The 72,089-nt window shown below is 36.5% G+C and overlaps 2 protein-coding genes, 2 long non-coding RNA genes and 2 pseudogenes across 4 annotated transcripts; 3 read left to right on the top strand and 3 right to left on the bottom strand.

Moving 5' to 3' along the window:
* The window catches only part of LOC120189875, a 1,574-nt pseudogene extending 1,287 nt beyond the window's left edge, over positions 1–287 (bottom strand).
* Positions 288–2,622: 2,335 nt separating this feature from the next.
* LOC120202923 (dicarboxylate transporter 1, chloroplastic-like) lies at positions 2,623–6,497 on the bottom strand. The gene is made up of 3 exons (XM_039203276.1): positions 5,356–6,497; positions 3,480–3,701; positions 2,623–2,995 (listed from the first exon to the last, which is right to left on the bottom strand). Exons 1-3 carry the CDS (start codon positions 6,448–6,450, stop codon positions 2,633–2,635), a joined length of 1,680 nt encoding a protein of 559 aa, XP_039059207.1. The 5' UTR covers positions 6,451–6,497; the 3' UTR covers positions 2,623–2,632.
* Positions 6,498–26,232: 19,735 nt separating this feature from the next.
* On the top strand, positions 26,233–35,627 carry LOC120202913 (xanthine dehydrogenase 1-like). The gene is made up of 14 exons (XM_039203267.1): positions 26,233–26,430; positions 27,457–27,556; positions 27,670–27,778; positions 28,309–29,814; positions 30,177–30,419; positions 30,700–31,014; positions 31,631–31,870; positions 32,174–32,458; positions 32,550–32,771; positions 32,987–33,148; positions 33,699–33,833; positions 34,232–34,468; positions 34,860–35,033; positions 35,288–35,627. The coding sequence occupies exons 1-14, from the start codon at positions 26,295–26,297 to the stop codon at positions 35,528–35,530; spliced, it is 4,107 nt and encodes a 1,368-aa protein (XP_039059198.1). The 5' UTR covers positions 26,233–26,294; the 3' UTR covers positions 35,531–35,627.
* A 9,529-nt stretch (positions 35,628–45,156) lies between these two features.
* On the top strand, positions 45,157–45,671 carry LOC120195987. The gene is made up of 3 exons (XR_005523130.1): positions 45,157–45,280; positions 45,363–45,517; positions 45,613–45,671. It is a non-coding gene; the product is annotated as an uncharacterized LOC120195987 (long non-coding RNA).
* Positions 45,672–45,684: 13 nt separating this feature from the next.
* Positions 45,685–46,062, top strand: LOC120196055. The gene is made up of 3 exons (XR_005523134.1): positions 45,685–45,724; positions 45,788–45,862; positions 45,933–46,062. It is a non-coding gene; the product is annotated as an uncharacterized LOC120196055 (long non-coding RNA).
* A 24,564-nt stretch (positions 46,063–70,626) lies between these two features.
* LOC120189585 lies at positions 70,627–71,750 on the bottom strand (annotated as a pseudogene).
* Positions 71,751–72,089: the final 339 nt, after the last annotated feature.

Raw genomic sequence — 72,089 nt, 5'->3', positions numbered from 1 at the left:
AGCAATGGCTGCACCGCTGACACCGAGACGGAAAACGAACATAAATATCGGGTCCAAAATGATGTTTGTTACTTCTCCTGCCACTGAGTTTAGGACGAGAATCGTTTAAAAACAGTCGGTAGATTGAAACGATGTCTGAAACCCTATTGATAGGATATACCAGTGGCATATGAAGGGGTTTTAGTGTCCTTAAATCCTGGAAAGACACCTTGCACAGCTAACGAGAGAAGAACTGCAGGAGCACCTAGTGACCTTAATGTCAAATACTGTCGTGCAGGGTTTAGCATAGGCCAAAAAAGAACAACTATTGTTGATACTTAAAAATTTAAAGGTGGCCAATCATTGTGATCTATAACATAAAAGTTGGTGAGAATCATTGATGATGTACGTTTCTTCTTTCTTATTATCTCATATCAAGAGTGTCATTTTCTATACAATTTATTAAAAATGTAAGAATATAAAATTATATTAAAAATTTAAGAATATAAAATTTTTTATTTTCAAAATTACATTATTTCACAATCATATATTACACGTACAAATAAAATAATAGTATATATCACATATGAAAATAAAAGGATATATTTATTGTTTTTAAAAGAATATGTATGAAAATCGAAATTTTGCGTCTTAACTGAATTTCCAGCCTGTAATTAAACGATCCAACTGAGAGACGCTTATATCGTGAACGCATTAAAGAGCTTTTATTTCGATAATTAATTCAATTAAAGAGCTTTTACTTTGATTCAAAGGAACCTTCAACACGCTTACACTTCTCAATTTTGACATCTGTTAATCTCCGCTTAAAAAAAATCATCGCTAGTATAATACCATTTCACTTAATGCGATATATTTACTCAAAAATATATTGTTTTTCTAAACAATTATAACAAAATATTGACTTTTTCTTAAATAATTTTAAATTATTGTAATATAGTATCTATTCAAAATATTTTTTATTTATTTTTAAAATATACATCTTAAAGATGTAACTGCACAAGTCTCAAATTTTTAAAAATATTTCGTTTTATCGTTAAAACCATTTATTAAGTTATAAAATATTAATTCTTTAAATAGTTATGAAAAGAATATTATTCCCGTAAAGAAACTTAAAAGAAAAGCCTAAAAATTATATCGAAATAATAAAAAAAAAAAACGATGGTTTTCCTTACTTTCCTCCAACCCAAACAAGTATTTAGATCAGTGAGAGAATAAAACTCTTAAAGAGTTTATTTAATATGAGAAATTCAAAAGTGATGGCACATGTAGGATTCTACCCACGCCATCTCCTACTGGTCCGTACCCTCCTCTAAAATAATACCTTTTCTATTAATCCTCTAAAATAATATTATTATTAGTTGTCCTTTCAATCTTTTTAAGTTTAATCTTGAATTACACACCTAGTTTTAATGAGGAAGTCTTTTAACGAAATTTTTTATATATAAATACTCGAATTCAAAATTTATTTAAATAATATCAAATTGCTTATTATATCAATCAATCCCGTTAATTCCTCTAAAATATTAAATTACTAAGATTGGGTTTGTTCATTTAAAAAAACATGAACTCGCACTAGCACTTCCACTTGCAGTAATTCTAAAATATTAGATCTAATAATATATTAGAAAGTGAATGATAATATATATAGAATATTTTTAAATATTAAAAAACAAGCAGATAAGCATTAATTGTTGTTACTATTACACTCTTTTTTATATTACTACTTTAACCGATTCAACTCCACTTGTATAATTCTGCTATGGCCCTTAAATCATTGTCCAAACTTGGTTCAAAATTTTATTTAGTAGGAGGCAATCCAAGCCCAATCAATTTTGATTCAAAAAATTGATTTTTTTAACTCAATTCAACTCGGAAAAACTAACCTCGAATTGAGTTCAAATTACAATTTCATAAACTCGACTTGACTCAAAATAATTTCAAATTGGGTTGCAAAATACAACTCGAACAACTCGAAATTTTTAGTAACTAGTAGATTTATTTTCAAGTTTGACTCGAGTCCTTGGACTTTTTATGATATATGTACATCACATATGAAAAAATATATGTGTATTGTATATATGGTTATAGAAAGTCACTTAAATTGAAATCAAATAAGATTATAAGATTATAAATATTTACAACTAAATTTAAACAGAAACTCGAAAAATCGACTCGACTCGAACAAATTTCAAATTAAGTCCGAGTTGTAAAATAGGACTCGTTAGCTCGAATAACTCGAAATTTTTTGAGTCAACTCGATGAACGGTCACCCTATCCGACATATATATAATCTTCAGTACTATAAAATGAAAATTACTAAAATGCCCCTGAATAAATTGCAAACAATTTTTACTGTAACTATATCACCAAAAACCAAAAATTCACATTCAAGTCAATAATCATTCATATAAATGCAAAATTTGTGGTAATGCTCTAATTTGTCCACTTGCACCTCAAATGTATGCTCTTTTTCCATTACTCTCTAAACCCCACCAGTAAGATTATTTCTGGAAGGTAAAGAATCATAGACAAACCTGCTTTCGATGTGAAGTCGAAGAAGAAACTGTAATCTCCAAAGTTAGGTGAGAAATTGTTGTAGCTCATTATTTGCAACTTTTGATGACTACTTGCCTTACCACAAGCCCAGAGCTTTCCACCAGATGCCTCCAACTCCGAGCCAGATGATAAGATTCACAATAGATATCAGGAAACCATAACCCCACCATTTGGCTAGTGGTACATACCCAGCCCCATAGAAAACTGGTGCAGATCCGATGCCGTAATGAGTAATGCCGCCCATAAGGTTGGAGAGGAATGATAAGACAAGGGCTCCCAAATACGGAGGAGTACCCAAAGCACTAGCCACAGACAGGAAGGCTGTAAACATCGCACCGATATGAGCGGCTCCACTGGCAAAGAAGTAATGTGAGTAGAAATAGAGAAGAACCAGAATGCCAAATGACATTTGCCACGAAAGACCTAATCCACCAACAACCTGCAAAAAGAGCATACCACAGACATTAACGGCAATTCCAAACATCTGGATTTTAATTTTCTTCAGACTTGTGCCACTACTCTTTTTTTTCAAAAAAAAGGGCTACTAGTGTGATTGCCGAATCAGAAACATTGAATTCCAGTCTCAAAGCATTGCTTGAACTAAAAGCAAAAGAAACATTCTAGGGCATTGTTTAACCAGACATAACAAAGTAGCATGACAAAATATTAACAGAACGGGACAACAAAACTATGGAAAGCTAGAGAATAATACAAAAATATATAGATATATTACAATGTAAAGCACAAGTATTTTGACATTTTGCATTATTTTAAGAGAAAGACATAAATTGCCAGCTGTTTTCCGGTTTTTCCTTTTGAGTAAAACATTAAGTGATTCCAAGTATTTTTCGGCGAAAGTAAAGCACTGCATGTAGATTATGGCGATGACACTTAGGTAAGGGTAAAAGGAAAACATGACAAACCTTAACAACAGTTTGACTAAACCATGAGATGAGACCATATTTGTTCAAATACCCAGCCATAGCAATGAGTGCAGCAAACCATGTAAGTGTATCCCATGCAACTGATTCAGCAAGACACTCCTTCCACGTGACTACCCCAGTCACAAGTAGGACAGATAACCCAAGAATGGCAGCAGTAACAGCATCCACATTTAACATCCCTCCAAATATCCAGAGCCCCACCTAATGCAACAGAGGAAGGTATGAGAAAGCATATTGGAATATACAAGTTCTTGCATTTGTAGCTTTTACATTCAATAATAGCAGTCACTACTATTCTTTTTCCATCATATGCACAATAAAGGTTTGTATCAAATGAGAGCACAAAGTAAAACAACCAGAAATAGCATTAAAATTCTATTAACCAGTTGAGAGCGATCAAGATATTGCTGAAGAATATAAAACTGAATGAAGTACAGAAAACCCTCAGATTTCAGTATTTCCTACCCAATCATGGATTCAAATCAATAATGAGGTATCTACAGATTCTATCACTGGCATGATTCATCTCAGCTAATAAAATTGCCGCACTGCCTTCTGCAATGCTATCACAGCCTTGGTATCATTGAGGTTTGAATCCAGCCACGTCGTACTTGGAATATAATATGAAAACCTATGAGGTCTAAGTACCGAACAATTAACATGACAAATGGGAAACCTGACAGGTTGCAGTATTTCCTCAAATCCTTCATATAGGATATAGTTAACAGCCTTCAGAAGTATTCCACATTAATTAACCAATGTCCCCAGGATATATCATAAAAAAGCATAATAATGGTCCATATTTTCACAAGATCATGAGATCATCATTAAGCAATTGTTATGGGCTTATTTTATTTGGTAATCATTAACAAAGTAGAAATGACATTACAAATTCTATATTTAAGCAAACTGTTGTTAAGAAGTATCTTAGAAGCAAGATTATGAGGGAATCTGTCCTATTCAGGCTCATCCACAACCTAGCCTGATTTTTAGGCTAAGGTATCTGTCATACCTCTTACTCCAAAAACAGATTAATTTCAAAACTTCACTTCCAAAGTCAACTGAATGACAACACATCCATGTTTATCTTCCACCAAATCCACCATCAAAAAGCAATTACAAAGGAACAACTAGAATAAATATGAAAATGCTGAAGCAAAGCAAAATATATAACCGCATGAACAGATTGGCACAGGAAATTCCATTTCAGTTTGAGCACCAAGATGTTCTAGAAAGATATGCACCACAATAATAACTTCTATAAAAAGAATAAGACCCTCTTCTCCAATCTCCTTTCATACCTCTAGATGCAGAGTCTCTATTACAACTTACAAGTTCAGATTATCAAAACCCAAAGACCTAATGCAAACTGTATAGTTCCCCCCAAATCCTAATTCAAATAGTATCTCTTTCCCGCTGGACTAAAAGTAATCTAGCAAAATACTAAGTGTAGCTCTTCAAGGAAAGACAAGGTAAAAGGCAACTGAGACATGAGCCAGTTTCATAAGCTCAAGGACAACCACTATCTGTAGAATTCAGTAAAACAAGTGCCATAATCATCGTCTAAAACTCGACCATCAATGTCAATAATTAAACTAGATTGACTACTTTAAACGATTCATAAAATTGGCGCCTCTCCAACTAAAATGAGGCTACTCTAGTGTTCACATGTCAATATGGTCCCCTACAATTATTTTTCTAATGCGACATTTCCACTAGATAGATTGTGATAGAGGACAGAACATACTATCAAAGTTATATAAGCATTAGGCATGAATAAAACATAAATAATCAAAACGAATTAAATGGTAAAGAAATTTTATAAAAAGAGTACTCAATACTAATAATATTATACCGTTAAAAACAGAGTCCCAGCCATAATAATCTCATTCTTGGTCATCGGTCCCATTTTCTCCAGCCTCTCCTTGGCAAGCCTTGGCGCGTCAGGACTAGTCTTCACCGTTGGTGGATAAATAACATACAATATCAATGGTACAACAAGCAACGAAACTAAACCCGGCACGATTGCTGCCTTAGCCCAATCCGTCCACCCAATCTGTTGTTTAATGGTATTGAAAGCCAAATTAGCACTTAATGGATTGGCCGCCATTGCTGTTAAAAACATCGACGAAGAAATAACGGAAGTTTGGAAACATGTCAGCATTAGCCAGGATCCTAATCTATTTTCCGTTCCGTCGCCCACGTTGCTCCCACACGCGACGCAGAGAGATTTGACTAAAGGGAGGAAAATTCCTCCAGCGCGTGCAGACACCGACGGAATTGCCGGCGCCAATAAAGCTTCGCTGAAGACTAAGCTGTAACCTAAACCTAAAGAGGAAGATCCGAATAGGGAAACGAATTGGTAAGCTATTCTGTTACCAAGTCCAGTCTTGATGAAACCGCGAGCGAAGAAGAATGCGAGGGCGATGAGCCAAGGAATAGGATCGCCAAAAGCGGAGAAGGCAGCGGAGAATGTCAGCGTTTTGGTGAGGACAGAAGCGCCGAGTCCTAGTAAAGCCACGGCTCCGAGCGGCAATGGTTGAGTGATGATGCCGACGATTGTCGCTAGGAAAATGGAAAGTAGTTGCCACGCATTACGGGAGACTCCTGATGGGACGGGAAGGAACCAGAGGATGACACCTGTAGCAATCGACGCTATCAACGGCTTCATTGCCGCACCTTGCCATGGTTGCTGAGACGGCGGAGTAGCGGCAGCTGGACTTGATGCCGCCGCTTTGACAGTTAACTTCCGGTTACTTCTCTGGATTCCGTTAGTAGAAATGATTGGGGTAAGGCTCAACGGTTTAATGAAGCTGGAATTGCTTGAACTAGATTTGGAGAGAACTGGAGGGGAGAAAACCGGGTTCGGAGATAATCTAGAAGAGAGAGCAAGAGATTTGACACGGGAATAGCCGAGAGGGCAGGAGGAGGTGAGTACGACGGACGCCATTTCCAAAACGGTTGCGCCAACGGAGGAACTGAGAGAATGAAGGCGGAGATTGATATTTATAAGGGGAAATGAATGAGAGTGTTAAAGGTGGCCGTTTGATTTTGATCAGACGGTAGATGTGAGGTTTAGGAATATATGGTTGGCTTTTGAGATGGGGACTTTTATATTATACAAAAAGGAAAATGACAGTGAGGATCGACGAGAGGCGTCGTGGTGTACAAGAAGTTCAGACTTCGGGATTTACCTCCAAATTTTTCTATGGTTTGGCGAACAGCCACATGGTTTCTGCATTTATTCAGCGTGCCCACGTGTCGTCCTATTATTGGATTAAATCACACCTCCTAGTGACGTGGTAGATGTGGACCATTGGAAGAGATATTCCACGTGGCGAAGCTTGATTGGGGAATGGAGGGATGAGAGGGTGACTTAACACGAGAAGTGTGGAATTATCAGTGGAATCTATGCTATGGTGTTCGTATTGAGGGGCCAGAAATGTGGAGAGGGAGAGGAGGGAAAATGACGAGTAAGCCCTCGAAGGGGGCGGAACGACAGCCACAGAAAAACACGTGTGCTGATAGTGGAAGCGGAACGTAAAGGAGATCCAGATTTCATTTCAGAAGCAAACGACACAAGCGGCCGCTGCATGTGGGGAGGCGCAGTGGGCCCTGTTGTTACCGAGTTAGTGATACATTTAACTATGTAATACAAACATAAATCTCATTATGTTGATCAAGTATCTCTAGGTTTAATTGGGTCAATATAGTGATTTTAAGTTTATATACGTACCACGAACCAGGCAACATCGGTAATAAAAAAAATAATAGTTATATTTTGAAGTTTCGAGGTTGAGTACTAAAAATATTAGAGATGTATGATTTCAATATCAAATGATAAAAAATTATCTATAAATAAATACTACCTTGTAACTGTTGAAAAGAAATATTGAAACTGACATTATACGGGATGAAAATAGATTAGCAAACTCGATGGCGAAGATAACTTGGTCGCAGCCGTTTGGAATGAAACGTTATGCTTAACCTCCCCTATCGATCAGATCACTGGTGAACAATGAGATGGTTTTAGATTCTAGATTCTAATTTTTTTTCATTGTATTTTAAAAACATGAATGTTACTTAAATAGTAAAAATGTGTGTTATTCTTCCTTTGAGTTCAATGTCATGGCCACCCAGTAGTTTCATGATTAAGATACTGTTATTGTTGATGATGTTGAAATCAATGCTTTTATTAATTGTATTTTGTGTAAGTTCAAGGTTTTATTTGAAGCTTTCTATTGGAGGAATATATAGTTTTCTTTTTATCTCATTTTCACCAAAGACCCCAACTTGCGTGTCACACACAAGCCTATTGGATCGAAGTATCTCGGAGTTGCTTCAACCGTGTCTTGATTCCTTTAACTAAATTTCTTGCTTTGATATACAACTAAAGAACAAATACGATTACACAATGACTATAAATGTGACTAAGGATAACACCCCTGTTGCTCAAGCATCAGTAAAGAGTTTCTGGTGTAGTTTGAAACCGTGGATTACAAGAACGAATTCATGGACAAATCAATGTGTGTCGGATAAATCTTTTGTTCATGCACCAACATGAACCAGATCCCAACCATGACATACTTGTTATGCTTTGACGCCGACGAATCGCTGGCGTTCGGTGAGACAATGCATGACAAGTGCTTCAATTTCTTCTTTATCGTTCGATGCTAAAAAAATGATTTCATTGTCCATATGATAAGTGTCGCAAACTAAATCTCTCCAATTATATTTTCATGCCTAACTATAAATTTGGAGACATTGGTGAAGTGATATATAATATAACGAAAAGTTCTAGAACACAATAGAAAGATCTAGAACCTTATGGAAAGTTCTAGAATACTTCGGAAGGTCTTAAAATACTTCAAAATGTTGTGGAGTGTTCTGAAACATTATGGAAGGTTTTGGAACATCATAGAAGGTTTTAAAACATTGTTATACTAGATTTGTATAGAAAGACCTGGATGTAAATTGTAGATTGTAGGATCAAATTAATCTCCACCGTCAATTAAGGGGGTGGAAGGCTATATAAAGGAGACTTGTCCATTTGTTTAAGGCGTCCATCCATTGAAACAAACTTTGTAAAGCATTCTCCAAAGTAATAAAGTATAGATTTTCCTTTGCGTAACTTTAGTCAAACACATCTTTAAAAGATTTAGGCTGACTTAGTCATTAAGAAAGAAGTGTTTAAGTGTTACACATATTAGAAAAGAATAAGTCTATAATATAAGACATTCGAGCTACTATTTGAGATCACCTGACTAAATGGTTTAACGGGTGAGGAAAAAGCATATATACTCAAATGTTTTGTTTTACCCCTTTTCTGTACGGCAGCTGTAAGCTTGGAGAGTGTAGATTCATTCTGTGTGAACCTGGAGATAGGCACAAGTTGCAGAAGTTGCACCTCAATCTTCCTAGGTTAGTTTTCTTGCTAACTTTCAACCGATGACAATTAGGGCATTTCCTGATAACATGAATCTTTAGAAACTTCTTCATTTTGTGTGGATGCCTCTCTATTGCTTGAGTATTAAGAAATGTCCCATCGGTTGACTTATGAAATAAAACATTAGTAGAACTCATTTAATGATATCACTAGTAAAAAGAGAATGTTATTCTCTTTATATGTCTCAATTTAGACAATTGTGTTTACAAAGTGTGTGTTATCAATTGACTAAGAAAATATTGAACATATATTATCTTATAATCATTTCACACCATTCAAAGGAAAAAAGGCGTTAGTAATGTACTTTTAGATAATAGCTATCTTACATGGGCTTGAGCGTAAGATATGAGTACATTATATGTAAGAGATGAGTATAATTATAGTTTTCTAAATATTTTCTTATACTTGAAAGATTATATTTTCGTGTTTATGTTTAAATGTGAATTGGCTTGATGATCCTCTATCATGTGCTTTATTGATTTGCATATTTTTAGGGTTACCCTCATACTTTGATGTAATGTCTTCCTGTTTCGACTATCACATTATAATGTGTGATTGAGGGTTCCTTTATAAAAGTTCATTAATTTGCATGACCAAATAACATGAGATATAGGGAAATGCTTGTCATCTAAATCTAACCCAATTCATTATGTAGCAGTGATGACGTGGCTTTTGCTCTGAAAGACAGCAAGGATCTGTCATAGCTTACCAAGTATCTATGATTTCTGAAGCCTGCAAGGATCTTCCATGGCTTACCAAGTATCTATGATTCCTGAAGCCTGCGATTTCTACATTCAATTCTCAATTTATAGTCCTACAATTTTGAAACACTTGGATAAAGTCATTTATCTTATTGTGGAGCAAGTTCAAAAATTTCAATTAATTCAAGGATTTTTATTTTAGACACTAAATGCATATTTGACCCCTAAATTTAAAGTGTACTCGAATCATCTCTTTCAAATTATTTAGGTTAAAAATCTCACCTTAAAGTGTCAACTCATTTTTTTGAATTAATCACTAATATCCGATTTATTGACCGACTAATCCAGATCGGATACTGCAAAGGCGAGGGTGACCCTCTCAACCCAGTTTGCTTCATTCGCAAACGTCAGGATTTGAACATTTGACCTTGCTTAAGGGACCTAGTGTCTCATCTCACTAGACCAATTGATTGTTGGTAAAGTTCCAACCCATTTCTAGTTTATCTGCCTCACCCAATTTCTTGTTTGTGTGTCGCCTCTCTCTGTTGTTGAAAAATAAACAAGTGGCCAAGCCACTTTCAGTGGCAGCCACCAATTTTTTCAAAAAGGATTGGCTATTTGTTGAAAATCAACAATGGTAAAACCTCAATTTTAGTCATTGTAATTTAGGGTATTTACTAATTAGTCCTTAAGCTTCAACTATAAATACCCTAGCTCATTTAGCTTTAAAACCATCCCAAAGCATTCTAGTTTTCTTCCAATACTAGAGAGAATTTAGAGAGTTTCTTGAGAGTTGTTTTCTCCTTTTTATCAAGAGAGAATTATCATTGTTTTCTCCTTGGTAGATCGAGAGAGGTTGTAATTCCTATTTTCTCATAATGAAATTCTTCTACCGTTGCCCGTGGTTTTTACCCTATATTATTTAGGGATTTTCCACGTAAATTTTGTGTCTCTTTTTATCTTCATTTTTATTTTCTCAAATTATCAGTTGCGATTTTGCTCTATCCGATAGCCGTCTTCCGCAACAATTGGTATTCGAGCTAGATTAGAGTGTGTAATATCTGCTTATTGTCTTTGTGGTTGCCACCAAAAGGTGGATCCTCCAACATAAGAAAGTAAGAAGTTATTACCCATTCTTTGAAGGTTCTAGAGAACTATTCACGATAGTGAAATAGTGGGAGCTATTCGTAAACGAAGTAATGGCAACGAAATTTGATATTGAAAAGTTCAATGGGAGAAATTTCTCATTGTGGAAATTGAAGATGAAGGCCATCCCGAGGAAAGACGGTTGTCTAGCAGCTATCAGCGAAAGGCCAGTAGATTTCACAGACGACAACAAATGGATCGAAATGGACGGAAATGCTATGGTAAACTTTCATCTAGCATTAGCAGATGAAGTATTGTTAAGTATCGAGGAGAAAAAGACAGCTAAGGAGATATGAGATCATCTCACCAAACTGTACGAGGCCATATCATTGCACAATAAAATTTTCCTTAAGAGAAAATTGTACACTCTCCGTATGCCAGAATCTACTTCAGTGGCGGAGCACTTAAATACACTGAACACTTTATTTTCTCAGCTTACATCCTTAAGCTGTAAAATAGAAGAACAAGAACGTGTTGAACTTCTACTTCAAAGTCTACCGGATTCATATGATCAACTCATCATCAACTTGACAAACAGTAATGTCACCAGTCTAGTCTTCGATGACGTTGCAGCTGCTGTTCTAAAAGAAGAAAATCGGCGCAAGAACAAGGAAGATAGACAAGTAAATCTGCAACAAGCAGAAGCGTTGACAACGATGAGAGGGAGATTAACAGAACGTGGCCAAAGCAGCAGTCACAAACATGGTAGATCGAAGTCGAGAAGCAAGAAGAATTTAAAGTGTTACAACTGTGGAAAGAAGGGTCACTTGAAGAAGGATTGTTGGAGTCTAAATAAAAACTCCAATCCACAAGGCAATACCGTAAATACTTCAGATGATGGAGATGCTCTATGCTGTGAAGGGTCAACCACCGTGGAAGGAAGAAAACGATTTGCAGATATATGGCTCATTGATTCGGGAGCAACATATCACATGACCTCAAGAAAAGAATGGTTACATCATTATGAACATGTCTCAGGAGGATCTGTGTATAGTTGCAATGCTCATGCCTTAGAGATCGTTGGCGTGGGAACCATCAAATTGAAGATGTATGATGGAACGATTAAAGTTGTTCGAGATGTGCGACATGTGAAAGGTCTGAAGAAAAATTTATTATCCTACGGATTGTTGGATAATAATGCTAGCAAGATTGAAACACGGAAAGGAATCATGAAGGTGTTCTGTGGAGTGCTTGTGGTGCTGAAAGGTGAAAAGATAGCTGCAAACTTGTACATGCTGAAGGGAGAGACATTGCTAGAAGCAGAAGCCTCTGTTGCCTTATGTAGTTCAGATTCTGCAATGCTATGGCTTAAGAAACTTGGACACATGTCAGAACAAGGAATGAAAGTCCTTGTGGAGCAAAAACTACTTCCAGGCTTAACAAAGGTATCACTTACTTTATGTGAGCATTGTATAACAAGTAAGCAGCACCAGTTGAAATTTAACACATCAAATTCTAGAGGCAAAAGTGTTATAGAACTGGTTCACTCTGACGTATGGAAAGCACCAGTTACATCCCTAGGCGGAGCAAAATATTTTGTCTCATTTACTGATGACTACTCCAGGAGATGTTGGGTGTACCCTATTAAGAAGAAGTCCGATGTGTTTTCAACTTTCAAAAACTTCAAAGCGGGGGTGGAACTTGATTCTGGAAATAAAATCAAGTGTTTCAGAACAGATAATGGAGGAGAATACACAAGTGAAGAATTTGATGACTTTTGCAGAAAAGAATGCATCAAAAGACAGTTCACAGTGACGAACACTCCTCAACAAAATGGAGTGGCAGAGCGGATGAACATAACCTTGTTAGAAAGAACAAGAGCAATGCTGAGGGATGCAGGCCTAGAAAAATCATTCTGGGCAGAAGCAGTCAATACCGCCTGTTATTTGGTGAATCGAGCTCCATCAACTGCAATAGAGCTGAAGACACCAATGGAGATGTGGACTGGTAAACCAGCTGATTATTCAAACCTCCATGTATTTGGAAGTATTGTGTACGTGATGTACAACGCCCAAGAAATTTCAAAGCTAGATCCAAAATCCAGGAAATGCAAATTCTTGGGATATGCTGATGGTGTAAAGGGGTATCGCTTGTGGGATCCCACTACCCGCAAAGTGATCATCAGCAGGGATGTTATCTTTGTAGAGGATAAAATACAAAGAAAAAAAGACGATGATAGCGCTGAAAAGTCAGAGACTACTCAGATACATGTGGAAAAAGAGTTTGAAGAAGGAGATTCTTCTGAAGCAGAACCAGCACATGATGAACAAGAATCAGAGAGTTCTGAAGCTCCAACAACTCGTCAATCAGATCGTGTGAGAAGACGTCCCAATTGGCACTCAGATTATGTTATAGAAGGTAATATTGCATACTGCCTTTTAACAGAGGACGGTGAGCCATCAACATACAAGGAGGCAATAAACAGCTCAGATGCTTCACTGTGGATGATGGCGATGCAAGAAGAAATCGAAGCCTTTCATAAAAATAATACATGGGACCTTGTGCCACTACCACAAGGAAGGAAGCCAATTGGTAACAAATGGGTCTTCAAAATCAAGCGAAATGGTGACGATCAAGTTGAGAGGTATCGTGCAAGACTGGTGGTTAAAGGATATGCTCAAAAGGAAGGTATTGATTTCAATGAAATATTTTCTCCTGTGGTTCGACTAACAACAGTTCGAGTAGTTTTGGCAATGTGTGCTACATTGAACTTACATCTAGAGCAGCTAGATGTTAAAACAGCTTTTCTTCATGGAAATCTTGAAGAAGAGATTTATATGCTCCAACCTGAAGGTTTTGAAAAAGAAGAAAAGAAGAACTTGGTTTGTAGGTTGAACAAATCTCTGTACGGTCTAAAGCAGGCGCCGAGGTGTTGGTATAAGAGATTTGATTCCTTCATTATGTGCCTTGGATACAACAGACTTAATGCAGACCCTTGTGTTTATTTCAAGAGGTCTGGTGATAACGATTTTGTTATATTGCTGTTGTATGTGGATGACATGTTGGTTGCAGGACCCAACAAAGATCATATTGAAGAATTGAAGGCACAATTGGCTAGGGAATTTGAAATGAAGGACTTGGGATCAACAAATAAGATTCTAGGGATGCAAATTCATCGAGACATAAGTAATAGGAAGATTTGGCTTTCACAAAAGAATTACTTGAAGAAAATCTTGTCACGATTTAGCATTCAAGATTGTAAGCCAATTTCTACCCCTCTTCCTATTAACTTCAAATTATCCTCCAGTATGAGTCCTAGCAGTGAAGAAGAGAGGATGGAGATGTCTTGAGTACCGTATGCATCAGCAGTGGGAAGTTTAATGTTCGCTATGATATGCACAAGACCAGACATTGCACAAGCAGTGGGAGTGGTTAGTCGGTACATGACGAATCCAGGAAAAGAGCATTGGAATACAGTAAAGAGGATCCTGAGATACATCAAAGGGACCTCAAATGTTGCATTATGTTACGGAGGATCAAACTTATTAATCAATGGGTATGTAGATTCTGACTATGCAGGGGATTTGGATAAAAGCAAATCTACAACAGGATATGTGTTCAAAGTTGCTGATGGAGCTGTAAGCTGGGTTTCTAAGTTGCAGTCAGTTGTGGCTACATCCACAGCAGCTACACAAGCCAGTAAAGAAGCAATTTGGTTGAAGATGTTATTGGAGGAGCTTGGGCACAATCAAGAGTATATCTCTCTGTTTTGTGACAGTCAAAGCGCCTTGCATCTAGCAAGGAATCCAGCATTTCATTCAAGGGCAAAACACATACGAGTTCAGTACCATTTCATTCGTGAAAAGGTGGAAGAAGGGACAGTAGATATGCAGAAGATCCATACCAAAGACAACATAGCAGATTTCATGACAAAGGCGATCAACACTGATAAATTTACTTGGTGTCGATCCTCTCGTGGCCTGTCAGAGACATAAGAAACATGATGGTACAAGGTAGAAAGAATGGTGTGAAGATATGATTGTTCCAATCAAATCTTCAAGTGGGAGATTGTTGAAAAATAAACAAGTGGCCAAGCCACTTTCGGTGGCAGCCACCAATTTTGTCAAAAATGATTGGCTATTTTTTGAAAATCAACAATGGTAAAATCTCAATTTTAGTCATTGTAATTTAGGGTATTTACTAATTAGTCCTTAAGCTTCAACTATAAATACCCTAGCTCATTTAGCTTCAAAACCATCCCAAAGCATTCTAGCTTTCTTCCAATACTAGAGAGAATTTAGAGAGTTTCTTGAGAGTTGTTTTCTCTTTTTTATCAAGAGAGAATTATCATTGTTTTCTCCTTGGTAGATCGAGAGAGGTTGTAATTCCTATTTTCTCATAGTGAAATTCTTCTACCGTTGCCCGTGGTTTTTACCCTATATTATTTAGGGGTTTTTCACGTACATTTTGTGTCTCTTTTTATCTTCATTTTTATTTTCTCAAATTATCAGTTGCGATTTTGCTCTATCCGATAGCCGTCTTCCGCAACATCTGTGTGTTATTTTTCTTTTTTTTTTTTCATTTACAAAGTGACATAAATGATATTTTTGATCTCAAACATATATTGTTCATTTCAATTTTATAAAATTTCTCTTTTGGTCTCATTTTAAATATTCAGATTTAATACTATTCTATTATTGTTTCTATCTTTGATTTAGATTTAGATCAAAGCGATTCATCCGCCAATAATTACCCAATTAAGTATGTCTATGATACAACTTTACCAAATTAATTAGACAATCATATCCGGAACAAAAATTAAGGAAATTATTTTTTCCACAATCATATCCGGAACAAAAGTTTCATCTTTTTTAATTTAATATTTAATTTCCGAATTACTCCTATTTTGGTTATTTTTTGTTAAATGATTAACGAAGTTATGACATATCAATTTATATCAAAGTAATGTTGTTTTAGGTTCCTATAGAAATTATATTTTGGCTATCGTATCGACCATCGATTATTTCCATTAGAGGTCGATGAGTCATTGTCAAAGTTATCTCATCCTTCTGAACTTAAATCTAATGTTTGTTTAACCGAAAACACCTTAGACTCTACGAATCTATCATTTGACAACTTCAATCCATCGAATCGCCACAACCCGACATCACTTTCGACCATAATGATATTGTTTAACTCGTATTTTTCCCTCTACAAGTATTCCAATTTAATTTCTCATAGAAAGTGTAAGACCCCAAACCGATGCGGTTAGCCCGATCCGATTCGGGAAGTCACATTAGGGCCACCGGAGCGACCCACCGTAAAAATAGCGGAAATTTTAAAACTTTTTATCAGAACATGTAAACTTATAAAATCATTTATCACTATTTAAAAATAAAACAGATTTCCAAACTCGTATATAAATCAAAATACAATTACATGCCCCCTAATCACAAGTACCATACTCTGCAACCACGCCGGAAGAACTCCCTTACTGAAGTCGATAGATGCACTGGTACAATTGTTTTAACCTGAAACGGTGAGTAATAGAGTGAGCTTTGGAAAGCTCAGTAATACAAAACTACCAGATGATGCTACATGACATGTAGATAAATGGAAAGCCATATAATTTCCTTATTGAATCATACGTATACCAGCTTGCAGAATAATTTGGGGTTCTATTAAAAGTTCATCGAGTAGAAGCCATGAATCTCAGTTCATAAGAAACCTTTCAAAGTATGACATTTTCAGGAGATCGAATAGGATGTCTAGTGTGTTCCAACAGTATAATAAAATCATAATAGGTACAAATCATAGTCCAGTAAATCTCACAATTTCGTAAAAGAGTTTAACTTTTGAAAATCATAGTTTAAACCCTTTTCTGGTACACCATCAGTAGTTCCCAAAATTATTTTCCATATAGCTTACTTTATGCACATAGCAAAAAGAAAGCCGACTTAAGGATAGGCTATGAAGCTTATATCCTTAAGCCCAAGTCAATAAGTCCATATAGCTTACCCTAAGCACACAGCAAAGGAAAGCCGACCTAATGAAACATCTTGGGGCCCTCAAGAGTCACATTAGGCCCATTTAGCTTGATCAGAGCTATTCCATCGTAATTCAATTCCAAAATTCAATTGCACCGTGACATAAATTCCATAAATCCAAAAACATGGTAATCATATACCATTTCAAAACAAAAATTAAATAGCAGCCATATTCCATAAATTGTCACATTAAATTGGTGCATCCATAAAACAATAACCAATGAATTCGGTGTACCACATATTAAAACCAATAAAACAGTTCAGTAATAAGTAGGGAACACACTAGAGAATCCAAGTATTTCCAAAGGCCATTGTAGTTATCAACATGGATAACACGAAACTTATGCAATTTAATCGGATTCCAAGAACGAGGTTTTATTGAAAAGAATCGATTATTAATCGATCTAGTCAAACATTTAAGATTGATACTTTCGAATCCATCTATTATTCATATGCCTCAGGAAAGTGTTCAAGTATGACCATAGTAATTTGAGCTGATAAAGGATAAACGAATATTCTGTGCAATTACTATCCATGACAATCTATCGGATTACTGAACAACTTGAGCTGAACAACTCTCAGGACTAGTGCATGTCGACTGGTCAAGCCCTTTCTGGTATTCACTCTATAATACCAACAATTCTTGTCCATAAATCATCTTCAGAAGCATTGCTAAATATACCTTAAGGAATCGAACAGGCATCCTTATAATCTTTATTTTCTTTCCACATTACAACAATATCAAGAATTGATAACGTATTTGAATATTAGTTCATATCCATAGGGACCGTACACCATACAAGTTTATTATATTTCCAGACTCATCCAATTACTTACTAAATTCTCCATCATTAAGGTTCCTTGGTTCATTTAGCAATTAATGCTATTCCGGTTACTTTAGAGTTTTCTAGAGAAATTCAGACACTTCTGAGTTTTGGATACACGTACTTCCGTTCAGTTCACTTTGATCATATACTAAAATCATTTTGGTATTCGTGATTGATTTATCTCACGAATATCCATTTCTTAATATCGAATGCACTCTAGCGTTGAGCTGAGTACTTCCATAATTATCATCAATCCAAACTTGAGAATACGAACTAGCATTCAAGTGATACCTATGCCATTCAAGTATTGATATAACACTAACATTGATTGACCGGCTTAAGTTGCGTTTCATAACTTCAAAGAGCTGTACAACTTCCATGTTTATTTGGATTCCTTAATTAATCCAACATCTACTTAGTCTAGGTCATAAAGGTATTTTGGTCATTTTACAGATTCAGTGTATTTCCATCATTTCCTTCCATCCTGTCTTATTATTAAATTCTAATTTATCATTTATTTCTGTCCCTTCGAACAATTCTGATAAAAGCGCAACCTCTGATAAATTGTTCTTCAGGTATTTACTCATAACTCGGATATTTTCGGGTCAAGTGCCTTCTCAGATTTAACAAACGGAATATCATGAATTTTTTCTGTACAAAGACATGATCTTAACAATTAAATTCATACTTAATCGATTTAAGTACGAATCCTCAAAGTATTTTTTTCATTCAGGGTCAACTCAGATTATTTTACCTCTCAAGGGCATTTTCGTAATTTCTTAACCAGATAATTTCAATATTTACTCTTAACAAAAATAAATATAATTTAGAGATCCTATGGTTAATTTCTTTTCGAAACATTCTCAAATCTTGAATGATTCCTTAACAGACTGCTAGTATCGTGCATAAACCCTCTTGGGGTTAAAAACCGGTTAACCGAATTTTCCAAGCAAAACTAGCATTTCTTATGCACATCTGTAAATTTACCATATCAATACGTATTTTCAGAGTTATTAACCAACTTCCAGGGACAATTCTTGTCATCCTACATCATAAGGGTGTTTTCGTAATTTTACCCTACTAGAGTATTCTCATAATTTCCCCTTCCAAGTACCTTTAACATTTAACCTTTGATGATATAAAATATAAGTTACAAATCTAGGGCTGATTTCTTTATCACCAATCACAAACTTGTAATTTAATTCTAATATTTCCTCAATCTCTTATATTATTCATTCGATCCGTATTCAGTTACAGAATCTCTACCACATTCATATCGAGTGTATAAATTATTCAACTCCACAAAAGTGACCAACATTATCTTATTCATGCATTTACCAATATCAACATGTTCCATAAAGCATAAAGAGGTAGTAAAGTATTACCTCATTTTCCGTGTCATACTGGTCGACCATTAAATTCCATTAGAACGCCCTCGATCTTTAATTCAACTTCCTATATTTTCCTCACGATCCAGACCATCAAAATTACTAACTCGTATCCAAATAATTTCCTTCGCCATAAAGATAGCTTATTAGAATTTAAATAATAATTTGGAAATCCAATTTGTATGATAGAATACTTGTGGGGTTACTTTAATAATTAATCACTAAAAATAGAGACTGAACCGAAATAATTTACACTATTAGGCCATAAACAAAAACTAATGAAAACTAGGAGACAAGGCCAAGTTCTTACCATATGCTTCTTCGAAATTCCAAGCTGTATGTGGAAATCAAATAAATGCGACCCCACCTTTGACATTGAGATTGATAATGATTTGAATAGTGTTGACGAAAACGGGTAAAGAAAACGAAAGAACACGAGAATTTTACGAGGTTCGGCAATGTGCTTACGTCCTCGGTGCCTATGCGGCGCTAGAAGTTTTTATTCAATGATATTTTAGGTCTAGGTTACATCTCTATTTATAATAGAAAACCCTGGTACATAATTACAAAATCAACCCTGTACCGTACCGCGGGGGCTGCGCCCCCACACCCCCAACCCACATAATTCGTAACCCCACAACGAGACTTTTTATGAGCCATACATAACAAATCTTCACCTTGGCGAATATCCTGCCCCTTGGAAACTTCAATGTGGGTTAGGTTACCTTGCTTCTTTAACAACTCGAAACATTCAACAAGTCCAAGCAATGCTTGAACTTGTCTGTCGTAACTGGCTTGGTGAACATATCAGCGGCATTCTCATCAGTATGTACCTTCTGAAACAAAACCTCTCCAGATGCAACCAACTCTCTGATCTTGTGGAACCTTACATCAATATGTTTAGTTCTAGCACGATACACCTGATTCTTAGCCAAGTGAATAGCACTTTGATTATCACAAAGCAACTGAACTCCACCTTGTTGAACACCCAACTCCTTCACTAAACCAGTAAGCCATAAAGCTTCTTTTGCAGCTTCAGCCGCTGCCATGTATTCAGCTTCAGTTGTAGATAGTGCCATGACAGATTGAACAGTAGACTTCCAGCAAATAGGCCCTCCACCAAGAGTAAACACATACCCTGTCGTAGATCTTCTATTATCCAAGTCACCTGCATAATCTGAATCCACATATCCTACAACCAAAGGATTATCCCGCTGACTCCCAAAAACAATTCCATGTCCCACAGTACCCTTTAAGTACCGAAAGATCCACTTGACTGCATCCCAATGTTGCTTACCAGGTTTAGACATGTACTTACAAACTTGACTAACAGCATGAGCTAAATCAGGACGAGTACATACCATCGCATACATCAAGCAGCCAACAGCATTAGAATACGGAACCTTTGCCATATTTTCAGCTTCCTTATCTGTCTTAGGGCACTGTTCTGATGAGAGCTTAAAGTGATTCGCCAATGGAGTGCTAACTGGTTTCGCGCTGCTCATCGCAAACCTTTCTAGCATTTTCTCAACATAACCCCGTTGAGATAGCCGTAGTTTCCTTGAGTCTCTGTCCCTGCAAATTTCCATTCCAAGAATTTTTTGCAGCACCTAAATCTTTCATATCAAATTCCTGACTCAATAAAGTTTTCAAACCGATAACATCATCCATGTTCTTCGCAGCAATCAACATATCATCAACATACAGTAATAGAAAAATAAAAGAACCATCATCAAGGCTCTTAACATAGACACAACAATCATACTCACATCGGTTGTAGCCAATCTTGATCATATAGGAGTCAAACCGTTTATACCACTGTCTCGGAGACTGTTTTAACCCGTACAAAGATTTCTTCAATCTGCAAACTAAATGTTCGTTTCCAGGTTGAGTGAAACCTTCAGGTTGCCGCATGTAGATCTGCTCCTCTAAATCACCATGCAAAAAAGCAGTTTTAACATCCATCTGCTCTAAATGCAAATCCCAACTAGCCACCAATGCAAGTACTGCTCGGATTGAAGTGTGCCTGACCACAGGAGAAAAGATTTCATCATAATCAACTCCTTTCTGCTGTGAAAAACCCTTCGCTACCAAACGAGCCTTGAACTTCTCCCCCTCTTTTTCTGTTACTGTCGGTTTCTTCTTATACACCCATTTGCAACCAATCGGCTTCTTACCCTCAGGAAGGGGAACTAACTCCCATGTGCGATTGTGATTCAAAGACTCCATCTCCTCAACCATGGCTGCCATCCACTTGTCGTTTTCCTGACTAGTAACGGCATCATGAAAAGTAACTGGATCATCACTGCTAACAGTAAGTGCAAAAGATACCAAGTCTTCAAAACCCAATCTGTTCGGAGGCTTTATATTCGTCCGTCTCACCCTGTCTCTGGCGAGACTATAATCCTGCAAATCATTCGTAGTGGAACCACCAGAAGTCGGTTGAGAAGTTTCTGGTTTCTCAACTGGAAACTGCTCGAAATCTACCACTGTCGTGTCTTGCTTATGCTGCAACATAGACTGTTCATCAAAAACGACATCTCTACTAATCACAACTTTCTTCGCAACTGGATCCCAGAACTTGAATCCTTTGACACCTTTCTTGTAACCCAGAAAAATACACTCCTTCGATTTTGCATCAAGTTTGGATCTCTCATCAGCAGGTACATGCACATAAGCAGGACAACCAAAAATCCGTAAGTTATCAAAACTAACATCATGACCAGTCCATACCTCTTCTGCAACTTTCCCAGCCAGCGATGCCCTTGGCGATCTGTTGATAAGGTAACACGCCATGTTAACAGCCTCAGCCCAGAAGTGTTTGGGAAGCCCTGCATTCAACCGCAAACATCTGGCTCTTTCATTCAACGACCTGTTCATTCGTTCCGCAACACCATTCTGTTGTGGTGTCTTGCGCACTGTAAAATGCCTCTGAATCCCATGCTCCTTACAGAATTGTAGGAACTGTGAATCTGTGTACTCCGTACCATTGTCAGACCGCAAACACTTGATTTTTCGTCCTGTTTGGTTTTCTACCTCAGCTTTCCACAGCTTGAACTTCTCAAAAACTTCAGATTTCTGTTTCAAAAATACACCCAAACTTTCCGTGAAAAATCATCAATAAAAGTAACATAGTACCTAGATCCACCCAAAGACGATGTCGTGGAAGGCCCCCATACATCAGAATGCACATAATCAAGAATCCCTTGAGTTGTGTGCTTCGCAGTCTTGAAACGGACTTTAGTCTGTTTACCAAGAACACAATACTTGCAAAAGTCGAGCTTACAGCTTTTGACACCATGCAACAAGTTTCTCTTGTGTAATTCTGCCATACCACGTTCACTAAGATGAGCAAGGCGCATATGCCACAATTTTGTCGTATCATCACAGGACTCAACAGAGTGAACTCCACCTGCCACGGTACTCCCTAACAATCTGTAGATATTCCCTGCAGTCATCTTGCCTTTCATCACAGTCAATGCTCCTTTAACAATCCGAATGGTTTCCCTATCCTCGTCAGCCTTAGGGATAAAACCATTCTTGTGCAAAGTGCCCAAGGAAATCAAATTCTTCTTCAAGTCTGGGATATGTCGAACACCACTCAACGTCCGAACGGAGCCATCGTGCATCTTAATTCTGACATCACCAATACCAACAATATTGCAACATCGATCATCACCCAAATAAACCGAACCAGAATTAACCGGCCTGTATGTCGAAAACCATTCCCTATTTGGCGTGATGTGATAAGAACATCCAGAATCAAGAATCCAAGCATCCGTCAATTGTGTCGTTGAAATAGAAAGCATATCACCCTCACTGCAATCAGAAGTATCATCCTCGACCACGTTCACAGACTTGGATGAGCCATCATGCTTCTCATCGGTCTGCTTTTTCAACTTCGGACAGTCTCGCTTCATATGTCCCGCCTCCTTGCACTTGTAACAGTGAATCGTCTTCTTATCCCTGGATTTGGATCTGGAATTCCGCTTCCCGGACCCTGCCTTCTCTGGCTTCCGTCCACGATCTCGATTACCCTTGACATATAAGCTATCGGCTTGAGAGCTTTCCCCTGCATTCTGCTTCCGCTGGTTGTGAGCCAACAAGGCTGCAGTAATCTCCTCAACGTTGATAGTCTCTTTCCCATATGTAAGAGTAGTCACCATGTGTTCGTAAGAGGAAGGCAACGAACACAACAGAATCATCGCTCTGTCTTCATCCTCAATTTTCACATCAAGCCGAGCCAGATCAGAAACGATTTGATTGAAGACATTCACGTGTTGCGCCAAATCGTGATCGTCCTGCATCTTCAGCCCATACAGCCGCTGCTTCAGATACAGTTTTGTCGTTAAGGATTTGGACATAAACTGACTTTCCAACTTCCTCCAAATTTCGTCTGGAGACGATAGATGCATGACGTGATACATGACCTCGTCCGCCAAGCATAATCGTATGGTTCCTGCCGCTCGCTGCTGCAATTCTTCCCAATCTTCCTCATCCATCGACGCCGGCTTTGTAGGTCGCAAAGCCTTCAAGATCCCTTGCTGCGCCAATAGATCCTTCACCCTCGTTTGCCATAATCCGAAGTTACCATGACCATCGAATTTCGCGACTTCGAATTTTGCTCCTGACATCTGATACCAATTGTTGACGAAAACGGGTAAAGAAAACGAAAGAACACGAGAATTTTACGAGGTTCGGCAATGTGCTTACGTCCTCGGTGCCTATGCGGCGCTAGAAGTTTTTATTCAATGATATTTTAGGTCTAGGTTACATCTCTATTTATAATAGAAAACCCTGGTACATAATTACAAAATCAACCCTGTACCGTACCGCGGGGGCTGCGCCCCCACACCCCCAACCCACATAATTCGTAACCCCACAACGAGACTTTTTATGAGCCATACATAACAAATAGCCATGTGTTTGCAATAAATAACTAAAATGATAATGGAATGGTCTCCACGGCAAATGCAACAATTGAAAATGCATTGGACCCCGCGGCAATTTCAATAAACAAAAGTAGTTGATAATTCATTGGCCCCCACGGCAATACAGAACCGAAAGTCATATTGGACTTGCTCGAGTGATTGCATCGTCCACTTTTTTCTCACTTCCTTCTCTTTGTACGATTGGTTTATAGAGCATGGCTCAGTGTATAAACTTGCTTTTGGATCAAAATCTTTTGTCGTTGTATCAGATTCTATATCACGAACGAGGTATAAGAAAGCGAAGTTATGGAGGGTCTCTAGCCAACATCGATCTGTCATAGCTAAGTTCGCCACCCCTAAGAGCTTCCTAAATCCATAACCGGTCAAAGAGTCCCAGTGATGCATCAATTACCAGAAAGTACACCACTCGGTTTCCATCGTGAGAGATGAAGCGACAATACCATGCATGTAGACTCCTTGCACTACCTCTTGTCTCCTTCAAGAATCACTCGGGAGAAACCCATGTCCAAAGCAACTCGACTGCATGCGAGGCAGACATAGCTTCCGCTCCAAAATTCCATAAGTGGAAGCTGAGGAAAGTTGCAGAGATGAAGCGGTTATAGTGGCTGCGTCCATTGAAACTAAAGCAACTTTCTCGGTGGGATTTAGTGGATACAAAAGCTTGCAAAAGTGAAAACTTAAAGAAATGGATTCCACTGCCATACCATTATCCTTATTTAAAAATATATCTCTTCAAGTTGTGGTTCCCAAATATTTAAAATATATATATATAAACAAATCAATCCATGTATTTTAATCAATCACTCATCCAACAATTTGTACACATTCAACCTAACTCCTTATCTTCAATTTATTTAATAACTTAATGGTCTAATAAAATAATTATTAGCCAACCAACATCATATCATTTCATATATTTTAAACAAAAAGAAATCTAACCCCATCTTGGGGTGTGACAGAAAGTCCACAAAAGCATTATTTTCTTGCACATTTTTATCTTATCTATCATCGATTTTCAACATCTAATCGTGAGATTATCATGATTTTGAGATAGTATATTAATCTCTTTATCAGTGTCCATATTTTCATCATTAGAATTATTTTTTCGATCACTAAAGTGTTAATGGCAACAACAAAAAAGATTTATGGTCAAAAATATGTTATGAAATTTATGGTTTCATTATTGTTTAAGGTTTGGATTTTGATTAAAATTTAAGATTTAGTTGAGATTAATGGATTCATGTGAAAACAGATGTCAAATTAGAACTCATGATATCAAAGTACATCAATTTAAAAATTTTGAATATATTAATCACCGACAACAACAATAAACATGATCTATAGTCTAAGGAATTAATAAAATATACCAAGTCAGCACATAATTAGATATATAAACAATTGAGTGACTAAACATGAGTAACTCGGAAAAGTTTAGTGATTAAATTAAAATATTTTGAATTTTAATTACCAAAATAAAGGTGAAAATAAAATTGAGTGATGATTTATGTAATTTACCGAAAATATTAAATCATTCTATACTATGACTCAATACTGTCGGTTTATTCCAATAATTAGGCAATCTCTTAACGGCATCCCACTCGGCCCTTCTTATCGTTGTTGTTTTTTTCCTCGTTTAAAGATCTTTTTAATGTCTTACTTTAAAATAATGGATAAATACACATATCATTATTCAAATGAATAATATTTCTATCCCCCCCCCCACGTTCTATTAACCCATTAAAAATCCAAATAAATAAAATAAGACCAAAAATTAAAACAATTATCTTATTGAAAAATGAAATAAAAAATAAATGAATGGAAAAAGAGGGAAAGAACACCATTGAGGGTTATTTTTTTAATAATCAAGACCAATTTTAAAAAATAAAATATTGAGAATTAATTTTTATAACTCTAAATTAAATTCATAAAAAATAAAAATATTGAAGATTAGATATATTATTATAATAAAATAATCAAACTCGATTAGTCAAATGATAGAAAAGTATTTTTTTAGTCTAATGACTAAAACGTAAATTTACTAATACTTAAGTGACTAGATGTAATTTAACCGTAGGCAAAAGAGATTGAAAGAGTGTGCAATCGGAACATATAGGGCAGATGAGAATCTTCCTCGGATGAAGTTGACTTCAAGACATATCTAAAAGAGTACGTGTCTTTTCAATAAACTGAATAAAGTACATATTTTTAGACCTTTATCAATCAATCATTTCAATTGAGCTTGTGAAAACCCGATTCATTTCCCCTTCCTCAAGTTTGTTTTTCGATTCAGGGTTGATATTGTTTCTGGGTTTCTTTCTTTTTTTGTTAAAGGAATAATCTTATCAAAATGGGTTCTTTGAAGAAGGAGGAAGAAATGGAGCAGATTGCGGAGGAACCCAAGGAGGCTATTTTATACGTTAATGGAGTCCGCAAAGTGTTGCCTGATGGATTTGCTCACTTCACTTTGCTGGAGTACCTCAGAGGTAATAACAATTTTGTTTGATTTTTGATTGGTTTTCCTTAAAAGGAGTATCGGAGAAAAGATTCAGAAAAGCTTGGGTTAAGCTTACTTTTGGCTTTTGTGCTTTTTTATTTATTGAATTCGAGAGGTAACTCGAGCTTATTTAAGATTACTGTTGGATTGCTTTATAGCAGTATTGAACTTTGTTTAGTGTTTGTTTTGGAAATGCTGGAAAAGGAATGGAGAAGGGAAGTTAAGTTTGGAAGTTTTGAGTCCAAAAGGATGAAAAAGAGAGATTGTTTCATTTCATGAGTTGTTAGTTTCGAAGAAAATAGAGAAAACTGGGAGGGGAAGAAAAGAAGAAAATGAAGTTCATAAAACCATAATTAGGTCTGGTTACATGTCCTAAAGCAAAGTTAATCATAAGATTGGTAGGGGATTAGAGCCAATTAATCAACCTACAAAATGCACGGGCAACTTATTTATATGACTTTAAGTAAACATTTTAATTGCCAAATTCTTTCACTTAACCTATAAACTGACTCAATAACTCAAGCTAATATTACCTTTCCTTGATGTTCTGCGTCCCATGTCTAAAGCTTCTGATATTTTGCAAATTGCCTTCTAACAGTTATTCTGTTTTCTTTAGGCAGAAAAGAGAACTTAGTGATTGTAATTTTAACGGTTATTTAAATTTGAGATATGTATGATCAGGTTTCAGCTTTTACAATGTTAAGGAACTGTGAGAGCAGTTTACTTTAGAACCTTAAGTTCGCATAATTCCTTTTAATTGTGGAACTATTTCATTTGAGAATTAACCTTGGCTACTTGTGTTACTGCTAACTTTATGTGTTTTATAGATTATGTTACTGCTAACTTTATGTGTTTTATAGATTATCAGTTTTCTAAATTTGTTTCTTCTTATTGAGGTCATCAAGTCTCGTTTCTTCCAATTTTGCATTACCCTTTTTTGTGTTTTTGCATATTTAGTGTTTTAACCAGAAATTAAAGTAGCAAAAAACTAATCTGGTTCTTTTTGTTGGTAAAGATGTTGGGTTGACAGGAACAAAGCTTGGCTGCGGTGAAGGTGGTTGTGGGGCTTGCACTGTCATGGTTTCTCATTACGATAGAAAGATGAAGAAATGCACGTGAGTCTATCTATCTGCCTTCTTTCTTCCAAATTTTAATGATGGTATTACTTAATGCTTTCTACCATCTCTCAGCATCTGTATAAAATAAATGCTTTCAAAACTTATTCCAGGCATTATGCTGTCAATGCATGCTTGACTCCTCTTTATTCCGTAGAAGGAATGCATGTTATTACGGTGGAGGGAATTGGGAACCGCAAACGTGGCTTGCACCCCATACAAGTAATATACATTTCTTGAGTTGGCTTGCTCTTAGTAGTGCCTTATTTGATTCTATTTATACCAATTTCTTAATTCTTGCGAGGAACTCTATTTTATTTATCTGGCTTGTAGATAATCTCATGATAGTTGAAAAAGTGATTGGTATTTTGATTGCTTGGGGTAAATGTGAGAGAATATTTCTTATTCATCTGCTGTTTTGGGTACACTGTCAATTCTTCATCTAAGTTGAATTTTTCTTTTGTGATCAAGATTGCTGATACAGGCAATATATAAAACTTGAATCTTCCTGTTTCATCTGGTGTCTAATTAGACGTAATCTAAGATGATAGCCTTTCTAAATTCCATTGTTTTTCCTAAAACTTATTTCGATAATAGTATTGTTCAGATTACAGGAAAGATAAGAGGAAGTAATATATGTCTGATTCAAATGACTTGAACTTATGTATGAAATATGCTAATAAAAACCAAAAAGAATCCTTATAGGAAAGAATGTTCCACTATCCCATTGTGACTTTCATATATCTCTGCAGGAATCATTAGCACGTTCTCATGGCTCCCAATGTGGATTTTGCACTCCTGGATTTATCATGTCATTGTATGCATTGTTGCGGTCAAGCAAAGCACCTCCTACTGAAGAGCAAATTGAAGAATCCCTTGCTGGAAACTTGTGTCGTTGCACTGGTTACAGACCAATTGTTGATTCATTTAGAGTTTTTTCTAAAAACAGCGATGCATTATTCGCAGATACATCTTCACTTAGCCTTAAGGAAGGCGAGTTTATTTGTCCTTCAACAGGTAATCCATGTTCCTGTGGGTCGAAAACTGTTCATGATGTAGACACCAATGATCAATCTATTGATGGTACCTGGTATAAACCTTTATCTTACAGTGAGGTAGATGGAAGCGCATATACAGATAAAGAACTTATTTTTCCTCCTGAGCTGTTACGAAGGAAATTAACTCCTTTAAATTTGAGTGGACTGGGAGGCCTTAAATGGTATCGTTCCTTAACAATTAAAGATGTGCTTGAGTTGAAGGAGAAATACCCGAATGTGAAATTGCTAGTAGGTAACACTGAAGTTGGTATCGAGATGAGGCTGAAGAGAATTCCATATAAAATTTTGACCTCTGTCGCTTATGTTCCTGAACTCAATATTTTAAATGTTAAGGATGATGGAATAGAGATAGGTGCTGCAGTACGACTGACTGAACTCTTGAATTTATTTAGAGAGGTTGTAACTCAACGTCCTGCTCATGAAACATCAGCATGCAAGGCCTTTATTGAGCAGTTAAAGTGGTTTGCTGGGACACAAATAAGAAATGTTGCATCTGTTGGGGGAAATGTGTGTACGGCTAGTCCAATTTCAGACTTAAACCCACTCTGGATGGCCGCTGGAGCAAAATTTCGAATCATCAACTGCAATGGGAATATAAGAACTACTCCTGCAGAAAATTTCTTCCTTGGGTACCGTAAAGTGGATTTGACCAGTAATGAAATATTACTGTCAATATTCTTACCATGGACTAAGCCCTTTGAATATGTCAAAGAATTTAAACAGGCACATAGAAGGGATGATGATATTGCCATTGTGAATGCTGGAATGCGTGTCTGTTTGGAGGAGAAAGGTGAAGAGTGGATTGTTTCAGATGCATCAATTGCTTATGGTGGGGTAGCGCCTCTCTCTTTATGTGCAACTAAAACAAAAGAATTTTTAATTGGAAAGGAATGGAACCGGGATGTACTACAAGGTGCTTTAAATGTCTTACGAACTGATGTTGTGCTCAAGGAAGATGCTCCTGGTGGGATGGTGGAGTTTCGAAGATCTTTGACCCTTGGATTCTTCTTTAAATTTTTCCTTTGGGTTTCACATCAAATCGAGGGAAATAAATCCATTAAGGAAAGTGTACCATTATCACATTTGTCAGCCATAAAGTCATTTCACCGTCCATCACTAGTTGCAAGTCAGGACTATGAAATCAGAAAACATGGAACATCTGTAGGTTCACCAGAGGTTCATCTATCAGCCAGGCTTCAGGTATGAAAATTCACAAGCTATTCTCCTTACTACTGAGTTTGTAGTTTTGAGTGGAAAGTTCAAAATGAAGGGTCCTGGTTACATTTGTTTTTAGATTTATGATAGTTTCTGTCGTTTTGTTACTGTTCACAGCTGTACCATTCTGTTCTGTTCTTTATCTGTCTTTTTTTTTTTTTTGTAATGCTACTTGGACACATCATTAGTAACGAATGGGATGATACTCTTTCTCACCGTTGTACATCTTTTGACTAGGTCATAAATTGTTAACAGATATTGACTAAGTGCTTTTGATTCTTACTTTTCACTGAGTTTTATCTCCAAGATTATCTTCATGATAGTGTTCATGGTATCATGTTCTTCAGGTTACTGGAGAGGCAGAATATACCGATGACACACCATTGCCTCCTAATGGTCTGCATGCAGCATTAGTTTTGAGCAAAAAGCCCCATGCTCGAATATTATCCATTGATGATTCAGGTGCCAAGTCTTCACCTGGCTTTGCTGGCATCTTCTTTGCCAAGGATATTCCTGGTGGTAATAAAATTGGACCAGTTGTCTTGGATGAGGAGCTATTTGCTTCAGAATTTGTCACTTGTGTAGGGCAGGTAAAAAGGCTTATTGAATACAATTTATTTAGTTAAACATTTCTCAGTGACAATCCTTGGCAAACCTTGAGAGGACGTAGAGAGGTTCCTTTACGTGCTTGAGAAACTATTGCCAGAGGTGCATCGGATGTGACATCCATTCAATACTGGTGGAAACTTGAGATAACCTTTTATACTGAACTTCAATAATCAACTCATACTAATTTGGAGAGAGGAAAATGAATTCCTTTATGTCTTATGTAAACACATTGCATTGAAACTGCTCTTATAATTTGTACAGGTTATAGGAATTGTGGTGGCTGATACCCATGAGAATGCAAAACTAGCGGCTGGAAAAGTTCATGTGGAGTATGAAGAGCTCCCAGCAATCTTGTCAATCGAGGATGCAGTCGTTGCCAAAAGTTTTCATCCCAACTCTCAGAAGTTTATGAGAAAAGGGGATGTAGATCTCTGTTTCCAATCAGATCAATGTGAAAAGATCATAGAGGGAAAAGTTCAAGTGGGAGGCCAAGAACACTTCTACTTGGAGACACAGAGCAGCTTAGTTTGGACCATGGACAGTGGCAATGAAGTTCATATGATTTCGTCCACTCAAGTAAGAATGCCAAAACTTATTCATTACTTATATTTCTTTTATTCACATGCCCTGATATGATTGAATTATTTATTGATAAATGCTTAGTCTCTTAACTCAAATTATTTATAGAGTTCAATCCACTTTTGATGGTTATCAATTAAATTATTATACATGTTCTGTTATTTTATTTTTCATGAAAATACTAGGAATTCATATAAGCTAGAAATGATGTAGAGAAATGTGGATAAATAATAGCTTAAAAATTCAGAAATGACTATAATATATAGTTATTGTGTATGTTGGCGTGTTTTATACAGCTCCTAGTTTGAGCGGGTTTGTCAGCTATCAGGCTTGTGATTATTTCCCCTTTGATGTGCTTGCCGTATTTTGTTTTCCCTTGTGTATTTGTATTTTCTTTCCCGGTTGTGTTCCTTATGATCATATATGTTTTGCTCGCCTTTGCACTTATTTATACCTATATTCAACAAATTTCTATACAACTGTTAACCTAAAAGGTAAGTAGGATGCTTTGTTAATTGTCTCTTTTGGCTAAATGCTTTATCTTGCGTCTTCTCTTTATATCATTTTATTATATTTTGGGAGATTGTGTAATTTTGTCATTATTTATGTGTAGGCCCCTCAAAAGCACCAGAAATATGTTTCTCATGTTCTTGGTCTTCCTATGTCTAAAGTAGTTTGTAAAACTAAACGGATCGGTGGTGGATTTGGTGGAAAGGAGACTAGATCAGCTTTCATTGCTGCTGCTGCTGCTGTGCCATCTTATCTGCTGAATAGGCCAGTGAAATTAACACTGGATAGAGATATCGACATGATTACATCGGGGCAGCGCCACAGCTTTCTTGGAAAGTACAAGGTACTGACTACCAAGTGGAATAACATGATGGATCAATCTAGGAAAACATTTAAATATTGTATTAGTTTGGTATATTTATTTTTTTTATATTTTTGGTTTGTGTTTAAATCTTTTAATTGTGAAAATAAGAAGGAACAAAGCCTTATGGCTGAGCATCTTTGAATCGATAACAGTTTTTTTTAACATCAATTTTATGGCCCAGCTGACTTCAATCAATTGCACTCATTTTGTTTGCATATGTCTGAGCTTGTTTTTATGTTTATGATCGAATAGCATAACAGTAGAATAAATTACTTCGTCTAGGTTGGATTTACAAATAAGGGAGAAGTGCTGGCTTTGGATCTTCAAATCTACAATAATGCTGGAAATTCGTTGGATCTGTCCCTTGCGATACTTGAGCGTGCTATGTTTCACTCAGACAATGTCTATGAGATACCGAATGTCAGAATTTTTGGAAGTGTCTGCTTCACTAATTTTCCAAGTAACACCGCATTCCGAGGATTTGGTGGTCCTCAAGGTATGCTTATAGCTGAGAATTGGATTCAAAGAATTGCTTTAGAACTTAAAAAGAGTCCAGAAGAGATTAGGGTAAGTTTTATATTTATGTTACTTTATTACCTTCAATCATACCATTGTTAAAAAAAGCAATATCATGGCTCATTATTGAAAATTGTGTCAGGAGATTAACTTTCAAGGTGAAGGATCAATAACGCATTATGGTCAACAATTAAAACACTGTACTCTGGCTCAGGTCTGGAATGAGCTGAAAGTATCTTGCGACTTTCTGAAGGTTCGAGAAGAAGTTGATGAATTTAATCTTCAAAACCGGTGGAAGAAGCGTGGTATTGCTATGATTCCAACAAAATTTGGCATATCATTTACAACTAAGTTCATGAATCAGGTAAACATCATAGACTATTTATTTAGGGTTGTCTTTATGTAGGGAGTTTGTTTCTGCAAATGTTTTTCCAGGCTATATTTGTTTGATTGATATATTCTTAGGAATATTACATGCGTGTAGAATGAGAAGTTATCTCTTTCAATGTATATCATTCATAATCGTGTTTCTTTCAATGACCATTTTTTAAAAAATATATATATTTTCGATCACTGTAGGCGGGAGCTCTTGTTAATGTCTACACTGATGGTACTGTTTTAGTTACACATGGTGGTGTTGAGATGGGGCAAGGTTTACATACAAAAGTTGCTCAAGTTGCTGCATCTGCCTTCAATATCCCTCTCAGTTCCGTCTTTATATCAGATACAAGTACTGACAAGGTAGAAAGCTAAGATTGCAATTTGGCAATTCTTTATTTTTCATATATTATCTGAATTACCTTTTGCTAACCATTAGCTGTTTTCAAAAGCTTTTTAATTTAGTGGCAGCCTTTCATGTGTAGTTGGCCTCAGCTAGATGATAACAGAACCATAAAATAAGAAGTTACAAAGACCGAATCTAAAGATATTTATAAATCTTACTTGTTATGTGTAGGTGACAATCAAAATCACAGATGTATTTGAGAGGCCAAGGGTGTCACGTAGAAATTGATGATAAAAAATTAATTGCACCATAAAATTTTATTGTTGAAACATGAAACGATATATAAACGTGGGTTTCAAACTAATCTAATGAACTGATCTTGCAAAATAATGCTTGCACCATCACTAATCGCAGCAAATCCATAAAAGATTTTCTCAAGTCAAGAATTATATTCTCTACTAATTAGCTTCTGTTTATGTTTAATCATCCATCTGGTGAATATTAAAATACCATTTCCATAATAAACTATTTTCTAATTTCGTGTTGCATCCATCTTTTGCTGTTTAGGTTCCTAATGCTTCTCCAACAGCAGCTTCTGCTAGTTCTGATATGTATGCAGCTGCAGCTTTGGATGCATGTGAGCAGATAAAGGCAAGGATGGAACCAATTGCTTCACAGCACAATTTTAGTTCATTTGCTGAGGTATTATTTCTTCCGTAATTTTGCAGATCAATTACTGCATACTATTGTCTACACTACTATTTTAAAGAATAATTTCTTTTCCTTAGAACTCTTTTTCTTCCCAACCTTTTCCTATTGAATAGTGGTAAACGTTTATGAAGGTTGCGGTTGAAGTTGATAGTTTAGTTTCTTTTGTTTTGCTGTGTTCTATAAGCAAATTGTACCATCACAAAGTTAATAATACGGGTTTATTATGTTTTATTCTCGTTAAATTTGACAAAATTTAGTTGATTCAATAGTTTTTAAGACCAGAGGTTAGGTTGGAACTAGTTGTGCAAGTCAATAGTTGATGTTTATTTAGCGAAGAAATGCAACTCAATACTTCTGACATGCTTTGTTTTTCTTTTAATTTTACCTAGCTGGTCACTGCATGTTACTTGGAGCGAATAGACCTTTCTGCCCATGGATTTTACATCACACCTGATATTGGCTTTGATTGGAGCACCGGAAAAGGAAAGCCATTCAGTTACTATACCTATGGGGCTGCATTCGCTGAGGTCGAAATCGATACATTGACCGGAGATTTCCACACAAGAACAGCAAATGTTTTCATGGATCTAGGATACTCTCTCAATCCTGCAATAGATGTTGGCCAGGTGCATTCCCTTGCTTCTTTTTAATTAGACTGATCATTCGAACTTAATTATACTTTTCAAGTTGAAATGTCTATTCGCCTTGGTGATATCTGCAAGAAACGAGCTATGATATGCACATCACTTTAGCTTGGATATGTAATTGTTCCGGGATTATGAATGTTAATTTCATATTACAAGAACCCATTGAGTGGTGACCACTCAGTAGCCTTAGTGGTAAAAGGGAATGTTGTTCTCCCTAGAGGATCTGAGTTTGAGAAGCTGCGTCTGCAGGGTGTGTGCGTTAAATAAAAGTCGTACCTGCTGTTTAGTTACAGGTCGTTAATTTCCAATCTTAACTTCTAGCTTATTGACAAGCTAATGTCTCTATATGTTATTCGATCTTTTAATGCAGGTTGAAGGTGCATTTATCCAAGGTCTTGGTTGGGTTGCCTTGGAAGAACTTAAGTGGGGTGATGCGTCTCATAAATGGATTCCGTCTGGCTGCTTGTACACATGTGGACCTGGAAGTTACAAAATTCCGTCTCTAAATGATATTCCATTCAAGTTTAATGTTTCTCTATTGAAGGTACCGTTGAAGACGCGTCTTCTTCTTCTTTTCTCTCCAAGCCTCATATCAGTGTTGCATCTTAAACATTTTCATGTCCGTAGAAGTAGTTTAACAAGTTGATTATTTCCTTAAGGTTAGTTGCAGGGTCATTTCTTATTCCATTTGCAGCTGGAACTTTGTGCTTTGCCACCTATTTGTTAATTTGGAAAGTAGTTCTTTTGGTTCTAGATAATTTGAAGTCTTTGTTTATATGTTTGCGTGCTAGCGTGCAGGGGAATCCAAATGTAAAAGCGATTCATTCATCGAAAGCTGTTGGCGAGCCTCCGTTTTTCATGGCTTCATCTGTTTTCTTTGCCATCAAAGACGCCATTTTAGCTGCCAGAGCAGAAACGGGTCATGCCGGGTGGTTTCCGCTCGATAATCCCGCAACACCGGAACGAATAAGAATGGCGTGCCTAGATGAATTTACAGCGCCATTTGTAAGCTCTGATTTCCACCCAAAGCTTAGTGTTTGAGACGACCTGTACAATTGCAGGCAGAGTTTCAATTATGCCATGATCTGATATACATTTTTCTGCAACTCTACTTTCATGTGGCAAGGGGAATGTATGCGGTCGATTTAGTAGTTTATACATTAATAACTAAATAAGTTATTGATTAAATCATTAAAATTGAACATATCAAATCAATTTTAAGTATGAAATAAACTTGATACACTGAGTTGATATATTTTTTCACTTTTAAAATTTATTTATTTATACGGTAAATAAGCACGAAACAAGAGAATTATTGTTATTTCTTGAGGTCTTAGATTCGAGCATCATGAATGTCATGAGTATAAATATTTAATTTTAAATGATTAAGAGTTATTTTTTAACAAATTATCTACTTGCATGCAAGGATGGGCAAGATAATACAATTAAAGCTATAAAAATATAACTCAATTAGTTGATTTTTTGCAAATACTTTTTATTCCACTAGTGGATTGCCAAACGGAGAACATGTCTGGTCTAATTTTTCTTGTATGGTAAAATTTGATTTAAATAATAAAATACTCTTCCAAACATTTGTTTTTTTTTTGGTTAACCAAGAGCCTGCATACTCCTACTGCTGCAGTTTTATGTCACTCTAGCATATTATTTTAAACCCAGAAAACTGATAACTTTTATTTTACATTTTGACAGGTTCTAGGAGAGAACTGGTTCATAAGTTACCCAACACCAAATACAAGTCAATAATACATTAAGGTCTAGGAGAGAACTGGTTCAAGCAAAAAAATTCATTTTAAAATTCATTTAAAATTACTATTATCAATAATCATTACGGTCATGAAGTTTCGTACGTCATTTTAAAATTCATTTGGTTATTGGAGATTTCACTATAAAAACTATCAAGCCCACCAGTGTGTTGCACACAATAGTAATAGGAATTGTCCTTAATTTGTGTAGAGTTGAAGTTCAAAGTAGCGGAAGTTTTAAGTGCCTTGTTCTGCCCTAGATGGCCAAGATTTGGCCACACTTAGCATTTGCTTTGGCATGGTGCTTGATAATCAATACTGTAGCGGCTCAAGTCTTATGGTGATCCTCCTCATCCACCACCACCTCCGTACTACTATGCATCACCTGCATATGCACCATATGAATATGAGTCTCCACCATCTCCTGAGTACTACTCACCACCACCGTACTACTATGCATCACCTGCACCTGCACCATACGAATATGAGTCTCCACCATCTCCTGAGTACTACTCATCTTCTCCTTCTCCTTCTCCCTCTCCTTCATATGTTTACAAATCACAAACACTCCTGCCATATGAGTACGAGTCGCCAACACCTCCTCCTCCTCCTCCATATGAGTATAAGTCACCACCACTTCCGTACGTATACAAGCCACCTCCTCCACCTCCTTATAAGTACAAATCACCTCATCCTCCTCCATATGAGTACAAGTCACCACCACCACCTCCATACGTATACAAATCACCTCCTCCACCTCTGTATAAGTACAAATCACCTCCTCCTCCATATGTATACAAGTCACCTCCTCCGCCTCCGTACGTTTATAAGTCACCTCCACCTCCTCCATACGTTTATGAGTCACCTCCACCACCTCCATACACATACAAGTCACCGCCAGCTCCCTCGTATTACAAGTAATCTCTAGTCTCTCCCTCCGTTTAAAGGTCCTCGCGTCTTCCATCGTCATCTCGTTTCATCTCCAAGTTTCTACCTCCACCTCCTCAAATTTTCAGGTCTCCACCCCCACCATCTACATTCTGTGTGATAATATTACTACAATAGTAGCTTCTTTACTCGCCTTGCAGTTCCACTGTCATTTAGTATATCTAAGATCGATGCATATGTTTGTTGTTGGTGTAATAAGAGAAAGGCATGCCATTATTACCACAAGCAATCACCAGTTGGTTCTCAGTAAACCCTAGTGATTATCGAGGGTTGAGTTTTCTGTAAGTATTTGATATATATTTCGGTGAAGGGAAAAGAGACACAATTCTCACAACAACTCTTGTATTATTCAAACTATCTTTTTGTATTTTCTCTCTTACCTTCTTACATGAGAATACAAATCTATTTATAGCCTTAGACATGACTCTTAAAATTCGTATTTAAAAACAGAATTAAAACAATTCAAAACCAGAAAACAACACAGTAATTTCTGACCCTTCACTACTAAAACTGCTATAACTTTCTCTAGAGAAATCCAATCGACTTGAAATTTGTTGCACCTGAAAATAGACTTCAATAGCTTTAATTTGATAGGTTATACACCCATAATGGTTAACGTTTGCCCCTTAAAATTGTCATTTAAAAACAGCCTTAAATCTGTCCACTGTGCAGTTACGAATTTAATGGCAAATTAAGTTTATTTACCAACACCCCTCCTTAAACTTAATTCTCTTCTGTCCTTCATGCCAAGTAGATTTCTTATTTTCTCAAAAAGTCTTGTGGACAGTGGCTTTGTAAAGATGTCAGCTGCTTAGTCTTCACTTTTCATATACACCAGTTCTATCTCATTTTCCTTCACGTGCTCTCGGATGAAATGGAACTTCAGGTCAATATGCTTACTTCTTTCATGATGGACATGATTCTTTGCCAATTCAATCGCTGATCTACTATCCAAGTAAATTTGTGTGGCATTCTCTTGAGCAAAATTTAGCTCCTTCAGCAATCTTCTCAACCAAATCACATGACACACACAACTTCTTGCTGCCATATACTCTACTTCGCACGTAGAGAGTGTTACGACTGGTTGTTTCTTTGATATCCAAGTGAATGTCGTGTCCCCCAAAAAGAACACATATCCCGATGTACTCTTTCGATCATCCACATCACCGCACCAATCGCTATCGGAATATCCCACTAGCATGAAATCTTCAGCTTTTGTGTAGAATAACCCAAGGGATTCAGTTCCATGAATATACCGCAAAATTCTCTTTACTGCTTTCAAATGCGTGTAGACTGGCTCCTCCATGAATCTACTTACAACACTAACGCTATAAGAAATGTCTGACCTTGTGCATGTGAGATAACGAAGACTCCCAACTAGACTTCGGTACTTGGTCGCATCTACTCGTTCTCCACCATCAAACTTAGAAAGTTTTGCCCCGGGTTCCATTGGTGTCAATACCGGATTACAATCCTCCATTTTGTTTCTTTTTAGAATTTCTTTTGCATATTTTTCTTGTGACACAAAAATCCCAATATTTTCTTGTCTAACCTCCAGGCCAAGAAAGTACTTCATCAAACCCAAATTTGTCATTTCGAACTCCCGAGTCATAGCCTCTTTAAAATCTTTTATCATCTCCTCATTATTCCCCATGAATATAAGATCATCAACATAAAGAGCTACAAACAACAAGTTACCTTTTTCTTTCTTCACATACAATGCATGCTCGTATGGGCATTGAGTAAACCCGTTCTTCTTGAAGTAAGTGTCGATGCAGGTATTCCAAGTTCGAAGTGCTTGCTTCAGTCCATAAAGTGCCTTCTTTAATTTCAGCACCTTCTTTTCTTCCCCAATTTTCATGTACCTAGGTGGTTGCTCTACATACACCTCTTCTTCTAGCACACCATTCAAAAATGTTGACTTGACATCCATTTGAAAAATTTTCCATTTGAATTGAGCTGTTTGAGAAATGAGAAGGCGAATCGTCTCCATTCTTGTAACTAGGGCAAACATTTCATCATAGTCTATCCCCGCCTTTTGTCGATACCCCTTTGCAACTAGCATTGCCTTGTACCGCTCTATCTCACCTTGAGCATTCATCTTCTTTTTGTATATCCATTTTACTCCTATGGGCTGACTTCCTTTTGACAATTCAACCAGCTCCCAAGTTTGGTTTCGCTCAATTGCTTTTATTTCTTCATCCATGGTTGCTTGTCACTTCTCATTCTGTACCGCTTCTTCAAATGTAATTATTTCGGCATCCGCCAAAAGACAAATTAAATGTACCTCACTTGCTGAGTCGTACAAATCTTACATGCTTTGCATCCATGGTTGTCTTGGCTCATCTTCATCATTGATTGTTGGTGAATTTACCGGTGTGTTTGTTGGTGTAATGATTGCACCGGTAGATGCTTCTCCTTTCTCGAATATCACTTCCGTTGATTTTTCCCAATCCCATGAACTTGATTCGTTTACATGCACATCTCGGCTGACTACTACTTTCTTCTCTATTGGATCAAACAACTTGAAACCTTTTGTCTTTTCATCATAGCCGATAATGATATATCTTTTGCTTTTGTCATCGAGCTTGATTCTTCTTTGATCCGGTACATGCGCATAGGCCACACTACCGAATACTTTGAAATGCGATACGGTCGGTTTTCGTCCACTCCAAGCTTCTTGTGGTATTTGGTTCACCAATTTCGCATGTGGGCACTGATTTTGAACATACACGGTGCATTGAACCGCTTCTGCCCAAAATTCTTTAGGCATGTATTTGCTATTCAACATGGATCGAACCATGTCAAGAATAGTCCGATTTTTCCTCTCAGCCACACCGTTTTGTTGAGGTGAGTAGGGTGCAGTTAAAAGCCTCTTGATTCCTTGTTCCTCGCAATATTTCGTAAAGGCAGTTGACATGTACTCTCCGCCTCTATCTGACCGTAAAGCCTTGATATAATGCCCGGTTGTCTTCTCTACTAACACATTGAATTTTTTGAACACCTCGAATGCCTCAGATTTTTCCATCAAAAAATAAACCCAAGTTTTCGTTGTGCAATCATCAATAAAAGTGATAAAATACCTTTTCTCACTGAATGACTTTGGTGTGATAGGACCGCATATGTCGGTGTGTATCAACTCGAGAGACCTCCTTGCATGATATTATGTTTTTTTTTTAAATCTTCCTCGCTTGTTTGCTAAGTACACATCCCTCGCAAAATTTCTTAATGTAATCCATGTCAGGTACCTCGCGTACCATATCCTTTCTTGCTAACTCTTTTAGGCCACCATAATGCAAGTGTTCGAATCGTAAGTGCCACAACAATGCCTTATCCTCCATGTTGACTTGCAAACATCTTTCTCGCACCTTTCTCAAGTTAAGTTTGAACATTCGATTCTTGGCCATATCCACACGTGCAAGCAACTGACTTTTTTTGTCCTTCAAGTGCAATATTCGGTCTCTCATGAAAATTGAATATCCCTTCTCCAATAATTACCCCATGCTAAGGATATTACTCTTCAAATCGGGCACATAATAAACATCCTCAATCGATCATTCTTTACCATCTTTCTGAGAAAAACATATTTTACCTCAGCCCTTTACTTGAACCTTTGATGCATCTCCAAATGACACGTGCCCTTCTTCTATCTCTTACATCTCCACAAAGAGATGTTTGTGCCCGCACATATGATTACTAGCGCTGGTATCAAGATACCACACCGTGTCGCTGTCAGGAACGATATTTTTGTAGGCCATCATGAGAACACCATATTCTCTTGTCTCCTCTTTCGCGACTAGATTCACATTTTCTTCTACCTTTTTCTCGGAATAGCACTCCTTTGCATAGTGCCTATGATTTTCGCAATTATAGCATTCGACATTTGATTTGCACTCTTTTGCATAGTGCCCATGCTTGCCGCAGTTGTAGAACTCAACATTTGAATGATTTGACCGACCGCCTCTCCCACGATCACGTCCTCTACCTCGCCAATTTTGTTGGTTTGACTGCCCCTTCTCCTCATAGTATCCACCTCGACTGCGGCCTCCACCACCGCGACCATTGTTGCGACCTCCACGGTCGCGCCCTCTACCTCTAAAGTTTTGAGTATAGAGTACCTTTTCGTCTTTGATAGACACCTTGGCTTGCAGTGCTTCCTCAAGCGACTCATTCTTATTTTTTCTTCTTGCGTTGCTCATGTGCCTCTAGTGACCCAGTGAGATCGTCTATAGTTAGCTCCTCCAGGTCCTTCGACTCTTCAATAGCACATACAATATTCTCGAAATCATCAGTTAGTGACCGCAAAATTTTCTCCACAACCCTCGAGTCCTTTAGAGTTTTACCATTGCACTTGAGCTGATTTACCACAGTTTGCACACGCGTGATGTAGTCGGATACACCTTCCGACTCCTTCATCTTCATACCCTCCAACTCACCGTGTAGAGTTTGGAGTCTTACTTGCTTTACTCGGTCAGTCCCCTTGAATACTTTTTGCAACGTATCTTATGCTTCCTTGCCAATTGTCGCGCTCGCTATCTTTTCAAAGTTCGACTCGTCAACCGCTTGAAACAGCATGTATAGCGATGTCTTGTCCTTCATTCGTGTATTTTTCAATGTCTTTATTTCATTTACTGTCATATCTTCAGTATTCTCTGGTTCGGTGAAACCGTTCTTGACTACTTCCTATGCATCTTGGGCCCCAAGCAGTGCTCGCATTTGAATGCTCCAGTTGTTGTAGTTGGCTTTCTTCAGTCGTGGTACTGGCATACCCGACATTTTCTCGTAATTTGTCATTGGCTCTGATACCAATTTGTAAGTATTTGATATATATTTTGGTGGAGGGAAAAGAAACACAATTATCATAACAACTCTTGTATTATTCAAACTATCTTTTTGTATTTTCTCTCTTACCTTCTTACATGAGAATACAAATCTATTTATAGCCTTAGACACGACTCTTAAAATTCGTATTTAAAAACATAATTAAAACAACTCAAAATTAGAAAACAACACAATAAATTCTTACCCTTCACTACTAAAACTGCTATAACTTTCTCTAGAGAAATCCAATCGACTTGAAATTTGTTGCACCTGAAAATAGACTTCAATAGCTTTAATTTGATAGGTTATACACCCATAATGGTTAACGTTTTCCCCTTCAAATTGTCATTTAAAAACATCCTTAAATTTGTCCATTGTGCAGTTACGAATTTAATGACAAATTAAGTTTATTCACCAACAGTTTCGCTATGTTCTCCATAAACTTTCATTTATACTAATGATTTAGACTCTCATGTTCTTCTTTATCAGTTTATGTGTGCTTAAATACAAAAGATGCAAAATAATATAAATTTATCAAATTCTTCTATGATTTCTCAATTGCTTTCACTTAAAAATTAAATGATATTAAACCATTAAACATACCATTAAATATTGATTAAACAAACGCAAATAAACCACGACTTTGAATAGAGTGCTCTCCATTGATGTGCTCATCGCCATTACGAACTAGTCTTTGTAGTTTTACACAAGATTTCCACATATATTCTGAATCTCCTTTGAAGATCCATTTTTGTGAGCAAGGCCGGTTTTGAGTATTTTTTGTTTTGCCTCGAGGAGAAATAAAAAAAATCTCTTAGTTCAAATGAAATTTAAGAAATATGTAATATACAATTTATATTATACTTTTTTTATTAAATTAAACAAAAAGTAATTCATTATGATATAAAAAATATCAAAAATATATTCAAGCATGCAAATACTTATAAAAAAAACCTTATCTTCAAGCATTTCTTGATATAGAATCATTGATCATAGTGTCAACATCTATGTTTTTCAACGCATTTTTCTTAATACATAATATAGCATTTGGAAATAAAAGAACAATCTTATATAGAATTCGAAAATATATAAAAATCAAAAGAAATAATTTGGAAACATGATCTTATCTAGAATTTTAAGAACAATCTTCAATATGATTCAAGCACCACAATTGTCTTGAATGTTCTACATAATGCCTTTTATGATTAATGCAATCAACATATTTATATTTAAAAAAATTAGATAAAAATGTTTGATTCTTAACTAAAAATCATTTGTAACGGAGAGAACGTATGATAACTTGTTGGGCCTAAAATGAATTAGTGAGGTTGTATGTAATACTGATATATCACAAAAAAGATACCGAAAATTGTGATTTAATAAGCAATGGTCTTACAATTAATTGAAATTGTCTGACCAATGACTCAACAATGCCATTTTGTTTATATTCAATATTTATTTCAATAGACATGATGTAATATATGAAAGTTTGAGACTTGGATTCACCAACGTTATCAAGACAAATTGTATTTATGGAAAAACCTAAAAAATGTGCTCATAATTTGTTTACTTGAGCAAATAATCTTACAAATGATAAATTACAAGTTGATAATAAGGATACATGTGATCATCTAGTTAATGTAATTATTAAAACTATAAAATATATAAATGGTCCAACAAGAAGGGTGTGTCGACAAATATTACCATGTATTCGTTCTAAAAATTTAATAGATTCATATATAATTTGTTTTGTTTGCTTGTGCATGGTGGCTTTGACGAGACGTGAACCATTCGAGAACCATTGTCTCATTGGCGATTGCGAATCTGGCCTCATGTGTGTCTAATTTGTTTGTTGAAAAGTTGATATGAGACCATTGATGACATGTCCTCGGCAAGTGGGAGAAAAGAACATACGTCACGATCGTTGGGTTTCTTTTAGAACAAACGACTATCGCTTAGCAACGACTGCTCTCATCTCCTTGGGCATCTAAGGTTTTTATCTCAACTATCAGATCCTACGATTGAACGTTCTCGACAACGGTAGCGCACCATATTAAGGTTTTTGCATATTGGATTAGGTTAGGGTTTTGTTATAATGACTGTTTCAAAGCTTTTCAAAAGAAAAATCTCCAAAATAAATATTAACGTTTACTAACCTTCGAAACAAGTCTTTTTAAATTTAAGAATTTGGTGCAATAAATCAAATATAAAATTATGGAATTGTAGCTCATATTAAAAAAAGAGAGTTGTTGGTGTGCTCTACCTAACATTTCTCCAACGTAGAATATAAATTTATAAACGATTTTACTCGAATGACAGAAACTGTGGAAAGTAGATATAGAAATGTATGAATAAAAAACGAGAAGAAAATTGTTTGATAATGATTGCTCAACACCTCTTTATACGCAATGTTTGAATTCGAGACCTCAAAGAATAACAACAATGAAAGACGGAACTATGATTCTAATTCAAGGGGGCAAAGTATAAGTAACAATAGAAAATAGGAAGGATAAAATCAAAATAAACCAAAATGAGAGGAGTTAAATAAAAATTTAAAAGTCTAAATACATATTGATCTTTATATTTTTTAATAATAAAAAATCAGGGAAAACAATGACCTCCTAATCTTACACAACCTCGTTCCTAACAACAATACCTTTTTGATTTTTTGAGCAACAAAGAGTCATGTTAAGATAATGAGGCAATCACATTAGCACATCACGTGTGCAATGATCATGTTATTGTTCTGTTAAGTCATTAATGATGAAGTGACATAAGTGTACTTAAAACTAAATATTAGTGTTAAATTTAACTAAATTGAAAGTTTGATGATATAAATGTGTCGGCACTTAAAGTTTGAGATATCTTAAGTATTATTTCCTAAAATATTTGCATAAGTTAAACATTGACCAGGCGTTGAACTTTTGATTCGGTCACTGGGTTCTTTCACATAGTTGGGGAATGTGTTGCCTCTCTCAGAGTCATCGTATATTATATAACCTCCTAAAGCACGACTCTCCGCTTCACTAAAACACATCTAACCTTCTTCTCTTTCTTTGCTTGAGATTCTGTCAGCCATGTCTTATTATTCTTCTTCTTCTTCCTTGCTTCCACAAACTCTAAAAGTAGGCATCGTGGGTTTCGGCACATTTGGGCAGTTCCTGGTAAAGACAATGATCAAACAAGGCCTTACCATAAGGGCTACTTCTCGGACTGATCATTACCACCTCTCTCATCAATTGGGTGTTTCCTTCTTCGGGTAGATTCTATTCTAAATTTAATTTATATCTTCATAAACGGATGCTTTGTTTTTGTAAAACCCTATGTTTTTACAATTTCAGGGATCTAGTTTCATTTCTTGAAGCAGATAATGATGTGATATTGTTATCCACATCAATCCTCTCTCTATCCGAGGCCTTTACATTGCCTTAAACGCCGGACACTGTTCGTCGACGTGCTTTCGGTTAAAGAACACCCGAGAAACCTTCTATTGCAAGTACGATATTATTGTTTTTCTTCAATCCTCGGGAATATTTATTTTGTCCATGTTGAAAATGGTGGGTTTTCCTTTTTGTTTTTGGTTTTCTTCAGGTTTTGCCGGAGGAGATGGATGTGCTCTGCACTCGTCCCATGTTTGGACCTGAAAGTGGGAAAAACGGATGGATCCATGAACACGAAAAGCTTCGAAACACTAGTTAAATTGGTAAGAGGAGCCATGGAAACATAAAAAGCTAAAGGGATGACATAAAATGATGTTTGAATGCAGAAAGAAAGCACCACCAGTGACAGTTTCGATCTGTTCAGTGGAGTATTCATCCATAAGAGGTTTGCTCCGCAAAAGGTATGTGTCCAAAGCATCCAACTTTCTACTAACACATTTAGGAACACTAATGTTGTCTGCAATGATGCAGTTGAAGAACCTAGAGCATTCTTTCGAAATGTCAAGCAGAGGCTGCTAAAGAGGATGACTGAGGAACGAAATCTCAGCAAGGTCTGACCATGCCATGGTCTCTCGCTAACAAAAACGTTATAGTAATTTATCAGCTCCATTTCTGGTGTTTAAATGGATTCATAGATTGTAATAATAGGGCCAAGCAAGCCACATGATAGGCTAAAGTATACAAAAATGTAAAAAAAAAAACTAAAATATATGATAATATGAAATTTTCAAGGAAGAGGAGTAATATATGCAGATATATTTTTCGTATTATCGTTTTAACTTTGTTGAGCATTAATACCATGAAGTGAGTAATCTAAATTCCAATTAAATTGGATAAGGTCCAATTTACAACACTTGACAAGAAGAAAACAAAAATTTTACTCATGATATCAATCATTCATTATGCTTTATTGCTTGAAGTACAGGATACAACGCAGTTTGAAACAAAAAAAAAAAAAATCCAACAAACCGTATATATCTTCAAACTGTTTCAATATTAATGATAAGTTGAAAGTTAACAAATTTATGAAAAATATTATAAATCAATTGAGAAGAGAAAATATCATATTAGTAAATCTTTGAAGGTGGTGAAGACTTACTTAGAGTGAGGAGGTGGGGAAGTCTTGACATGTGAGGGGTAGGGTTTAGGAAGAATGGGATGAGGATGAGGCTTGGGATGTGTGGTGGAGGGAATTTGTAGCAATAAGGAGAGGGGCAGTGATTTGGCGGTGTTGGATAGGAGTTAGAAAATTTATTTTAAGGTGTCAAATTTAAAAATTATGTAACCATTTTCTTCTTAAGTTTAAAACTTTTTTTGTTAAATATATCTTAAAAGATAAGGTCAATTTATTTTTTAAAGGGTGTCCAAATCTTATGTTGAAAACATTTTTGATATTTCGATATAACAAATTAAATTTAAATAAATTTTAAGATTTTACAAATGATTTTACAAATGATTTTACAAATTATATTCGATTCAATTAATCGAATATCAAATTATTACTCCAAGTTTTTCAAGATCAATTTTAATCCTTACTAAATGTGTAAAATTGTGATTTGTACTTAAACTATTTTTGAAACAATTTTCACAAAGTATTTTGAACCAAAATCAAGCCTTAAATCAATTTTTCAAAGGCATGCACCGATGCATCAGTCCATGCATCGATGCACCTATGATTTAATTGAACATCGAATGCATTTCATGCACCGATGCATTCTCCATGCATCGATGCACCAGGCTATTTTTCAAACATCGAATGCATTTTATGCATCGATGCATCCTTAGTGCACCGATGCACTAAGTGTCCCAACGGTCAAAATATTTGAATTTTACACTGATGCACTGATGCATCCTTGATCATGCATCGATGCATGAGACGCTCCACCCAGAAAAATTAATTATTTTCACACTTAAACGGCTCTATTGACTCCACTAATCATTCCCAACGTTCAGAAGTGATTCAAGGTGTATTTAAACAAGCTTAGGAGCCATTGATCAAAAACAAGAAACATCAAGCAACTAGAATCAAGAGAGAATCAAAGAGAAAGCATCAAACCTCAAGTTTGAGCATTTCAAGCCTATTTTCATTCAATATTCATTTTACTTTCAAGAACAGTTATTGTGCTCAATTGTATTCATCTTTGAGTGTTCTTTTCTTTGTTCTAGAATTGTGCAAACAATCTACCTTGTGAGGTTTTTCTTGTAAGTTTGCAAATTTGTAATCTTCTCTTTGAGAAAAGAGTGTTATCAAGAATTTGGGTATATTCTTGAGGGAGTTGTAAGGTTATCTCTTTGGCCTCAAAATAAAGAAAAAATTATTGAATTTGTTGGAAAATCCTTAGTGTGGATAGCTAAGGTAGTGGACGTAGACTTTGGTTGATAAAGTCGAACCACTCTAAATCGATGTGCAATTTCTTTCAATTTTCTGCAAAAGCTTCCACCAAAAATTTTAATTGCCAATTCACCCCCTTCTTGGCCGATTCCGTCAATCGATTAACTCAACAATTGGCATCAGAGCCTAACTCATTTGAAGGTTTAATCGCCTCTTGAGTAGATCCGGGAAGAGTTAAATCGATAAAGATGGCGTCCACTTCCGGTTCATTCTCCATGGAAGAATCCAGACCAATTGACGTGCCTCCACACTTTAATGGAACAAATTATCGTCGTTGGAAAAAGCTTATGATGATATTTATCCAAACATTTGATATGGAAGCTTGGATGATGATCGAGAAAGGATATTCTTCTCCTAAAAAGAAGGCAAAGAAGTGGAGTGATCAAGAACGGAAGAAAGCTCAACAAAATACAAAAGCTATGCACATGTTGTGTTGTGCAATTGATCCTAATGTATATAAAGGAGTTTCTTCCTGTTCAAATGCCAATGAGATGTGGGATAAGCTTGAGGAGATCTATGGAGACAAGGAAGAAGAAGAACCAATAAAGGTGATGTCTCTATTAGCTCTCACAGAGCCAAAGGTATCTTCTAACTCAAATAGATTAAATTCAAAATCTTTTAATGAGTTACAAGATGCTTATGATGAATTATTTTCGGAGTTTGAGACCATGAACTCCAAATACAATAAATTGATTTCTAAATTTATTGCTAAAAATGATCTTCTTTTGAAAGCTAAAACAGACTTGGAAAATCCAAAATGAAAAAGGTTACTCTATAACTAGTGTTAGGAGTGATCATGGTACTAAATTTGAAAATCTTGGATTTATTGATTTTTGTAATTCTAATGGTATTAGCCACAATTTTTCAGCACCTAGAACCCCTCAACAAAATGGAGTTGTTGAGAGGAAAAATCGAACTTTAGAAGAAATGGCTAGAACCATGCTTTGTGAAAATAATTTGCCAAAATATTTTTGGGCGGAAGCCACAAATACCGCTTGTTATGTTGTAAATCGAGTAATGATTAGGCCAACTTTAAAGAAAACTCCATATGAAATTCTCAAAAATAAAAAGCCTAACATTAGCTATTTTCATCCTTTTGGATGTAAATGTTTTGTTTTAAACAACGGTAAAGAAAACCTTGGCAAATTTGATGCTAAAAGTGATGAAGGAATTTTTCTGAGTTATTCCTTGAATTATAAAGCTTATCGTGTATTTAATAAAAGAACTTTAGTTGTAGAAGAGTCTATACATGTTGTTTTCGATGATAATCTCCTTCCGAAGAATGATTCTTGTGGTAATGATGATGTAGGTATTGTATAAGCAAATAACGTTAGACATGACGTTGGAGAATCATCATCAAAGGAAGAAACAAAGGATGAGGAAACTCATGATCCCCTCGAGAATCCAACCATTGAAGAAGGGGAAGTATCTTATCCAAGAGAGTACAACTATGTCAAGGATGGTGAGGTTATAGGTGATCCATCCAAAGGGGTAACAACTCGATCTTCTCTTAGAAATATTTGTAATTATGTTGCATTTATTTCATGCATAGAGCCTAAGAATATTAAAGAAGCATTAAATGATGAACATTGGATTATGGCTATGCAAGAAGACTTAAATCAATTTGAGAGAAGTAAAGTATTGACATTAGTTGAAAGGCCTAGTAATAAATCTACTGTAGGTACTAGATGGGTATTTAGGAATAAGCTTGATGAGAGTGGTCATATAGTGAGAAACAAGGCTAGACTTGTTGCTCAAGGATATACTCAAGAAGAAGGCATAGACTATGATGAAACATACGCTCCCGTAGCTAGGATTGAAGCAATTAGAATGTTATTAGCATTTGCATGTTTCAATGAATTTAAATTATATCAAATGGATGTTAAAAGTGCATTTTTAAATGGTTTTATAAAAGAAGAAGTGTATGTGGAACAACCTCCAAGTTTTGAAGATTCAAAATTTCCAGATCATGTTCTTAAATTGACAAAAGCTCTTTATGGTTTAAAACAAGCTCCTAGAGTTTGGTATGAAAGATTGTCAAATTTTTTAATTGAAAAAGGTTTTTCAAAAGGAAAGGTTGATACTACATTGTTTTTAAAGCATAAAGGTAAAGATTTATTAGTAGTTCAAATTTATGTTGATGATATAATATTTGGTTCTACTAATGATGTTCTTTGCCAAGAATTTTCTAAGCTAATGCAAAGTGAGTTCGAGATGAGCATGATGGGGTAGCTCTCATTTTTCTTGGTACTCCAAATCAAGCAAAAAAAAAAGATGGCATCTTCATCAATCAAGCTAAGTACGTCAAATATATGCTCAAGAAGTTTGGACTGGAAAATGGCAAACCTCATGATACTCCAATGAGCTCTTAAACAAAGCTTGACTTAGATGAATGAGGTAAATGTGTAGATGTTAAATTATATAGATCCATGATTGGCTATAAATTATATAGATCCATGATTGGCTCATTGCTTTATCTAACCGCAAGTAGACCGGATATTATGTTTAGTGTTTGCTTGTGTGCTAGGTTTCAATCATGTCCTAAAGAATCACATTTACTAGCCGTTAAGAGAATCTTTAGATACCTTAAGGACACTCCTAGTATAGAACTTTGGTATCCTAGAGACTCTAGTTTTAGCTTGCATGCCTTCTCTGATGTGGATTATGAAGGATGTAAATTAGATAGGAAAAGCACCTCCGATACTTGCCAATTCCTTGGAAATATGCTGATTTCTTGGTTTTCAATGAAACAAAATTGTGTTGCATTATCTACCACTGAAGCGGAATACATTTCAGTCGGTAGTTGTTGTGCACAAGTTTTATGGATGAAACAACAACTTTTTGATTATGGAATTGAAGTAAGTACTATTCCTATCAAGTGTGACAATACTAGTGCTATTTGTCTCACTAAAAATCCCATCCATCACTCTAGAACTAAACACATTGAAATTAGACATCACTTCATTAGAGACCATGTCGCTAAGGAAGAAGTAGTTCTAGAATTTGTTGATACTTTGCATCAATTAGCGGATATTTTTACAAAACCCTTAGATAAGGAAAGTTTTTGGACACTTAGGAGAGAATTAGGTTTAACTAACCTATCTTCACTTAGTGTTTAAAATAATTCAGCACTTTTAATAAATACTGAAAAATGCTTATATTAATAATTTTTGATTGCATCCTTGCTATTAGTTAGGGGGAGTTTATGATTCTTAGTGAAAATTAATTTTATGTTCAAATAAAGTTTAAAGACTAATTTAATTGATTGAACATAATTAATTTTTTATATATGAGTTGCCAATACCACTAGAGCCTATTAATTTAGCATTTTTAAGCGTTTAAAACGGATTTTTGACATTTTTATGCCTAATGCACCGATGCACTTAACAATGCATCGATGCATCCCTTTGAATGTGCATCGATGCATCCGCATGATGCACCGATGCATGCCTTGAATATGCATCGATGCATAAGACCATTCACCGATGCATCCGTCAAGTTTTAGGTTAAATTGCTTCATCTTCTTCATTATTCTAAAACCCCAAAACTCTCCAAACCGGCCATTCGACCCCTCTCTCCCTCAAATCTCTATTTTTGCTCAAAATCTTTGGGAAATCATCGAATTCTTCAAGATTTTCATCCTACAAACCTGTTACAATCATTAAATCGCACAAAACAACTCCTCATTCCCCTCAATCCGAATTTTTCAAGGTATTGTTTACAAAAACTCTATTTTATTAATTTTTGAACTTAGGACTAGTTTAGATTAGTTCTAGTTTGAAATAATTATCGGGCATTGGTTATATGATGATTCTAAACTAGTTTCTACAACGAATTTCATCAAAAACACATAATTTTTCAAAATTATTTTTAAATTTTGAATTTAAAAAAAATTATTCTTTTTCAAAAATTAAGTGATAGTTTTTTATTTAATTGTGTTGTTTTCATGAAAACTATACATATTATGATATTATTTTAAAATAGTTTTTCAAAACTATGCCCATTAGGATTATGTTAGAGAACCTTGAATTATTGAGGACTCATTTGAGTTTTGGGATTGATTTTTGTGCATACATGTTTTTTTTTAAATTGCAGGTGATATTTCTTTTCCAAATTCCCTAACCATGTCTAATCCCAAACGCCCTATGTCCTCCTCGAGTCGGTCTCACCAAAACTGTCCTCCCGCTCCTAGACCCCAAAATCCATCCAATATTTCTTCATCCCTCATTAGTACTTGTTTTAACATGCCTGAAAACCGTAGGGATGAATTGTACTCTAGGTACATGAACTCCTTCCAATCCTATCGTATTAGGGAAGAGCGTATTCCTTCTCTACAAGCTATGATAAAACTTGAATTTGAATACCTCTCAATTCTTCGCCGATGGAAGTTTGATAAACTCTTTTCTCTTCAACCCATCGTCTTTCACCAACTTGTCCGCATTTTTTATTCCAATGTGGTTTGTATTCAGAACACAACTCAGTGCGGTACTATAGCGATTAGATCCTATCTTTTAGGATAATAGATCACTATTACTTCTGAATCTATCGCATCTCATTTTGGTTTAGATGACGAGGGTTTATTTAATGAGAAGGAAGATGTGGAATATCCATATCTCCCTAATGCTAGTGTCAGTACCTTTAGGTCTCACCACGATCGATTTCTTCACTTAATGATCTCTTGGTGGTTTAGACCATCCGCAGGTCGGTACTCCACACTACGTACTAGAGACTTATGGTGGATGCACTGTATAAAGAACAAAAAGAAAATCAATTTTCCACATATTGTCTTTAGCGCGCTTGTCGATATCATAAACATCATTCCCTCAAAGCATGTAGAAACCCTACCTTATGGTTGTCTACTAAGCAATTTGTTTATCAAACTCGGCCTAGATGTCTCCCTCGACAATCCTATCCCGCTCCAAAACCTAATCAATATCACATCCTTAAAGAAATCGGATTGGAAATTGGATGAGAACACCGGATTATGGTATTTTCAACCCGGTAAGCAAACCCCGGGAGCTAGTTCTTCACAAGCTGCTCCTAGCTCTTCTCGTGTTCCTCCTCCGGCACCGGATACAGACGATGATCCCGAACTCCAGCAGCTTATGCGAGACATCAATGAGGAAGTTCCATACGATGCTCCTCCGGCACCGGCACCTCAAGAGGATCATACGCCACCTTACTTCCGATCATTCTTGGAGTTGTTTGATCTATGTTTTGCCACCATGGAGTCTCAGATTAATGAGTTTCAGAGGGAGATGCGTGAAATTATGAATGCTCTTACTCTTGAAGTTCGAGCTCATTATCCTCCTCCTCCTCCCGATCCCTCTATGGATGAATGAACTTTTATTTTGATTTGATTGCGTTTGAATTTGAACTTAAAAAAAACATGGATTGTTAAAATATTTTGTTGGATGTTTGATTTGTTTTGGATGTTTGTTTTTGGATGATTGAACTTAATATATATATTTGTTTTGTCATTTTAAAGCTTTATGTTTATTATTTTTGCATCATTAGAGATATGACCAATTATGTCATTTCATATTTTATTATGGATATTGATTATGAAATTAATGGCTAATCTCTCTTTTGATTGTGATCTTAGCAGCTTATAATAAATAAATCAAATGGCTAACATTTTCAAAATTCTTGTTTAAAGCGTTTTTATAGAGTCTTTTTGATTTAACAAAAAGGGGGAGAAAGATTTAAGTTTTAAGATGTGCTATAGTAAGGGGAAGTAATCTTTCAAAATTGATTTCAAATTTAGAAAATCTTAAAATAACACAAATGTTTTGTTATATCAAAAAGGGGGAGATTGTTGAAAACATTTTTGATATTTCGATATAACAAATTAAATTTAAATGAATTTTAAGATTTTACAAATGATTTTACAAATTATATTTGATTCAATTAATCGAATATCAAATTATTACTCCAAGTTTTTCAAGATCAATTTTAATCCTTACTAAATGTGTAAAATTGTGATTTGTACTTAAACTTTTTTTAAAACAATTTTCACAAAGTATTTTGAACCAAAATCAAGCCTTAAATCAATTTTTCAAAGGCATGCACCGATGCATCAGTCCATGCATCGATGCACCTATGATTTAATTGAACATCGAATGCATTTCATGCACCGATGCATTCTCCATGCATCGATGCACCAGGCTATTTTTCAAACATCGAATGCATTTTATGCATCGATACATCCTTAGTGCACCAATGCACTAAGTGTCCCAACGGTCAAAATATTTGAATTTTACACTGATGCACCGATGCATCCTTGATCATGCATCGATGCATGAGACGCTCCACCCAGAAAAATTAATTGTTTTCACACTTAAACGGCTCTATTGACTCCACTAATCATTCCCAACGTTCAGAAGTGATTCAAGGTGTATTTAAACAAGCTTAGGAGCCATTGATTAAAAACAAGAAACATCAAGCAACTAGAATCAAGAGAGAATCAAAGAGAAAGCATCAAACCTCAAGTTTGAGCATTTCAAGCCTATTTTCATTCAATATTCATTTTGCTTTCAAGAACAGTTATTGTGCTCAATTGTATTCATCTTTGAGTGTTCTTTTCTTTGTTCTAGAATTGTGCAAACAATCTACCTTGTGAGGTTTTTCTTGTAAGTTTGCAAATTTGTAATCTTCTCTTTGAGAAAAGAGTGTTCTCAAGAATTGGGGTATATTCTTGAGGGAGTTGTAAGGTTATCTCTTTGGCCTCAAAAGAAAGAACAAATTAGTGAATTTGTTGGAAAATCCTTAGTGTGGATAGCTAAGGTAGTGGACGTAGACTTTGGTTGATAAAGTCGAACCACTCTAAATCGCTGTGCAATTTCTTTCAATTTTCTGCAAAAGCTTCCACCAAAATTTTAATTGCCAATTCACCCCCCTCTTGGCCGATTCCGTCAATCGATTAACTCAACATCTTATTAAAAGGGTTTCATTTTTCTTTTTTATATTATATGTATAATTTATATGACAAAAAATGTTAAAAACTTAATTGACACCTCTCAATAAGTATTGGCTCCGCTAGTGGTGGAGACTTATAAATATAAGAATGTAGGGAGAAGGTGAAGAGTGAACTTGTGATGACAAAGATTTATAGACATAAAGAAGAGATAAAGAATGAACTAGAGGCGATGAAGAATAGACTTGTAACACCCTAACTTAGTTCGACCCGAAGATCGATGGATTACAATATCACATGGGACCACCAAAGTGGTTAACCCAATTTTTTTTCTTTTAAAACAATTGTAAACATTATAAAATAACCATTCAAGTGATATAAAATAAAAAAAACATAGTAAATCTAAGTTTTACAATATTGGGGAGCTCCAAATATTCAAAAATAAGATAATACTGAGTTTAATACAAAACATAGTTACGACTGAATATAAAAAAGGGTCTACTATAGTACATGCCCTCTAATACAAATCCATACGTACTTTGAGGATATCTGCTGAGCTGGAATATTTGGTGATGATAATACTCCATGGACGGTCTCCTAAGAACCTGCGCATGGAAACACATTCTGAATGTTGAGCTTACGAGCTCAGTGCTACACATTCCGAATGCATTCATTAAATATGCATGCTAGTGGCATAGGTATGAAGACATAAGATACTGATATGACATGCTGAGGTAGACATCATGGTGTGGCTGAGGGTTTTGTATCTCGGGGCTCACACCCTTGTAGCCTTCCTAAAATACCCTTGGGTATCTGGGGTGAGATATGGAACTACATTGAAAACATACATCCTACCAACTTACTCCGTCAACCATTGGGGCATCTGAGCTTAGCTAGCAACTGAAGTACCTTGGCACTGACTATGATATATCCGAACTGTGCGATCACTATTTGCTAAAGTGGATCAGGTGTCCTTATTGTTTCCCGAGTATCAAACAAGGCCAATTTTATGTCACCATAGTTGTTTTGAGTTTTTTATTGTTCTCACTTGTAGTTTTAGTTCATGGCTTTCTAGTATTGTTGGAACCCTCAAATATATCCCTTAAAAACCCTTGGGTTTCTTATCCAAGACTGTTCGTAGGTACCGATACTAAGCCCCTCAGTATCGGTACTGACCTCTGGGTATCGATATTACTGACTTATTGAAGGTTGAAAGCAAAGGGCTAGTATCGATACTCTAGTTCGGGTATCGATACTTCTGGTATGTGGTATCGATACTTTCCTGAGTATCAATTCCAAATTTGGCTTTAATATTTTAAAAAATACCTAAGTATCGATACCCCTATTGGGGAGTATCAATACTTTACCATTGGTATTGATACTCCCATGAGTACAGATAAGCAATTTCTACTGGAATATGCTAAGTGAACTTGGTATCAATACCACCATGCAAGTATCGATACTTTACCTACAATATCGATACCCATTGCATGAGTATCGATACTTCCAGGCCAAAACTCCATTGTTTTTAGGATCTAAAGAACAATATCGATACTATTTTTCTAGGATCGATACTCATGCCCAAAATTATCATTGTTTTGCACGAAAATGCCTCTATAACACTCCCATGAGTACTACTAAGGTCCCCAAATATTATTAAAGTGTTATGTTTGATAACAGAGATCATAATAAGTCCTTAAACATACTGAAAACACCAAACACTAAAATATACCATGAACATGCTTCATGACTCATGCAAGTGAACAAAACACGTCTAATGTCCTACATGGGGTATAGTTAAGTTAAAAGTGAGTTTCCTTGAGTCCTAAACTATTGGGAGTTCATTTAACTCAACAACGATGAGTTGTTCCTTTCCATTGCACTTGGAGCTTTCTCCAACTTCTCTCACTAAGTAAGAAATCAACACAAGGGTTACTAATATTGTTGGGAAGCATAAGGAAGAGTTTAGAACATCACTTGAGCTCAAATCCTTCCAAAAATGAATGATTGAACTTAGATTCTAAAACCCCCCAATAAAATAATATTTGATAATGATCGTGTGTAAATATTTGTTGTGACATGCAAATCTGTGCAAGTATACACAATCGATGTAAGTAATACATTAGTGAGTGAGTATTGTCTCCACAGGGTGGGGGAATTCTTTAAAAATTGCTATAGCTAGGATTAGGTGTCATTAACTAATCATAAACGCCTAAATCTAATAATATAAACAAATGAGGAAGGAGCTATCGTATATGGTACGAACAGATGGAATAAGTTTGCTGAGGCAATAATTGTGTAAAGTAAAATGAGCAGATAATTTTTGTCGTGGAAAGCAAAATATGCAATAGTAAACAAATAAAAATTGCTAAGGCAAAAATTAATTGCAATAGTAAGTAAATAAAAGTTGCTAAGGTGAAAAATGTTTGAGTTCTGAATATAGACTAACAACCTCGCACAATCAGACTTCTAATATAGCACTTGGGTTGGATTTTCTACAACGAGAAATTATTATATGCCTAGGATGATCTAAGTACACTATGTCTATGATGCCCAATAGGATTTACTAAAAGTGTTCTTAGGATATATCTAGTAAGGAACCTGATAAAACTATTGCCACAGCAATACCTCTTAGCGTAAATTGTGACCCTAGCCTATCGATTGAGTATTATCCCTTTTAGTCAATTGAAACCATCTCCTTATCTCTAAGGCGGATTAGAACCTCACCATCCTGAATTAGTTCTCTTGTTCACGTAGATCTAACCTAACTCTCTCGATATTATGTATTAACTCCTAGAAAAATGGGTATCTCTCAACAACCCTTACAAAGACTAGTAATATTATGCCAAGGCACCAGACAATCTCTTAAAAGCTTTTACAATGCTAAGGCATAAGATTAAAACAATGAACAAAACAACAATAGACATAAATATACTTAATCATCCATTAAACATAAAATAAAGCATCATCCAAGAATCTCCAACACCAAATAAAACAACTCGTGGTGTGGCTAAAATCATCCCATAATATTTATTAACTACAATCCCTTAAAAGATAAGAAATGAAGAACAAAGAGAAGAAAACTCCAAAAAATAGAGATATTGCCATGACATTAGACCATCACCATGACTGCTCCAGCGCGCTAGCCTCTCTCGAGGGCCTATGTAACACCCCCAACCCATACCCGACCCGGATATGAGTCAGAGATACTACATTGACTTTAAAACACAATTCTTAATAAATAATAGTAAAATGCTTATACTTGTATTAAGAAAATACAATAATATACATACTGTAATATAAGTTTACCAAAATATTCAGAGCATACACAACTTAACCCTTTAATTACATGCCAACTGTCATTTACATAACAAAATGACCTACTGATTAAGTTGCTTCTGATCTGATGGTTGCAGGAGTAATACTGTCAAGCTGCTTCACCTGTCTCTTCTATTTTCCTCGGATCCTACGTGTGAAACACTCACACGCTAAGTCATCGACTTAGTGAGGCAATAATAATAAGGCAATGTAATGTAATCAAAATGTCAGGATCATATGATATGAGATGCAAACATGTACTTAATCAATATAGTATACTTCATCAATATCCATACCTGTAAGCGTATGCCTGTAACATTCATTATTCTGTATTAATAAGTTTATTGGCCCATGATAGCATATTGAGAACCTAAGGTATTTGAGTAATGTGAGGTTGTGCACTATGCTGTCACCACAGCTCGTATAAATGCACCGAAGTGCCCGTAGAATTGCACCGAAGTGCCCGTAGAATTGCACCGAAGTGCCCGTAGAATTATGTCCATAAGGACCACGTAGAATTCCTTAAGAATCATATACATATACTATGGATCAAGTATGTGTCTTTCAAGACTTCACACAGGTTCCAAAGGATATATATGTGTCCTAAAGAACCGAGTATACCCTCTACCCTTGGCATGCCAACTATACCTATAGTTCTCATCTACATAACATGGGCTTATACATTTCCCGTAGTTCATATCACGTAGACATAGTATTTCCATAACTTTAACACATAGGCATATCATTTACATACCTTTATCACATAGTGCATATAACTTTTTCTGCATATTCATGTCATGTAATACGTATAATATGAATTCATGTCATGTAATACATTTAATACAAATTCATGTCATGTATCATAATATGGAATGTAATCATATGTCAAAATATGGAATCTAGACTTATCACAAGTCTAGAACTGAACATACTACTATATTCATGCTATGCATATGCACTCACCTATACTTCTTTGCCTTTTCCTCGATCGATCCTACTTGTAGATTGTTCCCGAACTCGAGTAGGCTCGGTATCTACATAAACATAATTTTTAAGATGATCATTAGACGTCTATGTCTTGAAATTAAGCTTTAATAGCTTACTAATTTAAAGAATCTATAGCTTAGTCTTGCTTTATTTTCTTTCTTCTTCTTTTTCTCATGGGGGAATCGGTTCCCCCCCCCTGGGGTATCGGTTCCCCTATAGCATTCTGGAATTTCTTATACGATGAGGGGGTATCGGTTCCCCCCCCCTTGGGGTATCGATTCCCCTCTTGCATTCTGGAAATTCATTTCGTTGAAGGGGTATCGGTTCCCCTTGAATGGGTACCGATTCCCCTAACCCAGAAATCCTATTTTTGAGCCTGGAAATCATCTAATTTCAGCTCAAACATACTTATTTCAATCCCTTTAACACTCTTAGCTCTCATACACTTATTTAAACTAATTATTAACCATTCAATACCTCTAAAACTAAGAAAACTCCTCATCCATATAGAATTGAAGAATCTTACTCCAATTTCAACTTGTTCTAATTTCAATTCTATTACTTCATACTTCTTAATTAGCTTATTGACAAGTCAAAAATCTGATTCAAACATCAAAAACTCATTCTTATCAAGATTTCATCTAAAAACTCATTTTCCAAATCCTTCTCTAAATCACTTATCTTGTTGTTTTAATGTCCTATAAGCTTTCCTTTAGCTTATATAACATCTAAGCTTCCATTTGAAATCTTAAAACATCAAAGAAACTACCAAGTTCAGATTCTTACCTTAATTGCAAGCCACACGCTGAGAGAAGGAAGAGAAGAAAATAAGGAAGAAGGAAGAAGAAATGGGAGGGTTCTGGAACCTATGCCACACGTGGGTCTCATATATCCCATAACATTTTATTTTAATTAAAAATTTCCTTGCAAATGACCATTTGGTCCTCACCTTAATCTCATATTTACCAACCTTTATTTTTAAACTATATAATTGTTCTACTTTAATCATCAAATGTTGTAACTTAGCAATTTAATCACTAACCCGGCATGGAGGATGTTACAAATCTCTCCCCCTTAAGAAAATTCGTCCTCGAATTTTCATTGCACGAACAAATGAGGGTATTGATGTCGCATATCCTCTTCACGCTCCCACGTTGCTTCTTCTACTCTGTGATTTCTCCACAACACTTTGACCAAAGGAATGGTCTTGTTCCTCAATTGCTTAACTTCATGCGCTAAGATTTGAATCGGTTCTTCCTCATAAGTCAAGTCAGGACGAACCTCAATCTCTTCTAGTGTCACGATATGAGAAGGGTCAGATCTATATCTTCGAAGCATTGAAACGTGAAAAACATCATGTATCTTTTCCATCTCAGGTGGTAAAACTAGTTGATATGCTACAGGTCCTACTCTCTTTACAATCTCATATGGTCCAATAAACCGAGGACTCAATTTTCCTTTCCGACCAAATCTCAACACCTTCTTCCATGGAGACACTTTTAAAAACACCTTATCTCCAACTTGAAATTCAATTTCTTTCCTTTTAAGATCAGAATAGGACTTTTGCCGATCAGAGGCCACTTTGAGGTTATGCTGAATTTCTCGAACTTTCTGTTCTACATCTTGAATTAAATCCGGACCAAGAACACTTCGGTCTTTGAGTTCATACCAATTTAATGGAGTACGACATTTTCTTCCATATAATGCTTCATAGGGGGCCATCTTTATACTAGACTGATAACTATTGTTGTAAGCGAACTCTGCCAGCGGTAAATACTTTTCCCATGATCCTTTAAATTCCATTACGCACGCTCTCAACATATCTTCCAATATCTGAATAGTTCTCTCTGATTGCCCATCAGTCTGAGGATGAAAAGCCGTACTAAAGTTTAAACGAGTCCCCAACACTCCATGCAAAGATTTCCAGAATTTAGAAGTGAATCGAGGGTCCCGATCAGAGACTATGGAAACAGGTACTCCATGCAATCTAATAACTTCTCTAATATACAGCTCTGCATACTTTTCCATAGAGAAATCCGTTCTAACAGGGAGAAAATGCGCTGACTTAGTTAATCGATCAACAATTACCCAGATTGATTCTCTTTTGTTCGGAGTCAAGGGTAACCCCGAAACAAAATCCATCGTAACATTTTCCCACTTCCATTGAGGAATGAAAAGCGGTTGCAATAATCCTGATGGAACTTGATGCTCGGCTTTGACTTGTTGACATATCAAACACTTAGACACAAATTCTGTGATGCTTCGCTTCATCCCTGACCACCAAAATCGATCCTTCAAATCCATATACATCTTGGTTCCACCCGGGTGCATCGTTAACGGACTGCAATGAGCCTCTGTTAATATCTCCTTCTTCAAGTCGTCATTGTCGGGTATTACAATTCTTCCTTTACAATATAGATTTCCATCTGACTTAATCTCAAAGTCTTTAATCTCTTTGTTCTTTACTTGCGCAATTCTTTTCACACACATTTCATCTTTACCTTGCAATTCTCCTATTCGTTCCAACCATGCTGGTTTAAGGGTTAATTCTGCACAAAGACCACCATCTCCCGTTAAAGATAATCTTGCATCCATAGCTCGTAAAGCTGCAAACGTCTTTCTACTCAGAGCATCTGCTACCACATTAGCCTTTCCGGGATGATAGTCAATTATCACATCGTAATCCTTTAAGAACTCTACCCATCTACGTTGCCTCAAATTCAATTCTTTTTGAGTCATCAGGTACTTCAGGCTCTTATGATCCGTATATAAGTAGCAACGTTCCCCATAAAGATAATGACGCCAAATCCTGAGAGCGAATACTACAGCAGCCATTTCTAGATCATGAGTGGGGTAATTCCTTTCATGTGGTTTCAACTGTCTCGATGCGTACGCTACCACTTTTCCTTCTTGCATTAGTACACACCCCAACCCGTTATGGGATGTGTCACTGTATACTACAAAATTCTTGCCAGATTCAGGTTGAACCAATATCGGAGTTTCCGTCAGAATTCTCTTTAAAGCTTCGAAGCTTTCTTTACATTCAGAAGTCCAAACAAAGGATACGTTCTTTCTCATTAGCTTTGTTAGAGGCAGCACAATCATCGAAAAATTCTTAACGAATCTTCGATAGTACCCGGCAAGTCCCAGAAAACTCCGAACTTCAGACACATTCTTAGGAACTTCCCAATCCATTATAGCTTTAACCTTTTGAGGGTCTACTCTAATCCCAACTGCCGAGATCACATGCCCCAGGAAAATTACTTCCTTTAACCAAAACTCACATTTAGACAATTTGGCATACAACTTTTTATCTCTAAAAATTTGCAAGACGATCCTCAAATGTGTGCTATGCTCTTCATGGGATTTCGAATACACCAGTATGTCATCAATAAAGACAACAACAAACTGGTCCAGATAGGGCTGAAAAATCCTGTTCATGAGATCCATGAAAGCAGCAGGTGCATTCGTTACCCCGAATGGCATTACTATGAATTCATAATGACCATATCTCGTTCTGAAAGCTGTCTTCGGAATATCTTTCTCCTGGATCTTCAATTGATGATAACCTGAACGTAGATCAATCTTCGAAAATACCGAAGCTCCTTTTAGTTGATCAAACAAGTCATCAATGCGCGGAAGGGGATACTTGTTCTTGATGGTCACCTTATTGAGCTGTCGATAGTCAATGCAAAGACGCATTGATCCATCCTTCTTTTTAACAAATAACACCGGAGCTCCCCACGGCGATACACTTGGTTGGATAAATCCCTTCTCTAGCAATTCTTGTAATTGATTCTTTAACTCTTGCAATTCTTTCGGAGCCATTCGATAAGGTGCCATTGCAATCGGAGCTGTTCCCGGCATTATTTCTATTTGGAATTCTACCTCTCTATCCGGAGGTAATCCTGGCAATTCAGCAGGAAAAACATTAGGGAACTCTCGAACTATTGGAATTTCCTCTAACTTTTTCTCTTGGCCTCTTGAATCAATCACATTTGCCAGAAAACCCTGACATCCTTGTAGCAATAATTTCTTGGCAGCCATCACTGATATTACATTTGCTAAAGGATTAAACTTTTCACTGCTCACACTTATCTCTGTTCCGTCTGGACTTTTCAGAGTTACCATTTTCAATCTGCAACTAACATCTCCATAATACCGGAACAACCAATCCATTCCCAGAATCACTTCAAACTCGTCAAAGGGTAATTCCATCAGATTAGCAGGGAATTCAATTCCCTGAATCTTTATGGGACACCCCTTACAAACTTTATTCACCCGGGCACTCTGGCCTAATGGAGTTGTTACTATAATCTCATTACTCGTAGCTTCTAAGAGAATCCCCAACTCCTTTACTAACTTACTTGTAATATAAGAATAATTAGAACCCGGATCAATCAGTACCAATACTAATTTATCATACAACTGAAAAGTACCTGCTATAATATCAGGGTCATCACGGTCTTCACTTGTCTTTAGGTTGTATACTCGAGCAGTGGATCGAACTTCAGGTTGAGCAGAGAATTCAGACGGGTTCCTTCCTCTGCCTCTTCCTCGTCCCCTTTGTGAAAAAGAACCAGCTCTTCCAGATGGTGCCGGCTCACCAATAATCAATGGACAATCACGGACAAAATGTCCGGCCTCTCCACATCGAAAACAAGTCCCAGCTGCCATACGACAAGTTCCATAATGGTTTTTCCCACACTGCTGACACTGTCTCCCTTGACCCGGAGTAGATCTCCCAACACCAGATTCCACTGACTGCGTCTGTCTAGGTCTTGCCTGACTTGCTTCCCTAGCAGACGATGCAACTGATTCTGATCTAGCTTGTGATCGAAATCCCGAGTCTCTTCCCCTTTTTGTTGGTGTTGAACCAGAATAAGTAGTCGTCCTCTTTGATGTCTGAACCCTTGAGTCCCCAAATCTTTCATTCTGAGCCCTTTCAAGAGCTTTTGCACGATTGACTACCTCCTGGAACGAGGACAGGTGTAATACTATCAACATTTCTTTAAGTCTAGGGCGCAAGCCCTCCACGAACCACTCGCAAGCATCTTTTTCAGTAGGCACAAGCTCGGCTGCAAACCTGCTCAGCTTATTAAACTCACATTCGTACTCATACACAGAGCGGCTCATCTGCTTCAAATTCATAAATTCCTGCTTCATTTGGCGGATAAACTGATCTCCAATATACTTGCTTTTAAATTCATCTAAAAACAAAGACCAAGTCAACTGGTCGGTTGACATTCTCATGGTGACATTCGTCCACCATATCCTCGCCTGACCCCTCAATAAAGAAACAGCTCCATCTAATTTCTCCACTTCGGAACAGTGGAGACCATCTAACATGATTTTCAAATCATTCAACCACAGATCCGCTGACACCGGACCTTCCTCAGCTTCTCCCTTAAACTCGGGAGCTCCTAAACTTCTCAATTCTTTTGCTACATTAATTCTGGGAGTTAGTGGAGCAGGAGGTTGAAGACGCGTCAGAATAGCGTCTAACGTTCTGAAGAACGTATCTTGATCTTGTACAGGCACTCCTTGAGATGCCTGTTCTTCACCTTGCCTGGCCAGGGCAGGTGAATTACTGCTTTCAGCATGCCTATCTTCTCCCGCTTCACTTCGGGAGCTATTATGTCCGGACATCTAATAAGAATAAACACATTATCCTATTAGCAAAACAGCATACTCATACTATACCAGATCAGAAGTTCTCACTATTTGTTGGCATGTATTCCATTTAAAGACTCCATAGACTCTGGTTTATGCCTAGAATCGGCTAAACCATAGCTCTGATACCATTAAATGTAACACCCCCAACCCATACCCGACCCGGATATGAGTCAGAGATACTACATTGACTTTAAAACACAATTCTTAATAAATAATAGTAAAATGCTTATACTTGTATTAAGAAAATACAATAATATACATACTGTAATATAAGTTTACCAAAATATTCAGAGCATACACAACTTAACCCTTTAATTACATGCCAACTGTCATTTACATAACAAAATGACCTACTGATTAAGTTGCTTCTGATCTGATGGTTGCAGGAGTAATACTGTCAAGCTGCTTCACCTGTCTCTTCTATTTTCCTCGGATCCTACGTGTGAAACACTCACACGCTAAGTCATCGACTTAGTGAGGCAATAATAATAAGGCAATGTAATGTAATCAAAATGTCAGGATCATATGATATGAGATGCAAACATGTACTTAATCAATATAGTATACTTCATCAATATCCATACCTGTAAGCGTATGCCTGTAACATTCATTATTCTATATTAATAAGTTTATTGGCCCATGATAGCATATTGAGAACCTAAGGTATTTGAGTAATGTGAGGTTGTGCACTATGCTGTCACCACAGCTCGTATAAATGCACCGAAGTGCCCGTAGAATTGCACCGAAGTGCCCGTAGAATTGCACCGAAGTGCCCGTAGAATTATGTCCATAAGGACCACGTAGAATTCCTTAAGAATCATATACATATACTATGGATCAAGTATGTGTCTTTCAAGACTTCACACAGGTTCCAAAGGATATATATGTGTCCTAAAGAACCGAGTATACCCTCTACCCTTGGCATGCCAACTATACCTATAGTTCTCATCTACATAACATGGGCTTATACATTTCCCGTAGTTCATATCACGTAGACATAGTATTTCCATAACTTTAACACATAGGCATATCATTTACATACCTTTATCACATAGTGCATATAACTTTTCTGCATATTCATGTCATGTAATACGTATAATATGAATTCATGTCATGTAATACATTTAATACAAATTCATGTCATGTATCATAATATGGAATGTAATCATATGTCAAAATATGGAATCTAGACTTATCACAAGTCTAGAACTGAACATACTACTATATTCATGCTATGCATATGCACTCACCTATACTTCTTTGCCTTTTCCTCGATCGATCCTACTTGTAGATTGTTCCCGAACTCGAGTAGGCTCGGTATCTACATAAACATAATTTTTAAGATGATCATTAGACGTCTATGTCTTGAAATTAAGCTTTAATAGCTTACTAATTTAAAGAATCTATAGCTTAGTCTTGCTTTATTTTCTTTCTTCTTCTTTTTCTCATGGGGGAATCGGTTCCCCCCCCTGGGGTATCGGTTCCCCTATAGCATTCTGGAATTTCTTATACGATGAGGGGGTATCGGTTCCCCCCCCCTTGGGGTATCTATTCCCCTCTTGCATTCTGGAAATTCATTTCGTTGAAGGGGTATCGGTTCCCCTTGAATGGGTACCGATTCCCCTAACCCAGAAATCCTATTTTGAGCCTGGAAATCATCTAATTTCAGCTCAAACATACTTATTTCAATCCCTTTAACACTCTTAGCTCTCATACACTTATTTAAACTAATTATTAACCATTCAATACCTCTAAAACTAAGAAAACTCCTCATCCATATAGAATTGAAGAATCTTACTCCAATTTCAACTTGTTCTAATTTCAATTCTATTACTTCATACTTCTTAATTAGCTTATTGACAAGTCAAAAATCTGATTCAAACATCAAAAACTCATTCTTATCAAGATTTCATCTAAAAACTCATTTTCCAAATCCTTCTCTAAATCACTTATCTTGTTGTTTTAATGTCCTATAAGCTTTCCTTTAGCTTATATAACATCTAAGCTTCCATTTGAAATCTTAAAACATCAAAGAAACTACCAAGTTCAGATTCTTACCTTAATTGCAAGCCACACGCTGAGAGAAGGAAGAGAAGAAAATAAGGAAGAAGGAAGAAGAAATGGGAGGGTTCTGGAACCTATGCCACACGTGGGTCTCATATATCCCATAACATTTTATTTTAATTAAAAATTTCCTTGCAAATGACCATTTGGTCCTCACCTTAATCTCATATTTACCAACCTTTATTTTTAAACTATATAATTGTTCTACTTTAATCATCAAATGTTGTAACTTAGCAATTTAATCACTAACCCGGCATGGAGGATGTTACAGCCTAGCTGCTACTCCGGCGAAGCTCAGCTATGGAGGACACCAAAGAATGATAAGAGGGCAACGGTGGAGAAGCTACTGCAATCACTTTTTCAAAAGCTTTAAGGTAGGTGAGAGTGTGATCCCCTAAATGGTAGATATAATGTGTTATTTATAGTGGGGAATTTCTAGGGTTTAGTGCCCTTAAAATTTCCCCAACTATCCTTGAATTCATGCCCATTTCGTGAATACTATGGCAGCTGGCAGTGGTCCCAAATCATTAGCAGGGGCAGGGGCTCACGTGAGGTGCATTAGATAGATGGCCACACTATGTCAACAATTTTGTTTCGTACTACGTCAGATTTGCAAGATAAAACTTGTCGTGGCGAAAATTTCCTCACGTTCATCATCTTCAGTTCCTTTGGCCTTTACACAAAATTTGTCTCAACAAATAATTTCCTCCTTGGTCATTTCCTATCACATGCATCATCACAACTAACACACAACCATTCTCATCAACAACATCAATTTTATAAAGAAAAACTAGCAAAGGCAAAACTTTTCTGCCACATGCATGAAATGTTCTAAATGCAACTAAATGCAACTGAAATGTGATGACAATGACTTTTAGACAAACAATAACTTAAGTAAAATACCTAAAATGTCTTTTTACTGAGTTATCGGATAACAATGACCAAAACTTTCCATTGAGAGCTTGAATGAAAGCTTGGGATGAGATAATTATGATTCTTACCTTTAGAATCTTAAAATAAACTTGTTTGTTCACCAAGTTATCACCTTTTGCTATACCAACTTGAAGGAACAATGATGAGAGAATATGATGTGCTTGAGAGAATAAAAATGACAAAGAGATGGAGAGGAAAAAGAAGGGGTTAGCGTGTGACCTCACCTCAATTAAAGAAAATTTAGTCTTTCAAAAGTTTAGTCATTTTTTATCTCTAGGTTAAAAATACCCTTTTTAACTCATGTTGGGCCCCAAACAAGCCAATCCAATATTCATTTGGTTTAAGCTTCCTTACAAGGCTAATGACTTAATTTAAATTCACTCGGGTTAACCCGAAACTACTAACCCGGGATTCGGGGCGTTACAAGACTGGTGGTGATTGAGAGTTATAAATGTAGGGAGGAGATGGGGAGTGGATTGGTGGTGTTAGTAACTTATATACATAGAGAGGAGGTGGATGGTGGATCGAAGGTGGTAGAGGCTTGTAAACATAGAAAGGGGGAAGAAAATGAACTGGTGGTTGTGGGGCCTCGTAAATGTACGGAGGGGTTGGAGAGTGGACTGATGGTGATGAAGACTTAAAAATGTTTGGAATAGGTAAAAAAGTGGATTGATGGAGGAAGTGACTTGTAAACGTAGAGAGAATGTGAGAAATAGATTAGTGTCGACATAGACTTACAAATATAATAAGGAAGTGGTGAGTTGATCGGTGATGAAAAAGACTTGTAAGTGTACAAAGGAGACATGAGTGAACTGATGGTGAAAAAAACTTATAAATATATGAAACAGATGAAGATTTATATGTAATCAGACAGAGATGGTGAATGAACAAAAATAAATCACATAACTTATTGTAAAATATAATAATTTCAATTGTCGTAGCATATTGTTAATTCTTTTTAAAAATTGTAATAAAACAATAACAGGAATAGGTTGTTATTATTATCACAACTGAACATTACCCGTTAAATTATGGATACAATTCATCGTTATTGATGTATTTCTACTTCATATTATTATTTTCAAAAATAACAAATTTTAACAATATTATTTAGATCCCTCCTATTGGTTGGTGGTGAAATGGCAGTTATATGGCTTCCCTTTTATAGTAGTTGATTTCTTCAATAATATCTTGAATAAATTTAGTCATTTGAAATAATAGAATACAGGTTGTGTTAAAATCATTAAAATAGTTTCTCTGATCTCTCATTGGTGTTTTCCACTACCAGTAGCCAGGCCATGTTTATTTCTTAATGATTTCTGACGAAAAAAGTCAAAAAAAACAGTGCTTAATTTATGTATGTATGAAGCCCTTGTTCTTTTATTTTTTTTTCTTTTTTGAAAGAAGCCCTTGTTCTTTAAAAGCTAAAAATTAAGTCCTCTTACTTTTTTTTCTAATTTCAAAACCCTACTCTAATCATTAGATCTTGGGATTTGGATTTAGATTTTATGGATTTCTCAAAGTCTATGAATTTGAAATTTTCAATAAATTTATAAATTTGACAAATATATGTCAATATATTATATTAAATATTAATTATTTATTGATAAAATATACATTTTATTTTTATAATCTACATAAAAAAAAGTATATTAAATTCTGGAATTTATGTTTTTGAATTTTTCGTAAGCTTAAGATAATTTATGCAAATGTAGGGAAACAAATTTCATTATGCGAGATTGTCATTGTTTTGAAATGAAAATGCTGACTTCCATTCATTACAACAGAAGATACAATGTTAAATCATACATATAGATTTCAAAAAGCTGGATAATTCGATCCTTATTCAAACATTACTTCAACAAATCTAAACAAAATGTAACGAATGATCTTTTGTTCTTGGCTGAATTGAAAGTGAATCAATGAATAAGCACGTTCTCTCATTCTTAGTAGACTTTAGGAGGTGGTGGTGACTTGTAATAATAAGGAGCGTGAGGTGGAGGAGAATGAGATGGTGGAGACTTATAAACGTATCGAGGTGGTGGGAAATGAGTTGGTAGTGGCGGAGACTTGTAAATGTGAGGAGGTGATGAATGGGTTGGTGGAGGGTGAGACCTGTAAATGTGGGGAGGAGAAAGTGAGTGGGATGGAGGTGGTGGAGACTTATAGGCATAGAAAGGGGGTCGAGGGTGGATTGGTGGTGGTGGAGACTTATAGATATAGTGAGGATGTGGGGAAAGAACTGATGGAGATGGAGATTTATAATTGTGGGGATGTGGTGAATGGGTTGGTGGAGACTTATACACAAAGGGACGAGGTCGTGAGTAAAATGGAGGTGGTGGAGACTTATAGACATAAGGACGAGGTCGAGAGTGGACTGGAGGTGGTGAAGACTTATAAATATAAGAATGTGGTGGAAAATGAATTGGTGGTGATGGAGACTTGTAAATATAAGGATGAGGTGGTGAATGAGGGGACATGTAAATGTAAGGAGCTGATGATGGAGGTGTATGAGACTTATAGACATAAGGGAGAGGTGAGGGTAGTGACGACTAATAAACATAATGAGGCGGTGGAGAATGCACTGATGGTAGTGGAGAGTTATAGACATATGGAGGAGGCGATGAACGTAATGGCGGAGGAGAAGTTAGCGAAGGTGATGGTGGAGGAGGGGACTTGTAGACATAAGGAGGAGGAGGTGATAAAGATTGAGGTGGTGGAGACTTGTAGACATATGGAGGAGGGGGTGAAGGTGATGGTGTTGGTGTTGGTGGTGATTTATAAATGTAAGGAGGTAGTGGAGACTTGTAAATATATGGAGGAGGGGGTGAAAGTGATGGCGAAGGAGGAGACTTGTAGACATAAAGAGGATGAGGTGATTAAGATGGAGGTGATGGTGGAGACATGTAGATATATGTAGGAGGGGGTAAAGGTGGTGGTGGTGATTTGTAAACGTAAGATGGTGGTGAGGAGGGTGAATGAGGTGGTGGAGACTTGTAAATATATGGAGGAGGGGATGAATGTGATGGTGGTTGTGGGGATGGTGAAGGAGGTGGTGGAGACTTGTAAACATATGGAGGAGAGGGTGAACGTGATGGTGAAGGAGGGGATTTGTAGACATAAGGAGGAAGATGTGGTGGTGATGGAGGTGGTGGAGACTTGTAGACATATGGAAGAAGGGGTAAAGGTGGTGGTGGTGATTTATAAACGTAAGGTGGTGGCGGAGATGGTGAAGGAGGTGGTGGAGACTTGTAAATATATGGAGGAGGGGGTGAAGGTGATGGTGGTGGTGGTGGGGATGGTGATGGTGATGGAGGTGGAGGTGGAGGTGGTGGAGACTTGTAAACATATGGAGGGAGTGAAGGTGAAGGTGGAGGATGGGACTTGTAGACATAAAGAGGAGGAGGTGATGGAGATGGAGGTGGTGGTGATTTATAAACGTAAGATGGTGGTAAAGACGGTGAAGAAGGTGGTGGAGACTTGTAAACATATGGAGGAGGGGGTGAAGGTGATGGTGGTAGTGACGATTTATAAACGTAAGGTGGTGGTGGGGATGGTGAAGGAGGTGGTGGAGACTTGTAAACATATGGAGGAGGGTGTGAAGGTGATGGTGGAGGAGGGGACTTGTAGACATAAGGAGAAGGAGGTGCTGGTGATGAAGGTGGTGAAGACTTGTAGACACATGGAGGAGGGGGTGATGGTGATGGAGGTGGTGGTGGTGGTGGTGGAGACTTGTAGACGTATGGAGGAGGTGGTGAAGGTGATGGTGGAGGTGGAGAAGATTCATAGTAAGGAGGTGGGGGAGGAGAATGCTTTGGAGGTGGTCGCCAAATGCACTTAAAACGTGGTGGTGATTTTGGTGGTGGGGGTCAAGTGTACCCATAAGGTTGGTCATCAGCTACACCAGTAGTGGCAATAACCAACAATGCTACCCCATAAACCACCAAACGTGGCCATAGTCCCCGCCAACCGGGGATTCCCATATTTTCAGGTAGTCGAGTAGACTATATTGCCAGAAATGAAAGACCAAAGAGGAATTGTTTTGCCAAATATCCTAATAGCAAACCTCTTTTATAGTGTTTGTATCCAATCATTTGAGACTGACTTTCCATTCCATACTGGATTAAAGCTTTAAAAATATTGCTGTAAACTTCCCCACTTTGAAATCAATTTATTTTATTAACTTTCCCTTTATAAATATAATCCCACTAGCAAAATAATTGGCTTCCCACTAGTTTCCCAAGTTTGAACATGAAATGCCAATAACAAGTCAAAGATACGGTTAATGTATGCATGGCTGGATCAAGCCATTCCACAAAGCGCGTCTCCAAGTAGACATGGC

This window comes from Hibiscus syriacus, unplaced genomic scaffold (genome assembly GCF_006381635.1).
Source record: "Hibiscus syriacus cultivar Baekdansim isolate YM2019G1 unplaced genomic scaffold, ASM638163v2 tig00000340_pilon, whole genome shotgun sequence".
NCBI lineage: Eukaryota > Viridiplantae > Streptophyta > Magnoliopsida > Malvales > Malvaceae > Hibiscus > Hibiscus syriacus.
This window is presented reverse-complemented; position numbering and strand designations above follow the sequence as displayed.

Bases quoted from the DNA above. Each gene is read 5' to 3' on its own strand.
- LOC120202923 (XM_039203276.1), bottom strand. From the start codon at position 6,450: ATGGCGTCCGTCGTACTCACCTCCTCCTGCCCTCTCGGCTATTCCCGT. The intron at 3,702-5,355 runs GTATAATATTAT...CTGTTGCATTAG, and splicing joins CTGGGACTCTGTTTTTAACG to GTGGGGCTCTGGATATTTGG. The intron at 2,996-3,479 runs GTTTGTCATGTT...CTCTTTTTGCAG, and splicing joins TTAGTCAAACTGTTGTTAAG to GTTGTTGGTGGATTAGGTCT.
- LOC120202913 (XM_039203267.1), top strand. From the start codon at position 26,295: ATGGGTTCTTTGAAGAAGGAGGAAGAAATGGAGCAGATTGCGGAGGAA. The intron at 30,420-30,699 runs GTAAAAAGGCTT...TAATTTGTACAG, and splicing joins TTGTCACTTGTGTAGGGCAG to GTTATAGGAATTGTGGTGGC. The intron at 33,834-34,231 runs GTATTATTTCTT...AATTTTACCTAG, and splicing joins ATTTTAGTTCATTTGCTGAG to CTGGTCACTGCATGTTACTT.